The sequence below is a fragment of the Seriola aureovittata genome, chromosome 5, assembly GCF_021018895.1.
Source record: "Seriola aureovittata isolate HTS-2021-v1 ecotype China chromosome 5, ASM2101889v1, whole genome shotgun sequence".
Lineage (NCBI taxonomy): Eukaryota > Metazoa > Chordata > Actinopteri > Carangiformes > Carangidae > Seriola > Seriola aureovittata.
In genome coordinates, this window is record NC_079368.1 from 11,719 (window position 1) to 72,666 (window position 60,948).

The 60,948-nt window shown below is 40.5% G+C and overlaps 1 long non-coding RNA gene across 1 annotated transcript; it reads right to left on the minus strand.

Annotated features, from left to right (window-relative positions):
- Positions 1–34,489: 34,489 nt before the first annotated feature.
- On the minus strand, positions 34,490–36,828 carry LOC130169862 (uncharacterized). Its single transcript, XR_008827899.1, has 3 exons — positions 36,115–36,828; positions 35,858–35,896; positions 34,490–34,707 (listed from the first exon to the last, which is right to left on the minus strand). It is a non-coding gene; the product is annotated as an uncharacterized LOC130169862 (long non-coding RNA).
- Positions 36,829–60,948: the final 24,120 nt, after the last annotated feature.

Sequence of the window (60,948 nt, forward strand, 5' to 3'; positions counted from 1 at the left end):
AACACTTCAGGATAAATTTTCCTGTCTATTTGAGTAGCATTCACAAAGAATATGATGGATTTCATGTTTACATGTCATAAAGTTATCAGTTACACCTGAGAATGCAATACTGTTCAATGGAGCTGTTTTCACGTTTCCAGCGACTGATCGGCTCTTTTCCTCGTTAAAGCTGTCTGTGTGTCTCCAAAATCTCAGGATTCACATTTAGTGGGATTTCTACACAGAGAATGCAATCCTTTTCAATAGGGCTGTTAAGCGTCAGGATCGGCTCTAATTCCTCGTTAGAAGCCTTTTCTGTGTCTGAGAACTGAGTTTTTCTCACTCGTTGTCCTGTCTGTGCAGAACACTTCAGGATAGGATTTCCTGTCTATTTGACTAGCATTCATGAAGAATATGATGGATTTCATGTTTACATGTCATAAAGTTATCAGTTACACCTGAGAATTCAATACTCTTAGAAAGCGCTGTTTTAACGTTTCCAGCGCCTAAATCGTCTCTTTTCCTAGTTAAAGCTGTCTGTTTGTCTCCAAAATCTCAGGATTCACATTTAGTGGGATTTCTACACAGAACACTTCAGGATAAGTTTTCCTGTCTATTTGAGTATTATTCATGAAGAATATGATGGATTTCATGTTTACATGTCATAAAGTTATCAGTTACACCTGAGAATTCAATACTCTTAGAAAGCGCTGTTTTAACGTTTCCAGGGCCTAAATCGTCTCTTTTACTCGTTAAAGCTGTCTGTGTGTATCCAAAATCTCAGCATTCACATTTAGTGGGATTTCTACACAGAACACTTCAGGATAAATTTTCCTGTCTATTTGACTAGCATTCATGAAGAATATGATGGATTTCATGTTTACATGTCATAAAGTTATCAGTTACACCTGAGAATGCAATCCTGTTCAATAGCGCTGTTTTAACGTTTCCAGCGCCTAAATCGTCTCTTTTCCTCGTTAAAGCTGTCTGTGTGTCTCCAAAATCTCAGGATTCACATTTAGTGGGATTTCTACACAGAACACTTCAGGATAAATTTTCCTGTCTATTTGAGTAGCATTCATGAAGAATATGATGGATTTCATGTTTACATGTCATAAAGTTATCAGTTACACCTGAGAATGCAATCCTGTTCAATAGCGCTGTTTTAACGTTTCCAGCGCCTAAATCGTCTCTTTTCCTCGTTAAAGCTGTCTGTGTGTCTCCAAAGTCTCAGCATTCACATTTAGTGGGATTTCTACACAGAACACTTCAGGATGAATTTTCCTATCTATTTGAGTAGCATTCATGAAGAATATGATGGATTTCATGTTTACATGTCATAAAGTTATCAGTTACACCTGAGAATGCAATCCTGTTCAATAGAGCTGTTTTCACGTTTCCAGCGACTGATCGGCTCTTTTCCTCGTTAAAGCTGTCTGTGTGTCTCCAAAATCTCAGCATTCACATTTAGTGGGATTTCTACACAGAACACTTCAGGATAAATTTTCCTGTCTATTTGAGTAGCATTCATGAAGAATATGATGGATTTCATGTTTACATGTCATAAAGTTATCAGTTACACCTGAGAATGCAATACTCTTAGAAAGCGCTGTTTTAACGTTTCCAGCGCCTAAATCGTCTCTTTTCCTAGTTAAAGCTGTCTGTTTGTCTCCAAGATCTCAGGATTCACATTTAGTGGGATTTCTACACAGAACACTTCAGGATAAATTTTCCTGTCTATTTGACTAGCATTCATGAAGAATATGATGGATTTCATGTTTACATGTCATAAAGTTATCAGCTACAACTTAGAATGCGATACTGTTGAAAAGCGCTTTTAAGCGTCAGGATCTGCTCTAAGTCCTCCTCAGGAGCTTTCTCTGTGTCTGAGAACTGAGTTTTTGTCACTCATTGTCCTGTCTATACAGAACATTTCAGGATAGGTTTTCCTGTCTATTTGAGTATTATTCATGAAGAATATGATGGATTTCATGTTTACATGTCATAAAGATACCAGTTCCACGTGAGAATGCAGTACTGTTCAATAGCGCTGTCAAGCATCAGGATCGGCTCTAATTCCTCGTTAGAAGCTTTCTCTGTGTCTGAGAACTGAGTTTTTCTAACTGTTGTCCTGTCTGTACAGAACACTTCAGGATAGGTTTTCCTGTCTATTTGAGTAGCATTCATGAAAAATATGATGGATTTCATGTTTACATGTCATAAAGTTATCAGTTACACCTGTATGCAATCCTGTTCAATAGCGCTGTTTTAACGTTTCCAGCGCCTAAATCGTCTCTTTTCCTCGTTAAAGCTGTCTGTTTGTCTCCAAAATCTCAGGATTCACATTTAGTGGGATTTCTACACAGAACACTTCAGGATAAGTTTTTCTGTCTATTTGAGTATTATTCATGAAGAATATGATGGATTTCATGTTTACATGTCATAAAGTTATCAGTTACACCTGAGAATGCAAGTCTGTTCAAAAGCGCTGTTTTAACGTTTCCAGCGCCTAAATCGTCTCTTTTCCTAGTTAAAGCTGTCTGTTTGTCTCCAAAATCTCAGGATTCACATTTAGTGGGATTTCTACACAGAACACTTCAGGATAAGTTTTTCTGTCTATTTGAGTATTATTCATGAAGAATATGATGGATTTCATGTTTACATGTCATAAAGTTATCAGTTACACCTGAGAATGCAAGTCTGTTCAAAAGCGCTGTATTAACGTTTCCAGCGCCTAAATCGGCTCTTTTCCTCGTTAAAGCTGTCTGTTTGTCTCCAAAATCTCAGTATTCACATTTAGTGGGATTTCTACACAGAACACTTCAGGATAAATTTTCCTGTCTATTTGAGTAGCATTCACAAAGAATATGATGGATTTCATGTTTACATGTCATAAAGTTATCAGTTACACCTGAGAATGCAATCCTGTTCAATAGAGCTGTTTTCACGTTTCCAGCGACTGATCGGCTCTTTTCCTCGTTAAAGCTGTCTGTTTGTCTCCAAAATCTCAGTATTCACATTTAGTGGGATTTCTACACAGAGAATGCAATCCTGTTCAAAAGCGCTTTTAAGCGTCAGGATCGGCTCTAATTCCTCGTTAGAAGCTTTCTCTGTGTCTGAGAACTGAGTTTTTCTAACTGTTGTCCTGTCTGTACAGAACACTTCAGGATAGGTTTTCCTGTCTATTTGAGTAGCATTCATGAAGAATATGATGGATTTCATGTTTACATGTCATAAAGTTATCAGTTACACCTGAGAATGCAATACTCTTAGAAAGCGCTGTTTTAACGTTTCCAGCGCCTAAATCGTCTCTTTTCCTCGTTAAAGCTGTCTGTGTGTCTCCAAAATCTCAGGATTCACATTTAGTGGGATTTCTACACAGAACACTTCAGGATAAGTTTTCCTGTCTATTTGAGTAGCATTCATGAAGAATATGATGGATTTCATGTTTACATGTCATAAAGTTATCAGTTACACCTGAGAATGCAATACTCTTAGAAAGCGCTGTTTTCACGTTTCCAGCGACTGATCGGCTCTTTTCCTCGTTAAAGCTGTCTGTGTGTCTCCAAAATCTCAGCATTCACATTTAGTGGGATTTCTACACAGAACACTTCAGGATAAATTTTCCTGTCTATTTGAGTAGCATTCATGAAGAATATGATGGATTTCATGTTTACATGTCATAAAGTTATCAGTTACACCTGAGAATGCAATCCTGTTCAATAGCGCTGTTTTAACGTTTCCAGCGCCTAAATCGTCTCTTTTCCTCGTTAAAGCTGTCTGTGTGTCTCCAAACTCTCAGGATTCACATATAGTGGTATTTCTACACAGAACACTTCAGGATAGGTTTTCCTGTCTATTTGTGTAGCATTCATGAAAAATATGATGGATTTCATGTTTACATGTCATAAAGTTATCAGTTACACCTGAGAATGCAATCCTGTTCAATAGCGCTGTTTTAACGTTTCCAGCGCCTAAATCGTCTCTTTTCCTCGTTAAAGCTGTCTGTGTGTCTCCAAAATCTCAGCATTCACATTTAGTGGGATTTCTACACAGAACACTTCAGGATAGGTTTTCCTGTCTATTTGAGTAGCATTCATGAAGAATATGATGGATTTCATGTTTACATGTCATAAAGTTATCAGTTACACCTGAGAATGCAATCCTGTTCAATAGAGCTGTTTTCACGTTTCCAGCGACTGATCGGCTCTTTTCCTCGTTAAAGCTGTCTGTGTGTCTCCAAAATCTCAGCATTCACATTTAGTGGGATTTCTACACAGAACACTTCAGGATAAATTTTCCTGTCTATTTGAGTAGCATTCATGAAGAATATGATGGATTTCATGTTTACATGTCATAAAGTTATCAGTTACACCTGAGAATGCAATACTCTTAGAAAGCGCTGTTTTAACGTTTCCAGCGCCTAAATCGTCTCTTTTCCTAGTTAAAGCTGTCTGTTTGTCTCCAAGATCTCAGGATTCACATTTAGTGGGATTTCTACACAGAACACTTCAGGATAAATTTTCCTGTCTATTTGACTAGCATTCATGAAGAATATGATGGATTTCATGTTTACATGTCATAAAGTTATCAGCTACAACTTAGAATGCGATACTGTTGAAAAGCGCTTTTAAGCGTCAGGATCTGCTCTAAGTCCTCCTCAGGAGCTTTCTCTGTGTCTGAGAACTGAGTTTTTGTCACTCATTGTCCTGTCTATACAGAACACTTCAGGATAAGTTTTTCTGTCTATTTGAGTAGCATTCATGAAGAATATGATGGATTTCATGTTTACATGTCATAAAGTTATCAGTTACACCTGAGAATGCAATCCTGTTCAATAGCGCTGTCAAGCATCAGGATCGGCTCTAATTCCTCGTTAGAAGCTTTCTCTGTGTCTGAGAACTGAGTTTTTCTAACTGTTGTCCTGTCTGTACAGAACACTTCAGGATAGGTTTTCCTGTCTATTTGTGTAGCATTCATGAAAAATATGATGGATTTCATGTTTACATGTCATAAAGTTATCAGTTACACCTGAGAATGCAATACTCTTAGAAAGTGCTGTTTTAACGTTTCCAGCGCCTAAATCGGCTCTTTTCCTCGTTAAAGCTGTCTGTGTGTCTCCAAAATCTCAGTATTCACATTTAGTGGGATTTCTACACAGAACACTTCAGGATAGGTTTTCCTGTCTATTTGAGTAGCATTCATGAAGAATATGATGGATTTCATGTTTACATGTCATAAAGATATCAGTTACACCTGAGAATGCAATACTGTTCAATAGCGCTGTTTTCACGTTTCCAGCGACTGATCGGCTCTTTTCCTCGTTAAAGCTGTCTGTGTGTCTCCAAAATCTCAGCATTCACATTTAGTGGGATTTCTACACAGAACACTTCAGGATAAGTTTTCCTGTCTATTTGAGTAGCATTCATGAAGAATATGATGGATTTCATGTTTACATGTCATAAAGTTATCAGTTACACCTGAGAATGCGATACTGTTGAAAAGCGCTGTTAAGCGTCAGGATCGGCTCTAATTCCTCGTTAGAAGCTTTCTCTGTGTCTGAGAACTGAGTTTTTCTAACTGTTGTCCTGTCTGTACAGAACACTTCAGGATAGGTTTTCCTGTCTATTTGAGTAGCATTCATGAAGAATATGATGGATTTCATGTTTACATGTCATAAAGATATCAGTTACACCTGAGAATGCAATCCTGTTCAATAGCGCTGTTTTCACGTTTCCAGCGCCTAAATCGGCTCTTTTCCTCGTTAAAGCTGTCTGTGTGTCTCCAAAATCTCAGGATTCACATTTAGTGGGATTTCTACACAGAACACTTCAGGATAAGTTTTCCTGTCTATTTGAGTAGCATTCATGAAGAATATGATGGATTTCATGTTTACATGTCATAAAGTTATCAGTTACACCTGAGAATGCAATCCTGTTCAATAGCGCTGTTAAGCGTCAGGATCGGCTCTAATTCCTCGTTAGAAGCTTTCTCTGTGTCTGAGAACTGAGTTTTTGTCACTCATTGTCCTGTCTATACAGAACACTTCAGGATAAGTTTTCCTGTCTATTTGAGTAGCATTCATGAAAAATATGATGGATTTCATGTTTCAAGTTATCAGCTACACGTGAGAATGCAATCCTGTTCAAAAGCGCTTTTAAGCTTCAGGATCGGCTCTAATTCCTCGTTAGAAGCTTTCTCTGTGTCTGAGAACTGAGTTTTTCTAACTGTTGTCCTGTCTATACAGAACACTTCAGGATAGGTTTTCCTGTCTATTTGAGTAGCATTCATGAAGAATATGATGGATTTCATGTTTACATGTCATAAAGATATCAGTTACACCTGAGAATGCAATCCTGTTCAAAAGCGCTTTTAAGCGTCAGGATCGGCTCTTTTCCTCGTTAAAGCTGTCTGTGTGTCTCCAAAATCTCAGCATTCACATTTAGTGGGATTTCTTCACAGAACACTTCAGGATAAGTTTTCCTGTCTATTTGAGTAGCATTCATGAAGAATATGATGGATTTCATGTTTACATGTAATAAAGTTATCAGATACACCTGAGGATCTGCTCTAAGTCCTCGTCAGAAGCGCTGTTTCCACGTTTCCAGCGTCTAAAGCGGCTCTTTCCCTCGTTAAAGCTGTCTGAGTGTATCAAAAATCTGAGCGTTCACATTAAGTGGGATCTCTACACAGAACACTTCAGGATAAGTTTTCCTGTCTATTTGAGTAGCATTCATGAAGAATATGATGGATTTCATGTTTACATGTCATAAAGTTATCAGTTACACCTGAGAATGCAATCCTGTTCAATAGCGCTGTCAAGCGTCAGGATCGGCTCTATTCCTCGTTAAAGCTGTCTGTGTGTATCCAAAATCTCAGCATTCACATTTAGTGGGATTTCTACACAGAACACTTCAGGATAGGTTTTCCTGTCTATTTGAGTAGCATTCATGAAGAATATGATGGATTTCATGTTTACATGTAATAAAGTTATCAGCTGCACCTGAGAATGCGATACTGTTGTAACGCTCTGTTAAGCGTCAGGATCTGCTCTAAGTCCTCGTTAAAGCTGTCTGAGTGTATCAAAAATCTGAGCGTTCACATTAAGTGGGATCTCTACACAGAACACTTCAGGATAAGTTTTCCTGTCTATTTGAGTAGCATTCATGAAGAATATGATGGATTTCATGTTTACATGTAATAAAGTTATCAGCTGCACCTGAGAATGCAATCCTGTTCAATAGCGCTGTCAAGCGTCAGGATCGGCTCTAATTCCTCGTTAAAGCTGTCTGAGTGTATCAAAAATCTGAGCGTTCACATTAAGTGGGATCTCTACACAGAACACTTCAGGATAAGTTTTCCTGTCTATTTGAGTAGCATTCATGAAGAATATGATGGATTTCATGTTTACATGTAATAAAGTTATCAGCTGCACCTGAGAATGCGATACTGTTGTAACGCTCTGTTAAGCGTCAGGATCTGCTCTAAGTCCTCGTTAAAGCTGTCTGAGTGTATCAAAAATCTGAGCGTTCACATTAAGTGGGATATCTACACAGAACACTTCAGGATAAGTTTTCCTGTCTATTTGTGTAGCATTCATGAAGAATATGATGGATTTCATGTTTCAAGTTGTCAGCTACACCTGAGAATGCAATACTGTTGAAAAGCGCTGTTAAGCATCAGGATCTGCTCTAAGTCCTCGTCAGAAGCGTTCTCTGTGTCTGAGAACTGAGTTTTTGTCACTCATTGTCCTGTCTATACAGAACACTTCAGGATAAGTTTTCCTGTCTATTTGAGTAGCATTCATGAAGAATATGATGGATTTCATGTTTCAAGTTATCAGCTACACCTGAGAATGCGATACTGTTGTAAAGCGCTGTTTCCACGTTTCCAGCGTCTGAATCGGCTCTTTCCCTCCTTAAAGCTGTCTGTGTGTATCCAAAATCTGAGCATTCACATTTAGTGGGATTTCTACACAGAACACTTCAGGATAAGTTTTCCTGTCTATTTGAGTAGCATTCATGAAGAATATGATGGATTTCATGTTTCAAGTTATCAGCTACACCTTAGAATGCGATACTGTTGAAAAGCTCTGTTAAGCGTCAGGATCTGCTCTAAGTCCTCGTCAGAAGCGTTCTCTGTGTCTGAGAACTGAGTTTTTGTCACTCATTGTCCTGTCTATACAGAACACTTCAGGATAGGTTTTCCTGTCTATTTGAGTAGCATTCATGAAGAATATGATGGATTTCATGTTTACATGTCATAAAGTTATCAGCTACACCTGAGAATGCGATACTGTTGTAAAGCGCTGTTTCCACGTTTCCAGCGTCTGAATCGGCTCTTTCCCTCCTTAAAGCTGTCTGTGTGTATCCAAAATCTGAGCATTCACATTTAGTGGGATTTCTACACAGAACACTTCAGGATAGGTTTTCCTGTCTATTTGAGTAGCATTCATGAAGAATATGATGGATTTCATGTTTACATGTCATAAAGTTATCAGCTACACCTGAGAATGCGATACTGTTGTAAAGCGCTGTTTCCACGTTTCCAGCGTCTGAATCGGCTCTTTCCCTCCTTAAAGCTGTCTGTGTGTATCCAAAATCTGAGCATTCACATTTAGTGGGATTTCTACACAGAACACTTCAGGATAAGTTTTCCTGTCTATTTGAGTAGCATTCATGAAGAATATAATGGATTTCATGTTTCAAGTTATCAGCTACACCTTAGAATGCGATACTGTTGAAAAGCGCTGTTTCCACGTTTCCAGCGTCTAAATCGGCTCTTTCCCTCCTAAAAGCTGTCTGTGTGTATCCAAAATCTGAGCATTCACATTTAGTGGGATCTCTACACAGAACACTTCAGGATAAGTTTTCCTGTCTATTTGAGTAGCATTCATGAAGAATATGATGGATTTCATGTTTCAAGTTATCAGCTACACCTTAGAATGCGATACTGTTGAAAAGCGCTGTTTCCACGTTTCCAGCGTCTAAATCGGCTCTTTCCCTCCTAAAAGCTGTCTGTGTGTATCCAAAATCTGAGCATTCACATTTAGTGGGATTTCTACACAGAACACTTCAGGATAGGTTTTCCTGTCTATTTGAGTAGCATTCACAAAGAATATGATGGATTTCATGTTTACATGTCATAAAGTTATCAGTTACACCTGAGAATGCAATCCTGTTCAATAGCGCTGTTTTCACGTTTCCAGCGACTGATCGGCTCTTTTCCTCGTTAAAGCTGTCTGTGTTGTCTCCAAAATCTCAGTATTCACATTTAGTGGGATTTCTACACAGAACACTTCAGGATAAGTTTTCCTGTCTATTTGAGTAGCATTCATGAAGAATATGATGGATTTCATGTTTACATGTCATAAAGTTATCAGTTACACCTGGGAATGCAATCCTGTTCAATAGCGCTGTCAAGCGTCAGGATCGGCTCTAATTCCTCGTTAGAAGCTTTCTCTGTGTCTGAGAACTGAGTTTTTCTAACTGTTGTCCTGTCTGTACAGAACACTTCAGGATAGGTTTTCCTGTCTATTTGAGTAGCATTCATGAAGAATATGATGGATTTCATGTTTACATGTCATAAAGTTATCAGTTACACCTGAGAATGCAATACTCTTAGAAAGCGCTGTTTTCACGTTTCCAGCGCCTAAATCGGCTCTTTTCCTCGTTAAAGCTGTCTGTGTGTCTCCAAAATCTCAGTATTCACATTTAGTGGGATTTCTACACAGAACACTTCAGGATAGGTTTTCCTTTCTATTTGAGTAGCATTCATGAAGAATATGATGGATTTCATGTTTACATGTCATAAAGATATCAGTTACACCTGAGAATGCAATACTGTTCAATAGCGCTGTTTTCACGTTTCCAGCGACTGATCGGCTCTTTTCCTCGTTAAAGCTGTCTGTGTGTCTCCAAAATCTCAGCATTCACATTTAGTGGGATTTCTACACAGAACACTTCAGGATAAGTTTTTCTGTCTATTTGAGTATTATTCATGAAGAATATGATGGATTTCATGTTTACATGTCATAAAGTTATCAGTTACACCTGGGAATGCAATCCTGTTCAATAGCGCTGTTAAGCGTCAGGATCGGCTCTAATTCCTCGTTAGAAGCTTTCTCTGTGTCTGAGAACTGAGTTTTTCTAACTGTTGTCCTGTCTGTACAGAACACTTCAGGATAGGTTTTCCTTTCTATTTGAGTAGCATTCATGAAGAATATGATGGATTTCATGTTTACATGTCATAAAGATATCAGTTACACCTGAGAATGCAATCCTGTTCAATAGCGCTGTTTTCACGTTTCCAGCGACTGAATCGGCTCTTTTCCTCGTTAAAGCTGTCTGTGTGTCTCCAAAATCTCAGCATTCACATTTAGTGGGATTTCTACACAGAACACTTCAGGATAGGTTTTCCTGTCTATTTGAGTAGCATTCATGAAGAATATGATGGATTTCATGTTTACATGTCATAAAGCTATCAGTTACACCTGAGAATGCAATACTCTTAGAAAGCGCTGTTTTCACGTTTCCAGCGCCTAAATCGGCTCTTTTCCTCGTTAAAGCTGTCTGTGTGTCTCCAAAATCTCAGCATTCACATTTAGTGGGATTTCTACACAGAACACTTCAGGATAAGTTTTCCTGTCTATTTGAGTAGCATTCATGAAGAATATGATGGATTTCATGTTTACATGTCATAAAGTTATCAGTTACACCTGAGAATGCAATCCTGTTCAATAGCGCTGTCAAGCGTCAGGATCGGCTCTAATTCCTCGTTAGAAGCTTTCTCTGTGTCTGAGAACTGAGTTTTTGTCACTCATTGTCCTGTCTATACAGAACACTTCAGGATAGGTTTTCCTGTCTATTTGAGTAGCATTCATGAAGAATATGATGGATTTCATGTTTCAAGTTATCAGCTACACCTGAGAATGCGATATTGTTGAAAAGCTCTGTTAAGCGTCAGGATCTGCTCTAAGTCCTCGTCAGAAGCTTTCTCTGTGTCTGAGAACTGAGTTTTTCTAACTGTTGTCCTGTCTATACAGAACACTTCAGGATAAGTTTTCCTGTCTATTTGAGTAGCATTCATGAAGAATATGATGGATTTCATGTTTACATGTCATAAAGATATCAGTTACACCTGAGAATGCAATCCTGTTCAATAGCGCTGTCAAGCGTCAGGATCGGCTCTAATTCCTCGTTAGAAGCTTTCTCTGTGTCTGAGAACTGAGTTTTTCTAACTGTTGTCCTGTCTGTACAGAACACTTCAGGATAGGTTTTCCTGTCTATTTGAGTAGCATTCATGAAGAATATGATGGATTTCATGTTTACATGTCATAAAGATACCAGCTACACCTTAGAATGCGATACTGTTGAAAAGCGCTGTTTTCACGTTTCCAGCGTCTAAAGCGGCTCTTTCCCTCGTTAAAGCTGTCTGAGTGTATCAAAAATCTGAGCGTTCACATTAAGTGGGATCTCTACACAGAACACTTCAGGATAAGTTTTCCTGTGTATTTGAGTAGCATTCATGAAGAATATGATGGATTTCATGTTAACATTTAATAAAGTTATCAGCTACACCTGAGAATGCGATAGTGTTGAAAAGCTCTGTTAAGCGTCAGGATCTGCTCTAAGTCCTCGTCAGAAGCGTTCTCTGTGTCTGAGAACTGAGGTTTTGTCACTCATTGTCCTGTCTATACAGAACACTTCAGGATAAGTTTTCCTGTCTATTTGAGTAGCATTCATGAAGAATATAATGGATTTCATGTTTACATGTCATAAAGTTATCAGCTACACCTGAGAATGCGATAGTGTTGAAAAGCTCTGTTAAGCGTCAGGATCTGCTCTAAGTCCTCGTCAGAAGCGTTCTCTGTGTCTGAGAACTGAGTTTTTGTCACTCATTGTCCTGTCTATACAGAACACTTCAGGATAAGTTTTCCTGTCTATTTGAGTAGCATTCATGAAGAATATGATGGATTTCATGTTTCAAGTTATCAGCTACACCTGAGAATGCGATACCGTTGTAAAGCGCTGTTTCCACGTTTCCAGCGTCTGAATCGGCTCTTTCCCTCGTTAAAGCTGTCTGAGTGTATCAAAAATCTGAGCGTTCACATTAAGTGAGATTTCTACACAGAACACTTCAGGATAAGTTTTCCTGTCTATTTGAGTAGCATTCATGAAGAATATGATGGATTTCATGTTTCAAGTTATCAGCTACACCTGAGAATGCGATACTGTTGTAAAGCGCTGTTTCCACGTTTCCAGCGTCTGAATCGGCTCTTTCCCTCCTTAAAGCTGTCTGAGTGTATCAAAAATCTGAGCGTTCACATTAAGTGGGATCTCTACACAGAACACTTCAGGATAAGTTTTCCTGTCTATTTGAGTAGCATTCATGAAGAATATGATGGATTTCATGTTTAAAGTTATCAGCTGCACCTGAGAATGCGATACTGTTGTAACGCTCTGTTAAGCGTCAGGATCTGCTCTAAGTCCTCGTCAGAAGCGTTCTCTGTGTCTGAGAACTGAGTTTTTGTCACTCATTGTCCTGTCTATACAGAACACTTCAGGATAGGTTTTCCTGTCTATTTGAGTAGCATTCATGAAGAATATGATGGATTTCATGTTTACATGTCATAAAGTTATCAGCTACACCTGAGAATGCGATACTGTTGTAAAGCGCTGTTTCCACGTTTCCAGCGTCTGAATCGGCTCTTTCCCTCCTTAAAGCTGTCTGTGTGTATCCAAAATCTGAGCATTCACATTTAGTGGGATTTCTACACAGAACACTTCAGGATAGGTTTTCCTGTCTATTTGAGTAGCATTCATGAAGAATATGATGGATTTCATGTTTACATGTCATAAAGTTATCAGCTACACCTGAGAATGCGATACTGTTGTAAAGCGCTGTTTCCACGTTTCCAGCGTCTGAATCGGCTCTTTCCCTCCTTAAAGCTGTCTGTGTGTATCCAAAATCTGAGCATTCACATTTAGTGGGATTTCTACACAGAACACTTCAGGATAAGTTTTCCTGTCTATTTGAGTAGCATTCATGAAGAATATAATGGATTTCATGTTTCAAGTTATCAGCTACACCTGAGAATGCGATACCGTTGTAAAGCGCTGTTTCCACGTTTCCAGCGCCTGAATCGGCTCTTTTCCTCGTTAAAGCTGTCTGTTTGTCTCCAAAATCTCAGTATTCACATTTAGTGGGATTTCTACACAGAACACTTCAGGATAGGTTTTCCTGTCTATTTGAGTAGCATTCATGAAGAATATGATGGATTTCATGTTTACATGTCATAAAGATATCAGTTACACCTGAGAATGCAATCCTGTTCAAAAGCGCTTTTAAGCGTCAGGATCGGCTCTAATTCCTCGTTAGAAGCTTTCTCTGTGTCTGAGAACTGAGTTTTTGTCACTCATTGTCCTGTCTATACAGAACACTTCAGGATAGGTTTTCCTGTCTATTTGAGTAGCATTCATGAAGAATATGATGGATTTCATGTTTCAAGTTATCAGCTACACCTGAGAATGCGATACTGTTGAAAAGCGCTGTTTCCACGTTTCCAGCGTCTAAATCGGCTCTTTCCCTCCTTAAAGCTGTCTGTGTGTATCCAAAATCTGAGCATTCACATTTAGTGGGATTTCTACACAGAACACTTCAGGATAAGTTTTCCTGTCTATTTGAGTAGCATTCATGAAGAATATGATGGATTTCATGTTTCAAGTTATCAGCTACACCTGAGAATGCGATACTGTTGTAAAGCGCTGTTTCCACGTTTCCAGCGTCTGAATCGGCTCTTTCCCTCCTTAAAGCTGTCTGTGTGTATCCAAAATCTGAGCATTCACATTTAGTGGGATTTCTACACAGAACACTTCAGGATAAGTTTTCCTGTCTATTTGAGTAGCATTCATGAAGAATATGATGGATTTCATGTTTACATGTCATAAAGTTATCAGCTACACCTGAGAATGCGATACTGTTGTAAAGCGCTGTTTCCACGTTTCCAGCGTCTAAATCGGCTCTTTCCCTCCTTAAAGCTGTCTGTGTGTATCCAAAATCTGAGCATTCACATTTAGTGGGATTTCTACACAGAACACTTCAGGATAAGTTTTCCTGTCTATTTGAGTAGCATTCATGAAGAATATGATGGATTTCATGTTTCAAGTTATCAGCTACACCTTAGAATGCGATACTGTTGAAAAGCTCTGTTAAGCGTCAGGATCTGCTCTAAGTCCTCGTCAGAAGCGTTCTCTGTGTCTGAGAACTGAGTTTTTGTCACTCATTGTCCTGTCTGTACAGAACACTTCAGGATAGGTTTTCCTGTCTATTTGAGTAGCATTCATGAAGAATATGATGGATTTCATGTTTACATGTCATAAAGTTATCAGCTACACCTGAGAATGCGATACTGTTGTAAAGCGCTGTTTCCACGTTTCCAGCGTCTGAATCGGCTCTTTCCCTCCTTAAAGCTGTCTGTGTGTATCCAAAATCTGAGCATTCACATTTAGTGGGATTTCTACACAGAACACTTCAGGATAAGTTTTCCTGTCTATTTGAGTAGCATTCATGAAGAATATGATGGATTTCATGTTTCAAGTTATCAGCTACACCTGAGAATGCGATACTGTTGTAAAGCGCTGTTTCCACGTTTCCAGCGTCTGAATCGGCTCTTTCCCTCCTTAAAGCTGTCTGTGTGTATCCAAAATCTGAGCATTCACATTTAGTGGGATTTCTACACAGAACACTTCAGGATAAGTTTTCCTGTCTATTTGAGTAGCATTCATGAAGAATATGATGGATTTCATGTTTACATGTCATAAAGTTATCAGCTACACCTTAGAATGCGATACTGTTGAAAAGCTCTGTTAAGCGTCAGGATCTGCTCTAAGTCCTCGTCAGAAGCGTTCTCTGTGTCTGAGAACTGAGTTTTTGTCACTCATTGTCCTGTCTATACAGAACACTTCAGGATAGGTTTTCCTGTCTATTTGAGTAGCATTCATGAAGAATATGATGGATTTCATGTTTACATGTCATAAAGTTATCAGCTACACCTGAGAATGCGATACTGTTGTAAAGCGCTGTTTCCACGTTTCCAGCGTCTGAATCGGCTCTTTCCCTCCTTAAAGCTGTCTGTGTGTATCCAAAATCTGAGCATTCACATTTAGTGGGATTTCTAAACAGAACACTTCAGGATAAGTTTTCCTGTCTATTTGAGTAGCATTCATGAAGAATATAATGGATTTCATGTTTCAAGTTATCAGCTACACCTGAGAATGCGATACTGTTGTAAAGCGCTGTTTCCACGTTTCCAGCGTCTGAATCGGCTCTTTCCCTCCTTAAAGCTGTCTGTGTGTATCCAAAATCTGAGCATTCACATTAAGTGGGATCTCTACACAGAACACTTCAGGATAAGTTTTCCTGTCTATTTGAGTAGCATTCATGAAGAATATGATGGATTTCATGTTTCAAGTTATCAGCTACACCTTAGAATGCGATACTGTTGAAAAGCTCTGTTAAGCGTCAGGATCTGCTCTAAGTCCTCGTCAGAAGCGTTCTCTGTGTCTGAGAACTGAGTTTTTGTCACTCATTGTCCTGTCTATACAGAACACTTCAGGATAAGTTTTCCTGTCTATTTGAGTAGCATTCATGAAGAATATGATGGATTTCATGTTTACATGTCATAAAGTTATCAGCTACACCTGAGAATGCGATACTGTTGTAAAGCGCTGTTTTCACGTTTCCAGCGTCTGAATCGGCTCTTTCCCTCCTTAAAGCTGTCTGTGTGTATCCAAAATCTGAGCATTCACATTTAGTGGGATTTCTACACAGAACACTTCAGGATAAGTTTTCCTGTCTATTTGAGTAGCATTCATGAAGAATATAATGGATTTCATGTTTCAAGTTATCAGCTACACCTTAGAATGCGATACTGTTGAAAAGCGCTGTTTCCACGTTTCCAGCGTCTAAATCGGCTCTTTCCCTCCTAAAAGCTGTCTGTGTGTATCCAAAATCTGAGCATTCACATTAAGTGGGATCTCTACACAGAACACTTCAGGATAAGTTTTCCTGTCTATTTGAGTAGCATTCATGAAGAATATGATGGATTTCATGTTTCAAGTTATCAGCTACACCTTAGAATGCGATACTGTTGAAAAGCGCTGTTTTCACGTTTCCAGCGTCTAAATCGGCTCTTTCCCTCCTTAAAGCTGTCTGTGTGTATCCAAAATCTGAGCATTCACATTTAGTGGGATTTCTACACAGAACACTTCAGGATAAGTTTTCCTGTCTATTTGAGTAGCATTCATGAAGAATATGATGGATTTCATGTTTACATGTCATAAAGTTATCAGCTACACCTGAGAATGCGATACTGTTGTAAAGCGCTGTTTCCACGTTTCCAGCGTCTAAATCGGCTCTTTCCCTCCTTAAAGCTGTCTGTGTGTATCCAAAATCTGAGCATTCACATTTAGTGGGATTTCTACACAGAACACTTCAGGATAAGTTTTCCTGTCTATTTGAGTAGCATTCATGAAGAATATGATGGATTTCATGTTTCAAGTTATCAGCTACACCTTAGAATGCGATACTGTTGAAAAGCTCTGTTAAGCGTCAGGATCTGCTCTAAGTCCTCGTCAGAAGCGTTCTCTGTGTCTGAGAACTGAGTTTTTGTCACTCATTGTCCTGTCTGTACAGAACACTTCAGGATAGGTTTTCCTGTCTATTTGAGTAGCATTCATGAAGAATATGATGGATTTCATGTTTACATGTCATAAAGTTATCAGTTACACCTGAGAATGCGATACTGTTGAAAAGCTCTGTTAAGCGTCAGGATCTGCTCTAAGTCCTCGTCAGAAGCTTTCTCTGTGTCTGAGAACTGAGTTTTTGTCACTCATTGTCCTGTCTATACAGAACACTTCAGGATAGGTTTTCCTGTCTATTTGAGTAGCATTCATGAAGAATATGATGGATTTCATGTTTACATGTCATAAAGTTATCAGCTACACCTGAGAATGCGATACTGTTGTAAAGCGCTGTTTCCACGTTTCCAGCGTCTGAATCGGCTCTTTCCCTCCTTAAAGCTGTCTGTGTGTATCCAAAATCTGAGCATTCACATTTAGTGGGATTTCTACACAGAACACTTCAGGATAAGTTTTCCTGTCTATTTGAGTAGCATTCATGAAGAATATGATGGATTTCATGTTTACATGTCATAAAGTTATCAGCTACACCTGAGAATGCGATACTGTTGTAAAGCGCTGTTTCCACGTTTCCAGCGTCTGAATCGGCTCTTTCCCTCCTTAAAGCTGTCTGTGTGTATCCAAAATCTGAGCATTCACATTTAGTGGGATTTCTACACAGAACACTTCAGGATAAGTTTTCCTGTCTATTTGAGTAGCATTCATGAAGAATATGATGGATTTCATGTTTACATGTCATAAAGTTATCAGCTACACCTTAGAATGCGATACTGTTGTAACGCTCTGTTAAGCGTCAGGATCTGCTCTAAGTCCTCGTCAGAAGCGTTCTCTGTGTCTGAGAACTGAGTTTTTGTCACTCATTGTCCTGTCTATACAGAACACTTCAGGATAGGTTTTCCTGTCTATTTGAGTAGCATTCATGAAGAATATGATGGATTTCATGTTTACATGTCATAAAGTTATCAGCTACACCTGAGAATGCGATACTGTTGAAAAGCGCTGTTTCCACGTTTCCAGCGTCTAAATCGGCTCTTTCCCTCCTTAAAGCTGTCTGTGTGTATCCAAAATCTGAGCATTCACATTTAGTGGGATTTCTACACAGAACACTTCAGGATAAGTTTTCCTGTCTATTTGAGTAGCATTCATGAAGAATATGATGGATTTCATGTTTCAAGTTATCAGCTACACCTGAGAATGCGATACTGTTGAAAAGCTCTGTTAAGCGTCAGGATCTGCTCTAAGTCCTCGTCAGAAGCTTTCTCTGTGTCTGAGAACTGAGTTTTTGTCACTCATTGTCCTGTCTATACAGAACACTTCAGGATAGGTTTTCCTGTCTATTTGAGTAGCATTCATGAAGAATATGATGGATTTCATGTTTACATGTCATAAAGTTATCAGCTACACCTGAGAATGCGATACTGTTGTAAAGCGCTGTTTCCACGTTTCCAGCGTCTGAATCGGCTCTTTCCCTCCTTAAAGCTGTCTGTGTGTATCCAAAATCTGAGCATTCACATTTAGTGGGATTTCTATACAGAACACTTCAGGATAAGTTTTCTGTCTATTTGAGTAGCATTCATGAAGAATATGATGGATTTCATGTTTCAAGTTATCAGCTACACCTGAGAATGCGATACTGTTGTAAAGCGCTGTTTCCACGTTTCCAGCGTCTGAATCGGCTCTTTCCCTCCTTAAAGCTGTCTGTGTGTATCCAAAATCTGAGCATTCACATTTAGTGGGATTTCTACACAGAACACTTCAGGATAAGTTTTCCTGTCTATTTGAGTAGCATTCATGAAGAATATGATGGATTTCATGTTTACATGTCATAAAGTTATCAGCTACACCTGAGAATGCGATACTGTTGAAAAGCTCTGTTAAGCGTCAGGATCTGCTCTAAGTCCTCGTCAGAAGCTTTCTCTGTGTCTGAGAACTGAGTTTTTGTCACTCATTGTCCTGTCTATACAGAACACTTCAGGATAAGTTTTCCTGTCTATTTGAGTAGCATTCATGAAGAATATGATGGATTTCATGTTTACATGTCATAAAGTTATCAGCTACACCTGAGAATGCGATACTGTTGTAAAGCGCTGTTTCCACGTTTCCAGCGTCTGAATCGGCTCTTTCCCTCCTTAAAGCTGTCTGTGTGTATCCAAAATCTGAGCATTCACATTTAGTGGGATTTCTACACAGAACACTTCAGGATAAGTTTTCCTGTCTATTTGAGTAGCATTCATGAAGAATATGATGGATTTCATGTTTCAAGTTATCAGCTACACCTGAGAATGCGATACTGTTGTAAAGCGCTGTTTCCACGTTTCCAGCGTCTGAATCGGCTCTTTCCCTCCTTAAAGCTGTCTGTGTGTATCCAAAATCTGAGCATTCACATTTAGTGGGATTTCTATACAGAACACTTCAGGATAAGTTTTCCTGTCTATTTGAGTAGCATTCATGAAGAATATGATGGATTTCATGTTTCAAGTTATCAGCTACACCTGAGAATGCGATACTGTTGTAAAGCGCTGTTTCCACGTTTCCAGCGTCTGAATCGGCTCTTTCCCTCCTTAAAGCTGTCTGTGTGTATCAAAAATCTGAGCATTCACATTTAGTGGGATTTCTACACAGAACACTTCAGGATAAGTTTTCCTGTCTATTTGAGTAGCATTCATGAAGAATATGATGGATTTCATGTTTCAAGTTATCAGCTACACCTGAGAATGCGATACTGTTGTAAAGCGCTGTTTCCACGTTTCCAGCGTCTGAATCGGCTCTTTCCCTCCTTAAAGCTGTCTGTGTGTATCCAAAATCTGAGCATTCACATTTAGTGGGATTTCTACACAGAACACTTCAGGATAAGTTTTCCTGTCTATTTGAGTAGCATTCATGAAGAATATGATGGATTTCATGTTTACATGTCATAAAGTTATCAGCTACACCTTAGAATGCGATACTGTTGAAAAGCTCTGTTAAGCGTCAGGATCTGCTCTAAGTCCTCGTCAGAAGCGTTCTCTGTGTCTGAGAACTGAGTTTTTGTCACTCATTGTCCTGTCTATACAGAACACTTCAGGATAAGTTTTCCTGTCTATTTGAGTAGCATTCATGAAGAATATGATGGATTTCATGTTTACATGTCATAAAGTTATCAGCTACACCTGAGAATGCGATACTGTTGTAAAGCGCTGTTTCCACGTTTCCAGCGTCTGAATCGGCTCTTTCCCTCTTAAAGCTGTCTGTGTGTATCCAAAATCTGAGCATTCACATTTAGTGGGATTTCTACACAGAACACTTCAGGATAAGTTTTCCTGTCTATTTGAGTAGCATTCATGAAGAATATGATGGATTTCATGTTTCAAGTTATCAGCTACACCTTAGAATGCGATACTGTTGAAAAGCGCTGTTTCCACGTTTCCAGCGTCTAAATCGGCTCTTTCCCTCCTTAAAGCTGTCTGTGTGTATCCAAAATCTGAGCATTCACATTTAGTGGGATTTCTACACAGAACACTTCAGGATAAGTTTTCCTGTCTATTTGAGTAGCATTCATGAAGAATATGATGGATTTCATGTTTACATGTCATAAAGTTATCAGCTACACCTGAGAATGCGATACTGTTGAAAAGCGCTGTTTCCACGTTTCCAGCGTCTGAATCGGCTCTTTCCCTCGTTAAAGCTGTCTGTGTGTATCCAAAATCTGAGCATTCACATTTAGTGGGATTTCTACACAGAACACTTCAGGATAAGTTTTCCTGTCTATTTGAGTAGCATTCATGAAGAATATGATGGATTTCATGTTTCAAGTTATCAGCTACACCTGAGAATGCGATACTGTTGTAAAGCGCTGTTTCCACGTTTCCAGCGTCTGAATCGGCTCTTTCCCTCCTTAAAGCTGTCTGTGTGTATCCAAAATCTGAGCATTCACATTTAGTGGGATTTCTATACAGAACACTTCAGGATAAGTTTTCCTGTCTATTTGAGTAGCATTCATGAAGAATATGATGGATTTCATGTTTACATGTCATAAAGTTATCAGCTACACCTGAGAATGCGATACTGTTGTAAAGCGCTGTTTTCACGTTTCCAGCGTCTAAATCGGCTCTTTCCCTCCTTAAAGCTGTCTGTGTGTATCCAAAATCTGAGCATTCACATTTAGTGGGATTTCTATACAGAACACTTCAGGATAAGTTTTCCTGTCTATTTGAGTAGCATTCATGAAGAATATGATGGATTTCATGTTTACATGTCATAAAGTTATCAGCTACACCTTAGAATGCGATACTGTTGAAAAGCTCTGTTAAGCGTCAGGATCTGCTCTAAGTCCTCGTCAGAAGCGTTCTCTGTGTCTGAGAACTGAGTTTTTGTCACTCATTGTCCTGTCTATACAGAACACTTCAGGATAGGTTTTCCTGTCTATTTGAGTAGCATTCATGAAGAATATGATGGATTTCATGTTTACATGTCATAAAGTTATCAGCTACACCTGAGAATGCGATACTGTTGTAAAGCGCTGTTTCCACGTTTCCAGCGTCTGAATCGGCTCTTTCCCTCCTTAAAGCTGTCTGTGTGTATCCAAAATCTGAGCATTCACATTTAGTGGGATTTCTACACAGAACACTTCAGGATAAGTTTTCCTGTCTATTTGAGTAGCATTCATGAAGAATATGATGGATTTCATGTTTCAAGTTATCAGCTACACCTGAGAATGCGATACTGTTGTAAAGCGCTGTTTCCACGTTTCCAGCGTCTGAATCGGCTCTTTCCCTCCTTAAAGCTGTCTGTGTGTATCCAAAATCTGAGCATTCACATTTAGTGGGATTTCTACACAGAACACTTCAGGATAAGTTTTCCTGTCTATTTGAGTAGCATTCATGAAGAATATGATGGATTTCATGTTTCAAGTTATCAGCTACACCTGAGAATGCGATACTGTTGTAAAGCGCTGTTTCCACGTTTCCAGCGTCTGAATCGGCTCTTTCCCTCCTTAAAGCTGTCTGTGTGTATCCAAAATCTGAGCATTCACATTTAGTGGGATTTCTACACAGAACACTTCAGGATAAGTTTTCCTGTCTATTTGAGTAGCATTCATGAAGAATATGATGGATTTCATGTTTACATGTCATAAAGTTATCAGCTACACCTTAGAATGCGATACTGTTGAAAAGCTCTGTTAAGCGTCAGGATCTGCTCTAAGTCCTCGTCAGAAGCGTTCTCTGTGTCTGAGAACTGAGTTTTTGTCACTCATTGTCCTGTCTATACAGAACACTTCAGGATAAGTTTTCCTGTCTATTTGAGTAGCATTCATGAAGAATATGATGGATTTCATGTTTACATGTCATAAAGTTATCAGCTACACCTGAGAATGCGATACTGTTGTAAAGCGCTGTTTCCACGTTTCCAGCGTCTGAATCGGCTCTTTCCCTCCTTAAAGCTGTCTGTGTGTATCCAAAATCTGAGCATTCACATTTAGTGGGATTTCTACACAGAACACTTCAGGATAAGTTTTCCTGTCTATTTGAGTAGCATTCATGAAGAATATGATGGATTTCATGTTTCAAGTTATCAGCTACACCTTAGAATGCGATACTGTTGAAAAGCGCTGTTTCCACGTTTCCAGCGTCTAAATCGGCTCTTTCCCTCCTTAAAGCTGTCTGTGTGTATCCAAAATCTGAGCATTCACATTTAGTGGGATTTCTACACAGAACACTTCAGGATAAGTTTTCCTGTCTATTTGAGTAGCATTCATGAAGAATATGATGGATTTCATGTTTACATGTCATAAAGTTATCAGCTACACCTGAGAATGCGATACTGTTGAAAAGCGCTGTTTCCACGTTTCCAGCGTCTGAATCGGCTCTTTCCCTCGTTAAAGCTGTCTGTGTGTATCCAAAATCTGAGCATTCACATTTAGTGGGATTTCTACACAGAACACTTCAGGATAAGTTTTCCTGTCTATTTGAGTAGCATTCATGAAGAATATGATGGATTTCATGTTTACATGTCATAAAGTTATCAGATACACCTGAGAATGCGATACTGTTGTAAAGCGCTGTTTCCACGTTTCCAGCGTCTGAATCGGCTCTTTCCCTCCTTAAAGCTGTCTGTGTGTATCCAAAATCTGAGCATTCACATTTAGTGGGATTTCTATACAGAACACTTCAGGATAAGTTTTCCTGTCTATTTGAGTAGCATTCATGAAGAATATGATGGATTTCATGTTTACATGTCATAAAGTTATCAGCTACACCTGAGAATGCGATACTGTTGTAAAGCGCTGTTTCCACGTTTCCAGCGTCTGAATCGGCTCTTTCCCTCCTTAAAGCTGTCTGTGTGTATCCAAAATCTGAGCATTCACATTAAGTGGGATTTCTACACAGAACACTTCAGGATAAGTTTTCCTGTCTATTTGAGTAGCATTCATGAAGAATATGATGGATTTCATGTTTCAAGTTATCAGCTACACCTTAGAATGCGATACTGTTGAAAAGCTCTGTTAAGCGTCAGGATCTGCTCTAAGTCCTCGTCAGAAGCGTTCTCTGTGTCTGAGAACTGAGTTTTTGTCACTCATTGTCCTGTCTATACAGAACACTTCAGGATAGGTTTTCCTGTCTATTTGAGTAGCATTCATGAAGAATATGATGGATTTCATGTTTACATGTCATAAAGTTATCAGCTACACCTGAGAATGCGATACTGTTGTAAAGCGCTGTTTTCACTTTTCCAGCGTCTGAATCGGCTCTTTCCCTCCTTAAAGCTGTCTGTGTGTATCCAAAATCTGAGCATTCACATTTAGTGGGATTTCTATACAGAACACTTCAGGATAAGTTTTCCTGTCTATTTGAGTAGCATTCATGAAGAATATGATGGATTTCATGTTTCAAGTTATCAGCTACACCTGAGAATGCGATACTGTTGTAAAGCGCTGTTTCCACGTTTCCAGCGTCTGAATCGGCTCTTTCCCTCCTTAAAGCTGTCTGTGTGTATCCAAAATCTGAGCATTCACATTTAGTGGGATTTCTACACAGAACACTTCAGGATAAGTTTTCCTGTCTATTTGAGTAGCATTCATGAAGAATATGATGGATTTCATGTTTCAAGTTATCAGCTACACCTTAGAATGCGATACTGTTGAAAAGCTCTGTTAAGCGTCAGGATCTGCTCTAAGTCCTCGTCAGAAGCGTTCTCTGTGTCTGAGAACTGAGTTTTTGTCACTCATTGTCCTGTCTATACAGAACACTTCAGGATAGGTTTTCCTGTCTATTTGAGTAGCATTCATGAAGAATATGATGGATTTCATGTTTACATGTCATAAAGTTATCAGCTACACCTGAGAATGCGATACTGTTGTAAAGCGCTGTTTCCACGTTTCCAGCGTCTAAATCGGCTCTTTCCCTCCTTAAAGCTGTCTGTGTGTATCCAAAATCTGAGCATTCACATTTAGTGGGATTTCTACACAGAACACTTCAGGATAAGTTTTCCTGTCTATTTGAGTAGCATTCATGAAGAATATGATGGATTTCATGTTTCAAGTTATCAGCTACACCTGAGAATGCGATACTGTTGTAAAGCGCTGTTTCCACGTTTCCAGCGTCTGAATCGGCTCTTTCCCTCCTTAAAGCTGTCTGTGTGTATCCAAAATCTGAGCGTTCACATTAAGTGGGATCTCTACACAGAACACTTCAGGATAAGTTTTCCTGTCTATTTGAGTAGCATTCATGAAGAATATGATGGATTTCATGTTTCAAGTTATCAGCTACACCTTAGAATGCGATACTGTTGAAAAGCTCTGTTAAGCGTCAGGATCTGCTCTAAGTCCTCGTCAGAAGCGTTCTCTGTGTCTGAGAACTGAGTTTTTGTCACTCATTGTCCTGTCTATACAGAACACTTCAGGATAGGTTTTCCTGTCTATTTGAGTAGCATTCATGAAGAATATGATGGATTTCATGTTTACATGTCATAAAGTTATCAGCTACACCTGAGAATGCGATACTGTTGTAAAGCGCTGTTTCCACGTTTCCAGCGTCTGAATCGGCTCTTTCCCTCCTTAAAGCTGTCTGTGTGTATCCAAAATCTGAGCATTCACATTTAGTGGGATTTCTACACAGAACACTTCAGGATAAGTTTTCCTGTCTATTTGAGTAGCATTCATGAAGAATATGATGGATTTCATGTTTACATGTCATAAAGTTATCAGCTACACCTTAGAATGCGATACTGTTGAAAAGCTCTGTTAAGCGTCAGGATCTGCTCTAAGTCCTCGTCAGAAGCGTTCTCTGTGTCTGAGAACTGAGTTTTTGTCACTCATTGTCCTGTCTATACAGAACACTTCAGGATAAGTTTTCCTGTCTATTTGAGTAGCATTCATGAAGAATATGATGGATTTCATGTTTACATGTAATAAAGTTATCAGCTACACCTGAGAATGCGATACTGTTGTAAAGCGCTGTTTCCACGTTTCCAGCGTCTGAATCGGCTCTTTCCCTCCTTAAAGCTGTCTGTGTGTATCCAAAATCTGAGCATTCACATTTAGTGGGATTTCTACACAGAACACTTCAGGATAAGTTTTCCTGTCTATTTGAGTAGCATTCATGAAGAATATGATGGATTTCATGTTTCAAGTTATCAGCTACACCTGAGAATGCGATACTGTTGTAAAGCGCTGTTTCCACGTTTCCAGCGTCTGAATCGGCTCTTTCCCTCCTTAAAGCTGTCTGTGTGTATCCAAAATCTGAGCATTCACATTTAGTGGGATTTCTACACAGAACACTTCAGGATAAGTTTTCCTGTCTATTTGAGTAGCATTCATGAAGAATATGATGGATTTCATGTTTACATGTCATAAAGTTATCAGCTACACCTGAGAATGCGATACTGTTGTAAAGCGCTGTTTCCACGTTTCCAGCGTCTGAATCGGCTCTTTCCCTCGTTAAAGCTGTCTGTGTGTATCCAAAATCTGAGCATTCACATTTAGTGGGATTTCTACACAGAACACTTCAGGATAAGTTTTCCTGTCTATTTGAGTAGCATTCATGAAGAATATGATGGATTTCATGTTTCAAGTTATCAGCTACACCTGAGAATGCGATACTGTTGTAAAGCGCTGTTTCCACGTTTCCAGCGTCTGAATCGGCTCTTTCCCTCGTTAAAGCTGTCTGTGTGTATCCAAAATCTGAGCATTCACATTTAGTGGGATTTCTATACAGAACACTTCAGGATAGGTTTTCCTGTCTATTTGAGTAGCATTCATGAAGAATATGATGGATTTCATGTTTACATGTCATAAAGTTATCAGCTACACCTTAGAATGCGATACTGTTGAAAAGCTCTGTTAAGCGTCAGGATCTGCTCTAAGTCCTCGTCAGAAGCGTTCTCTGTGTCTGAGAACTGAATTTTTGTCACTCATTGTCCTGTCTATACAGAACACTTCAGGATAGGTTTTACTGTCTATTTGAGTAGCATTAATGAAGAATATGATGGATTCCATGTTTACATGTCATAAAGTTATCAGCTACACCTGAGAATGCGATACTGTTGTAAAGCGCTGTTTCCACGTTTCCAGCGTCTGAATCGGCTCTTTCCCTCGTTAAAGCTGTCTGTGTGTATCCAAAATCTGAGCATTCACATTTAGTGGGATTTCTACACAGAACACTTCAGGATAAGTTTTCCTGTCTATTTGAGTAGCATTCATGAAGAATATGATGGATTTCATGTTTACATGTCATAAAGTTATCAGCTACACCTTAGAATGCGATACTGTTGAAAAGCTCTGTTAAGCGTCAGGATCTGCTCTAAGTCCTCGTCAGAAGCGTTCTCTGTGTCTGAGAACTGAGTTTTTGTCACTCATTGTCCTGTCTATACAGAACACTTCAGGATAGGTTTTCCTGTCTATTTGAGTAGCATTAATGAAGAATATGATGGATTCCATGTTTACATGTCATAAAGTTATCAGCTACACCTGAGAATGCGATACTGTTGAAAAGCGCTGTTTCCACGTTTCCAGCGTCTGAATCGGCTCTTTCCCTCGTTAAAGCTGTCTGTGTGTATCCAAAATCTGAGCATTCACATTTAGTGGGATTTCTACACAGAACACTTCAGGATAAGTTTTCCTGTCTATTTGAGTAGCATTCATGAAGAATATGATGGATTTCATGTTTCAAGTTATCAGCTACACCTTAGAATGCGATACTGTTGAAAAGCTCTGTTAAGCGTCAGGATCTGCTCTAAGTCCTCGTCAGAAGCGTTCTCTGTGTCTGAGAACTGAGTTTTTGTCACTCATTGTCCTGTCTATACAGAACACTTCAGGATAGGTTTTCCTGTCTATTTGAGTAGCATTCATGAAGAATATGATGGCTTCCATGTTTACATGTCATAAAGTTATCAGCTACACCTGAGAATGCGATACTGTTGTAAAGCGCTGTTTCCACGTTTCCAGCGTCTGAATCGGCTCTTTCCCTCGTTAAAGCTGTCTGTGTGTATCCAAAATCTGAGCATTCACATTTAGTGGGATTTCTACACAGAACACTTCAGGATAAGTTTTCCTGTCTATTTGAGTAGCATTCATGAAGAATATGATGGATTTCATGTTTACATGTCATAAAGTTATCAGCTACACCTTAGAATGCGATACTGTTGAAAAGCTCTGTTAAGCGTCAGGATCTGCTCTAAGTCCTCGTCAGAAGCGTTCTCTGTGTCTGAGAACTGAGTTTTTTTCACTCATTGTCCTGTCTATACAGAACACTTCAGGATAGGTTTTCCTGTCTATTTGAGTAGCATTCATGAAGAATATGATGGATTTCATGTTTACATGTCATAAAGTTATCAGCGACACCTGAGAATGCGATACTGTTGTAAAGCGCTGTTTCCACGTTTCCAGCGTCTGAATCGGCTCTTTCCCTCCTTAAAGCTGTCTGTGTGTATCCAAAATCTGAGCATTCACATTTAGTGGGATTTCTACACAGAACACTTCAGGATAAGTTTTCCTGTCTATTTGAGTAGCATTCATGAAGAATATGATGGATTTCATGTTTCAAGTTATCAGCTACACCTGAGAATGCGATACTGTTGTAAAGCGCTGTTTCCACGTTTCCAGCGTCTGAATCGGCTCTTTCCCTCGTTAAAGCTGTCTGTGTGTATCCAAAATCTGAGCATTCACATTTAGTGGGATTTCTACACAGAACACTTCAGGATAAGTTTTCCTGTGTATTTGAGTAGCATTCATGAAGAATATGATGGATTTCATGTTTACATGTCATAAAGTTATCAGTTACACCTGAGAATGCGATACTGTTGTAAAGCGCTGTTTCCACGTTTCCAGCGTCTGAATCGGCTCTTTCCCTCGTTAAAGCTGTCTGTGTGTATCCAAAATCTGAGCATTCACATTTAGTGGGATTTCTACACAGAACACTTCAGGATAAGTTTTCCTGTCTATTTGAGTAGCATTCATGAAGAATATGATGGATTTCATGTTTACATGTCATAAAGTTATCAGCTACACCTTAGAATGCGATACTGTTGAAAAGCTCTGTTAAGCGTCAGGATCTGCTCTAAGTCCTCGTCAGAAGCGTTCTCTGTGTCTGAGAACTGAGTTTTTGTCACTCATTGTCCTGTCTATACAGAACACTTCAGGATAGGTTTTCCTGTCTATTTGAGTAGCATTCATGAAGAATATGATGGATTTCATGTTTACATGTCATAAAGTTATCAGCTACACCTGAGAATGCGATACTGTTGTAACGCTCTGTTAAGCGTCAGGATCTGCTCTAAGTCCTCGTCAGAAGCGTTCTCTGTGTCTGAGAACTGAGTTTTTGTCACTCATTGTCCTGTCTATACAGAACACTTCAGGATAAGTTTTCCTGTCTATTTGAGTAGCATTCATGAAGAATATGATGGATTTCATGTTAACATTTAATAAAGTTATCAGCTGCACCTGAGAATGCGATACTGTTGTAACGCTCTGTTAAGCGTCAGGATCTGCTCTAAGTCCTCGTCAGAAGCGTTCTCTGTGTCTGAGAACTGAGGTTTTGTCACTCATTGTCCTGTCTATACAGAACACTTCAGGATAAGTTTTCCTGTCTATTTGAGTAGCATTCATGAAGAATATGATGGATTTCATGTTTACATGTCATAAAGTTATCAGCTACACCTGAGAATGCGATACTGTTGTAAAGCGCTGTTTCCACGTTTCCAGCGTCTGAATCGGCTCTTTCCCTCGTTAAAGCTGTCTGTGTGTATCCAAAATCTGAGCATTCACATTTAGTGGGATTTCTACACAGAACACTTCAGGATAAGTTTTCCTGTCTATTTGAGTAGCATTCATGAAAAATATGATGGATTTCATGTTTACATGTCATAAAGTTATCAGCTACACCTGAGAATGCGATACTGTTGTAAAGCGCTGTTTCCACGTTTCCAGCGTCTGAATCGGCTCTTTCCCTCGTTAAAGCTGTCTCTGTGTATCCAAAATTTGAGCATTCACATTTAGTGGGATTTCTACACAGAACACTTCAGGATACGTTTTCCTGTCTATTTGAGTAGCATTCATGAAGAATATGATGGATTTCATGTTTACATGTCATAAAGTTATCAGCTACACCTGAGAATGCGATACTGTTGTAAAGCGCTGTTTCCACGTTTCCAGCGTCTAAATCGGCTCTTTCCCTCCTAAAAGCTGTCTGTGTGTATCCAAAATCTGAGCATTCACATTTAGTGGGATTTCTACACAGAACACTTCAGGATAAGTTTTCCTGTCTTTTGAGTAGCATTCATGAAGAATATGATGGATTTCATGTTTCAAATTATCAGCTACACCTTAGAATGCGATACTGTTGAAAAGCTCTGTTAAGCGTCAGGATCTGCTCTAAGTCCTCGTCAGAAGCGTTCTCTGTGTCTGAGAACTGAGTTTTTGTCACTCATTGTCCTGTCTATACAGAACACTTCAGGATAGGTTTTCCTGTCTATTTGAGTAGCATTCATGAAGAATATGATGGATTTCATGTTTACATGTCATAAAGTTATCAGCTACACCTGAGAATGCGATACTGTTGAAAAGCGCTGTTTCCACGTTTCCAGCGTCTGAATCGGCTCTTTCCCTCGTTAAAGCTGTCTATGTGTATCCAAAATCTGAGCATTCACATTTAGTGGGATTTCTACACAGAACACTTCAGGATAAGTTTTCCTGTCTTTTGAGTAGCATTCATGAAGAATATGATGGATTTTATTTTTCAAGTTATCAGCTACACCTTAGAATGCGATACTGTTGAAAAGCTCTGTTAAGTGTCAGGATCTGCTCTAAGTCCTCGTCAGAAGCGTTCTCTGTGTCTGAGAACTGAATTTTTGTCACTCATTGTCCTGTCTATACAGAACACTTCAGGATAGGTTTTACTGTCTATTTGAGTAGCATTCATGAAGAATATGATGGATTCCATGTTTACATGTCATAAAGTTATCAGCTACACCTGAGAATGCGATACTGTTGAAAAGCGCTGTTTCCACGTTTCCAGCGTCTGAATCGGCTCTTTCCCTCGTTAAAGCTGTCTATGTGTATCCAAAATCTGAGCATTCACATTTAGTGGGATTTCTACACAGAACACTTCAGGATAAGTTTTCCTGTCTATTTGAGTAGCATTCATGAAGAATATGATGGATTTCATGTTTACATGTCATAAAGTTGTCAGCTACACCTTAGAATACAATACTGTTGAAAAGCTCTGTTAAGCGTCAGGATCTGCTCTAAGTCCTCGTCAGAAGCGTTCTCTGTGTCTGAGAACTGAGTTTTTTTCACTCATTGTCCTGTCTATACAGAACACTTCAGGATAGGTTTTCCTGTCTATTTGAGTAGCATTCATGAAGAATATGATGGATTTCATGTTTACATGTCATAAAGTTATCAGCGACACCTGAGAATGCGATACTGTTGTAAAGCGCTGTTTCCACGTTTCCAGCGTCTGAATCGGCTCTTTCCTCGTTAAAGCTGTCTGTGTGTATCCAAAATCTGAGCATTCACATTTAGTGGGATTTCTACACAGAACACTTCAGGATAAGTTTTCCTGTCTATTTGAGTAGCATTCATGAAGAATATGATGGATTTCATGTTTCAAGTTATCAGCTACACCTGAGAATGCGATACTGTTGTAAAGCGCTGTTTCCACGTTTCCAGCGTCTGAATCGGCTCTTTCCCTCGTTAAAGCTGTCTGTGTGTATCCAAAATCTGAGCATTCACATTTAGTGGGATTTCTACACAGAACACTTCAGGATAAGTTTTCCTGTGTATTTGAGTAGCATTCATGAAGAATATGATGGATTTCATGTTTACATGTCATAAAGTTATCAGTTACACCTGAGAATGCAATACCGTTAGAAAGCGCTGTTTTAACGTTTCCAGCGTCTGAATCGGCTCTGTCCCTCGTTAAAGCTGTCTGTGTGTATCCAAAATCTGAGCATTCACATTTAGTGGGATTTCTACACAGAACACTTCAGGATAAGTTTTCCTGTCTATTTGAGTAGCATTCATGAAGAATATGATGGATTTCATGTTTACATGTCATAAAGTTATCAGCTACACCTTAGAATGCGATACTGTTGAAAAGCTCTGTTAAGCGTCAGGATCTGCTCTAAGTCCTCGTCAGAAGCGTTCTCTGTGTCTGAGAACTGAGTTTTTGTCACTCATTGTCCTGTCTATACAGAACACTTCAGGATAGGTTTTCCTGTCTATTTGAGTAGCATTAATGAAGAATATGATGGATTCCTTGTTTACATGTCATAAAGTTATCAGCTACACCTTAGAATACGATACTGTTGAAAAGCTCTGTTAAGCGTCAGGATCTGCTCTAAGTCCTCGTCAGAAGCGTTCTCTGTGTCTGAGAACTGAGTTTTTTTCACTCATTGTCCTGTCTATACAGAACACTTCAGGATAGGTTTTCCTGTCTATTTGAGTAGCATTCATGAAGAATATGATGGATTTCATGTTTACATGTCATAAAGTTATCAGCGACACCTGAGAATGCGATACTGTTGTAAAGCGCTGTTTCCACGTTTCCAGCGTCTGAATCGGCTCTTTCCCTCGTTAAAGCTGTCTGTGTGTATCCAAAATCTGAGCATTCACATTTAGTGGGATTTCTACACAGAACACTTCAGGATAAGTTTTCCTGTCTATTTGAGTAGCATTCATGAAGAATATGATGGATTTCATGTTTACATGTCATAAAGTTATCAGCTACACCTGAGAATGCGATACTGTTGTAAAGCGCTGTTTCCACGTTTCCAGCGTCTGAATCGGCTCTTTCCCTCGTTAAAGCTGTCTGTGTGTATCCAAAATCTGAGCATTCACATTTAGTGGGATTTCTACACAGAACACTTCAGGATAGGTTTTCCTGTCTATTTGAGTAGCATTCATGAAGAATATGATGGATTTCATGTTTACATGTCATAAAGTTATCAGCTACACCTGAGAATGCGATACTGTTGTAAAGCGCTGTTTCCACGTTTCCAGCGTCTAAATCGGCTCTTTCCCTCCTAAAAGCTGTCTGTGTGTATCCAAAATCTGAGCATTCACATTTAGTGGGATTTCTACACAGAACACTTCAGGATAAGTATTCCTGTCTTTTGAGTAGCATTCATGAAAAATATGATGGATTTCATTTTTCAAGTTATCAGCTACACCTTAGAATGCCATACTGTTGAAAAGCTCTGTTAAGCGTCAGGATCTGCTCTAAGTCCTCGTCAGAAGCGTTCTCTGTGTCTGAGAACTGAGTTTTTGTCACTCATTGTCCTGTCTATATAGAACACTTCAGGATAGGTTTTCCTGTCTATTTGAGTAGCATTCATGAAGAATATGATGGATTTCATGTTTACATGTCATAAAGTTATCAGCTACACCTGAGAATGCGATACTGTTGTAAAGCGCTGTTTCCACGTTTCCAGCGTCTAAATCGGCTCTTTCCCTCCTAAAAGCTGTCTGTGTGTATCCAAAATCTGAGCATTCACATTTAGTGGGATTTCTACAAAGAACACTTCAGGATAAGTATTCCTGTCTTTTGAGTAGCATTCATGAAAAATATGATGGATTTCATTTTTCAAGTTATCAGCTACACCTTAGAATGCCATACTGTTGAAAAGCTCTGTTAAGCGTCAGGATCTGCTCTAAGTCCTCGTCAGAAGCGTTCTCTGTGTCTGAGAACTGAATTTTTGTCACTCATTGTCCTGTCTATACAGAACACTTCAGGATAGGTTTTACTGTCTATTTGAGTAGCATTAATGAATAATATGATGGATTCCATGTTTACATGTCATAAAGTTATCAGCGACACCTGAGAATGCGATACTGTTGTAAAGCGCTGTTTCCACGTTTCCAGCGTCTGAATCAGCTCTTTCCCTCATTAAAGCTGTCTGTGTGTATCCAAAATCTGAGCATTCACATTTAGTGGGATTTCTACACAGAACACTTCAGGATAAGTTTTCCTGTCTATTTGAGTAGCATTCATGAAGAATATGATGGATTTCATGTTTACATGTCATAAAGTTATCAGCTACACCTTAGAATGCGATACTGTTGAAAAGCTCTGTTAAGCGTCAGGATCTGCTCTAAGTCCTCGTCAGAAGCGTTCTCTGTGTCTGAGAACTGAATTTTTGTCACTCATTGTCCTGTCTATACAGAACACTTCAGGATAGGTTTTACTGTCTATTTGAGTAGCATTAATGAAGAATATGATGGATTCCATGTTTACATGTCATAAAGTTATCAGCGACACCTGAGAATGCGATACTGTTGTAAAGCGCTGTTTCCACGTTTCCAGCATCTGAATCGGCTCTTTCCCTCGTTAAAGCTGTCTATGTGTATCCAAAATCTGAGCATTCACATTTAGTGGGATTTCTACACAGAACACTTCAGGATAAGTTTTCCTGTCTATTTGAGTAGCATTCATGAAGAATATGATGGATTTCATGTTTCAAGTTATCAGCTACACCTGAGAATGCGATACTGTTGTAAAGCGCTGTTTCCACGTTTCCAGCGTCTGAATCGGCTCTTTCCCTCGTTAAAGCTGTCTGTGTGTATCCAAAATCTCAGCATTCACATTTAGTGGGATTTCTACACAGAACACTTCAGGATAAGTTTTCCTGTCTATTTGACTACCATTCATGAAGAATATGATGGATTTCATGTTTACATGTCATAAAGTTATCAGCTACACCTGAGAATGCGATACTGTTGTAAAGCGCTGTTTCCACGTTTCCAGCGTCTGAATCGGCTCTTTCCCTCGTTAAAGCTGTCTGTGTGTATCCAAAATCTGAGCATTCACATTTAGTGGGATTTCTACACAGAACACTTCAGGATAAGTTTTCCTGTCTATTTGAGTAGCATTCATGAAGAATATGATGGTTTCATGTTTACATGTCATAAAGTTATCAGCTACACCTTAGAATGCGATACTGTTGAAAAGCGCTTTTAAGCGTCAGGATCTGCTCTAAGTCCTCGGCAGGAGCTTTCTCTGTGTCTGAGAACTGAGTTTTTGTCACTCATTGTCCTGTCTATACAGAACACTTCAGGATAGGTTAGGCTGATATAGTATCACTTTCTGTTTGATCATCAATGACTCAACAGTTGTCGACACACAGTATCCATATTTGTCTACAACACATAAAAGTATTGGACTTCATTAATTATCGAAGTGAACATCTAATACATCTAATAGTTACAACCTCCCCACCGGGGTGAGCTGTAACACTGCTGGGGATAGATGTAAGGATGACAGGTAATTTGCCAATTTAAGATTCACACTATCCAATTTTATTCAAGAACTTTGATGAAAAGCCACGAACACATTTAAAATACATTTTACAACAGTGAACATTGAATAAAACGAATCTAACAAAACTATAAATATATAAAAGTATTTAAAATTAGAAAAGAGTAAAAATTCAGTTGCTAACAAGACCTAATTGTAACCTCCTCCTCCAACTCGTCCCGGGGCATGCTTCAAGTGATCTGCAGCTGCAGATCTGATTTGCGCCTCCGTCGCAGCAGAATCCCATTGCATAACAGCAGCTAAAATAAAAAAGAATAATATCAAAAAACAAACAACAAAAAAATCATGTGAATACATCCTCAGAGGAGCCAAATTGAAAGCCCATGTCAATACATAATGATGCTACTGTTCAGAGGCCCGTGTCAGAAAGCAGGTTTATAGTGAAAACTCTGAGTCTGTTAACCCTAAATGAGGGAAACTGGGCTTTCCATTTCAGAAAGGGAGGAAAATCACACCTGAGAAACTGAAGTAAGTTAACCTCTGAGTATGACTATGGTAACTGAATCTATGAACCTAACCTTGTCAGGAGCAGGTTTCTTCAATGAACCTTGAGTTTCTCTCCGTCTCCGTATTTTGTAAATGGCTAAAATAAATTAGATTTTTAACATTTATATTAAAACTTTTTTTATATCTAAATTTCTGTATGAACAACCATTTCCATCAACTATTACTCATGTGGCACATTGTGTTAGCTAATCCAAGTTTGTACTGTCCTGATGCACAAATAACAAGACAAGTACATCAAGAGTCTCTAGTTTAAGAAGCACATGCTTCATGGGTCCTCCATTTGCAGCTTCATTAATTGACCCTTTGCTAAGCACCTCCCTTAAAAAACTAAGACGTCTCGATATTAATAGTAAGTTACTTATGTTTAAACTTTAAGTCGAGTCACTGTGTTGTAGGCTACTTGAGCACAAGAAATACTAGTAACATTAATTGCTAGGCAGAGACACGTTCTGACATATTGATATCTTTTAGCATTTTGTGATCGAACGCCCTATACCCGACTATCCCAGTCCTGTGACTACTCTCCCTTCGTAAATGTATGTTTGTGGAGTTTGGATCACACAGCAGACATTTGTCAAATGCAGCGCAACTGAAATGATGGTGGAGGACTGCTTTACATATCATTATGGTTAAGAAAATGTGGTCCGTGGGGTGTGAAGTCTCTGTTGCTGATAAAGTGCATGGCTCCATTTAGTCACATTTTGCAACCATTTTACTGTAACAGTTACTGTATCCACAAGGTATGCGCTGCCCTTCTTTCACTCAACAAGAGAAGGGGGATTGAGACGGTGCCTGAACGCGGGTGGGACTCAGTCAGTCATGATCAACAATGCTAGTTATCTGCATGCTGATTTTATATATACGATGAATGGCTATACTTACGTGCAGTGGACATCTCCCTGCTGTATGACTTTGATGAACCTGAAAAGTCAACACCAGAATATTCAGTCAGTCACGATCAACAATGCTAGTTATCTGCATGTTGATTTAATTCTGTGGGGAAACAGTGTAGGTCGCTTGTATATTTTCTAATTTTAAAAGAAAATCACAACAATTTAATTCAGGCAATATAGAGAAACTCTTCCACAAAGCTGAATGATAAACAAAATGTCAAGGACATGTCTTAATAGTGAACTTACCTGGTTGGCAGCTCTTCTTTTCTCTATGAAGATAGAAAAAACAAATTTATCAAGTGTATTAAGATGTCAGAAAAACATTTTGCATTAAAATGAATTGTTACATTCTACAATGGCGATGTTAAGTACAACAAATTAGACTAATAGCTACATGATGATACAAGAAAATAAAGTGAAACTGCAGACTGATCACATACAAAACTATATTAAAGGACCAGCCAGACAACTGAAAATACTGACTTATTCAAAATATTCTCTACAGAATAACCATGGTGGGGTTGATGACCATCTGTCAACTGTGCATTACCTCTGTAGGACACATAAGTCTAATTAAACGAGGGCATTAAAAGAACACAACAGTAGTTAGACATTGCAGCAGCTAATACTAGCTGAGGACTGTGGTAAACTGTGCACTCTAAAGCTTTCACACGAATTGTATTTTGTATTTCTTAGACGTGTCATCCTCAACAACTAAGTATTTCAAAATAGACAGCAGCGTGAGTTGTCTGTGTTGAGTCTCGAGAAGTTTAAGCTTTGCGACAGCTGGCTGTCACGGAAATTGAGGACAGGGGAGTTTGGAGTGGGCATGTCAGATCAGTAGAATTAAAACCACCATAATTTACAAAAAGATCACACCATCTGATAATTTAAAGATTATATGAAGATTTATATTATGACATCTAACATGACAATTTTAAGATTTCCAACTAAACACAAAGTTACTTTCTTATTTATGATAGGAATACTTCTTTCGACCTCATCTTCCTCAGGTAAAGAAGTAAACATACAGCTCGACATTCTCTACTTAAAAGATAATGTTCCCAGTCCGTCTCAATGAGTCATTACGAAATATTATATACTCTTACTGTCCCTTAGGCTAGCCCCTGCACATTCAGCTTGTCCAGTTCACACGGCCCATTCTAGCCAGCATAGGCTGGCTCTCACTAACTGTCACTCGCACACACAGCCTCTGGCCTTAAATATATGTAGAAAATCATATGAAAAACTATATTATTTTTCGTACTAAAACAAATTAAATTATTCATAAAGGGAAAAGTCTGATATGAAGCCTACCGCACTCCCATTTAAAACAGATAACATTAGCTTTTGTGCATCCAAAAAAAGCAGATTTTGAATTTAGGAATAAACAGCAATATAACGTTTTTAACCTGGATGCATAAAATAATAAGAGAGTTAGGAAGCACATTTCCTCTAACTGCAAAACTACCTGATCTGTAAATGTTGCCTGTAGTCACAACCAAGTTAACCTAACGGCCCAAGTGGCGCTAACATTATGCTAACGTTATACGAAGCGGTTTGCTAGCAGGCGCCAAAAAAAAAAAAAAAAAATTCTAGCCTACGTTGTTTTCCAAGTCGTATGTACAAAATGAGACTTGATAAATTGCCTAACAATGTCGTGTGTGTTTTACAAAGACTTTCGTTTTAGGGTTTTATGGAAGTTTAGTTTAATTTCTTACCTTACGATCTGCACGAGCCGAGTAACTGCCAAGTCCACTGTGTGATTGTACAATTCCTTGCAGACTTCATATCCATCCGTGCGACAACACTATAGAAAACTTTCCTGGCAAGTTGGCTCGATTAAAAAAGCAATGTCATTTCATAAAAGGCTGAAGTAGTCGTTAAAGGCAATGTTAACCACTACGAGTCCCAATTAAATTATTAACCACCACTATAAAAGTAGAACTACTTTCACAGCGGAAGGATATCAGTCTGGTAACAAGAACGTGATTGGTTAATTCAACCGAACTTTATTAATACCGTACGACCTTACAGCCAAAAATGTTTTACCAAACCACAGAGACAGTTGTTAAATAAAAAATATTCTATATTCTATAAAAAATGACAAATTATTATTAACAAACGGGGAATATGTGGATAAATAGATTAATTCAAGTTATTGATGTTAGGATGGCTGCCGGTACTGCATACGGGAAAACGTTTTTTTTTTTAATCTCTGAATCCGGAGGCAAAACCTGCCCAAATCAGGAATAACTCCTCAACCATATGGCCTATATTCATTATTCTGGTCACTTTTGAAAGAAGCTAACATGAATCCATGGTATTTAAACCATTTCTATAGAGTCAAGATGCAACGAAGGAATTTTTTATCCTTGCCTTGTAAAAATGCACTATAACAATAAAGCACTATAACCATTAACCAAGTTCCAGTAGCCAATTTTTCTGCTGAATTTGTTTTCCAACTCCTATACAACAATTGTAACTGTAAACCTGATGGAAATACACCAAAATGCAACATTTATGATGAAAATATATATATTTTCCCAGGTACTCAGGTTTTGGCTTAGCCTCTGTGATTTTGAATTCAAACTACTATTTATTTGCATGGCAACAAGTTGCAAGTAACATAAACCTCCAAAAATCATTGAAGTATTACTAAAAACAATGAATATTGCTGAGTATTGGTTAATTTTTAAGAAGTCTATGCTGTACAGGCAGATCAATGGAGAACAGCCATTGAAACCTCACTCTTCATGACAAAAAAACAGCTCTAAGGGGCCTGCCTTGCCTCACTCAATGTAATTTATTAACCAATTCAGGCTGTCATATAGACGTCCAGATTGTGGCCTATCGGAATGTCTCATTTACACTAGTTCTGGTTGTCTGTAGCCATCCAAAATTGGGCCAGGATGGACGACTTTACTCAGTGTCATTTATCAACTAATTCAGGCTGTCATATAGACGTCCAGATTGTGGCCTATCGGAATGTCTCATTTACACTAGTTCTGGTTGTCTGTAGCCATCCAAAATTGGGCCAGGATGGACGACTTTACTCAGTGTCATTTATCAACTAAATCAGGCTGTCAAATAGACGTCCAGATTGTGGTCGGTCAGAACGTCTCATTTCAACTAGTTCTGTCTGTAAATAGACGTCCAAAATCGGGCCAGGCTGGACTACTTCACTCAATGTCATTTATCGACTAGTTCTGGCTGTCATATAAACGTCCAGATTGTGGCCTGTCAGAACGTCTATTTTCAACTAGTTCTGTCTGTAAGTAGACATCTAAAATCGGGCCAGGCTGGACTACTTCACTCAATGTCATTAATTGACTAGTTCTGGCTGTCATATAAACGTCCAGATTGTGGCTTGTCAGAACGTCTATTTTCAACTAGTTCTTTCTGTAAGTAGACGTCCAAAATCGGGCCAGGCTGGACTACTTCACTCAATGTCATTTATCGACTAGTTCTGGCTGTCATATAGACGTCCAGATTGTGGCCTGGACGGACGGACGTGATATCAACTAGAATTGGACGTCCACAGACGTTGCTTGCTCAGTGGGTCAGGATCTGCTTTAAGTCCTCGTCAGAAGCTTTCTTTGTGTCTGAGAACTGAGTTTTTGTCACTCATTGTCCTGTCTATACAGAACACTTCAGGATAAGTTTTCCTGTCTATTTGAGCAGCATTCATGAAGAATATGATGGATTTCATGTTTACATGTCATAAAGTTATCAGTTACACCTGAGAATGCAATACTGTTAGACAGCGCTGTTTTAACGTTTCCAGCGCCTAAATCGTCTCTTTTCCTCGTTAAAGCTGTCTGTGTGTCTCCAAAATCTCAGGATTCACATTTAGTGGGATTTCTACACAGAGAATGCAATCCTTTTCAATAGGGCTGTTAAGCGTCAGAATCGGCTCTAATTCCTCGTTAGAAGCCTTTTCTGTGTCTGAGAACTTAGTTTTTCTCACTCGTTGTCCTGTCTGTGCAGAACACTTCAGGATAGATTTTCCTGTCTATTTGAGTAGCATTCATGAAGAATATGATGGATTTCATGTTTACATGTCATAAAGTTATCAGCTACACCTTAGAATGCGATACTGTTGAAAAGCGCTTTTAAGCGTCAGGATCTGCTCTAAGTCCTCGTCAGAAGCTTTCTCTGTGTCTGAGAACTGAGTTTTTGTCACTCATTGTCCTGTCTATACAGAACACTTCAGGATAGGTTTTCCTGTCTATTTGAGTAGCATTCATGAAGAATATGATGGATTTCATGTTTACATGTCATAAAGTTATCAGTTACACCTGAGAATGCAATACTGTTGAAAAGCGCTGTTTCCACGTTTCCAGCGTCTAAATCGGCTCTTTCCCTCGTTAAAGCTGTCTGTGTGTATCCAAAATCTGAGCATTCACATTTAGTGGGATTTCTACACAGAACACTTCAGGATAAGTTGGTAACACTTTCTATGAACACTACATCTATAGTGCATTATGAGCACATTCATAGTAAATTATAATGCTCATCATAATCAATCATAACGCATTACAACTACACTCATAGACACACATAACGCTTTATGATGCACTATATCAACAGTTATAAACCTAGCTTATAATGACTTATAAATCCAAGGGCCTTATGAGTGCTCTTGACTGGTTATAAACTACAGGCTGACTGATGGGGCTTATAATACATTATAACTACTTACACCCCTCTATACACACACCTCAACAATCAACTGTTTTAAGGACTCATAGGATGCCATAAGTATATATAAGTTATCAATGTATGCTTTAAGTAAAGTGAGGTTCATCTTGATGCATCTATAATGCAGTATACCTAATCATCATGTTTCATTGTTGGTGTTCAGTAAAGTGTAACACATTTGCATGCATTTAAAAGAAGCTATGCTGCATTATAAGTCATTTCGTCAGATACCAATATAGAGAATTACACTAAGATTAGTCTGCTTTAGGAATATAACGGTAAAGCTTAGTTTCAACCTGTAGGGGACAATCAACGTGCATATTTTGACCACAAAATGTATATTTCTAATTAGCTACAGATTTGGACCTGAATCAATCACCCTAATAACACTACTAAATACGTAGACATAATAGTTTACAGCTGGAAACATTGGCTTTGGGGTTTAGTTACTGTTTAAGGTATAAAACACAAAAAGGGAGAAAAAGACATAGTACATTTTTAAAGCTTTATTTTAGCAATGAAAACAGTCCTGTTAACTGTTCTACCATCTTAAACGTTAAATGCGTAGGATTTAGATGCATCTACTTGTGAAACTATGCAGCCACTGTCTCTATTTACATTCATGAGTGTTGAATTTCCTCCTATCATGAATGAGCTGGCGGTGAGGAGGCGAAAAATCACGGTTTGAACTTCTTTCTTAATAAACTGTAAAGTGCAAACATGGGCATGGAAATTCCCTCAAGCCAATGCTACAAATATACAAATATAACATACTACATACTGTAGGTGTGAACTCCAAACCTGACCTTTAACAATTCACATGTCACTTGGGTGGCGATTGGAAGCAGAGTGCCCTCTTCCTTCATTTTCAAAATCTTTTCGTTGACCTCTGGGGTCATGGCACTGCGGCACCTTTCAATGAATGTTGACAGCTTTTCTTTCCGCTCATCCCAGGCCCCCACATGAAACTATGCCACTGTAAAGGTCTCTATTTACATTCATGAGGTTTGAATTTCCTCAGATCATGAATGAGCCGGCCAAGAATCTGTGACATCGTCCAAGCCAGTACTCCCACTCAATAACCCTTAAATGATCTTTTAAAAGCCCTGTACTCCTATTTCCTCTATGACGCCAAACATCACATTTAAAGGTTTGCCAGGCTCTCTCTAAATTCTGTGTGACATCTGGAACCAGGATCTACTAAGTGTCTCTTGTGGCAGACAGTATGATGAGGGGTTTGAGGGGTGGAGGGGTTTGGGTTTTTGCGGATGATGTGGTCCTCTTAGCGTCATCGGGCACCGACCTTGAGCTCTCACTTGGGCGGTTCGCAGCCGAGTGTGAAGGGGCTGGGATGAAGATCAGCACCTCCAAGTCTGAGGCCATGGTTCTCAGACGGAAACAGGTGGATTGCCCGCTCCGGGTCGGGGGGGAGGCTTTGCCTCAGGTGGAGGAGTTTAAGTATCTTGGGATCTTGTTCACGAGTGAGGGTAGGATGGAACGGGAGATCGACAGACGGATTGGGGCAGCGTCAGCAGAGAGAGCTGGAGAGCCGGAAGGCGAAGCTCTTGATTCACCAGTCGATCTATGTTCCAATCCTCACCTATGCTCATGAACTGTAGGTAATGACCGAGAAAACGTGAAATCGCGAAAAAGATCGCGAATACAAGCGGCCGAAATTAGTTTCCTCCGCAGGGTGGCCGGGCTCAGCCTTAGAGAGGAGAGGTGAGGAGCTCGGTCACCCGGGAGGGACTCGGAGTAGAGCCGCTGCTCCTCCATGTTGAGAGGAGCCAGTTGAGGTGGTTCGGGCATCTGGTGAGGATGCCTCCTGGATGCCTCCCTGGGGAGGTGTTTCGGGCATGTCCCACCAGTAGGAGGCCTCAGGGCTGAGCAAGGACAAGCTGGAGGGATTATATCTCTCGGCTGGCCTTGGAACGCCTCGGAGGAGCTGGTGGAAGTGGCTGGGGAGAGGGCCGTCTGGACCTCTTTGCTGAGGCTGCTGCCCCCGCGACCCGGATCCGGATAAGCGGGAGACGACGAAGACGAAGAGACAAAGATCTCATGTTAATGGATACTTAATGCATTACTGAACATGGTGGTTCTTGTTTGGGGTTATTTTGAAACAGCTGCTGCTGTATGGATGTGTGCGAGGCTGGGGGTCGGGGGAATCAGAGTATACCCACTAGAAAAAACTAGACTACACCACTGGTATGTAGTCTTTCAACTAAAGTGGGATTGGAAACTTAATTTCAAATAACATATACACCACTATTGACTTTATAACATTTTTATTTAATATATTCAGATGTAAATTTACAATATCAACCAATTATTCACAAATAGTTCTTCAGAGCCCTTGGGATAATTTGAAAAACTAAAACTGGCATTTCTCCATTGGTCAATCTTGCCTGTTAAGGTTACTATAATGAGGAGTTCATGATGTCACCTCTGAAAGAGGGGTGCTGTGGAGCTGAGGGGGCTGTGGTCTGCTGTTTTATAGCTTGTATTTTCCAATTCAGTTTTATCTTGTTTTCCACAATATTCTCCATATAGTTCTGACAACATATGTGGACAAACATTGTACAATCTTTTATGTCAGAATCCCAACTATATAGTGTATTAATAAGTAAAATCAAAACATACCACAAAGGTAAATGAATCTAGAAGTGACAGTGAAACGTAGCAGATGAAGAAAAATCCACCTTCAAATTGCCAGTAATCAGCTGGATCCTTGCATCTGGGGGAAAAAAGAAATAACAGACACTAAGATTCATTGTAAAGTCCTGATAAAGTATGATTTCATTTTTTTTACCATTACTTTAATACAGCTTAAAAAATTTTTATTTAAATGATTTGTACCGACAAAGAATGCTCTGACCTTCTGTGGCTGAATTCTAATGTTCCATCTGACTAAACATCAAACATCTGATGCTCATTTTCAGAACACTCTGCTTGTGCTAAACACACACGCTGTGCACCCATCTATGTAGGCGCATATTGATAGTGTGACCTTTAAATAATGGCAAAATATTGTGCCATTTATTTAAGACCAGGTTTTTGTTGGACAATTTAAATAATGTGTCCACTGGATGGAAAGATGACAACTGCATCTGTCCAAAACTAGCAAAGATTAATAAGTAAAATTATATAAGAAAAACTAGACATTTGAGTTGCGCTTTATGCCAGGTGAAAGATAGGGCTCATACACTACCTAGTCAGCTGCTTGGAAATAATTAACCACTAGATGACAGAAAACTTTATTCAGCTGAAAAGGGAGAAAACAGAAACAGAGTCCGTTGATCTGTGAATATCTGGAGTCCAGACCAGTAAAAAAAGTCAACAGACCAATGATGTAACTTCATGACTAACGTCACGTAGTATTCAACTGACCAAAGGTTTAACAGTAAAACTGTACTCTCAGTATCACTCAGTCAGTCAGGCAATCAGTCAGCATCAGTAGGACTGTGTTCCAGCCAAAAATCTGACCACATACATCTCTTCTCTGAAACCTTCCCTGGCTACTTGTTTTCAGAATACAATTTAAACAATTCTCATCTTGGTCTACAAAGCACTTGCTGGTCTGGCTTCACAGTACATCTCAGACATGCTGTTAGTTTACAATCCCAGCAGATCCCAAGTTGGAAATCTCCATGTGCCTAGAGCCTAGAACAAAGAATGATAAGTTTGCAGTTTCATTTAATTATTGAAACAAAATGTAATTCTGTGCATCTCAAGCCAAGGCCACTGTTTGTGTCACAATCACAATAAAAACAAATATGTAAGCCTTGTAAAATAATTTTTTCTAAGCAAACTGTAAATGTAGAAACATCTTTTTTTCTGACATTACTTAAGAGTTCAACAAGGCTCCTTTTCCATTAAGCTTCAGCCAGCTTTCAAGTTAAATTAAACAAAAACTGTGTTTGATCTATAATGAACAAATAAACATAATTCCAAAATAGGTGGATTTATACAGGCAATGTGGGCATTAAATTTCCCAAAGCTCCATTGCAACTTGCTATCCCTTAACTGGTTGTATTAATGTTGGTATGGTCTGTCTATGCAAGATAATTTAAGAACTCCAACCAATTCAAGAAATAATTTCATTTTTCACAAAGACAGAAAAGTGGTGCATCTATAGAACTTAACTGGCAGTTAAGGCACACTCAGTATTTAGAGCCATTCACCATGCCAAAACAAAGACACAAAGGAGTATGGCGATAACACTAGTACTATTTAGTTACCAAGTCTTTTGTTTAGTTCACTGTTGTAATATGAAAGTAGAAGTAAACTTTCCATGAGAAAAGATATATCCTAACTCTTTTTTATTTTCATGTTGACTGCCATCAAATCTTTCTGTAACATCCATAACATTTAGGGGTGGTGTGTCCGAACATTTTAAAACAAACATTTGGATAAGTACACAAAGAGGTTCTTTGCGATGAACTGACTCATTCCTTGACTTCTCAAAATGACTCTGGTCTATTTTCAAATGACTGCTAATGCCACTTACACTCAATCAAGCTTTTATTTATTAAACTTCACAAACTGGTTTAGATTAATCAAGATGGGATTCAACATCCAACAGATATCCCACAAACTGGGGGACTATAGAAACTTAAGTAACCAAAATCATCCATCTGTGACTGACTAACTTACTAAGAGAGTTGCATAGTTTAGTTAATCTCAGTTTAACACTCAGATCAAGTATCTACGCTTCAGGATCCCTTCCTATTTTAAGGGTTTTCCGGCAGTACACTCATCTATTGCAAAAGAGCATTTTTCAAGCTCTGAAGTTTTGGTCTCAAGTTGCCTACACCCAGGTTGAGCATCACCCTCACAATGAAATCAAAGGTGTTCTTTAGTCTTTTTGGAATCCAAATGAAGCGCGTATATTAGTCCAAATGTAACACAAAAAGTTTGTGCATGGCTTCCAAGGTCATCCATGACGATGTTACCTTCCAGTATGAGAGCAATGCTGGAGGGTTCAAGGTGCAGGGCATGTGGACCTGGCTGCTGTCTGTCTTCCGGTATAACAGTCAATACCCCAACAGGGACTTGTGTGACATCTGCAATGGCATCAGTGTCCTACAGATACAAAGGAAAGTTAAAAACTAATTAGAAAATTTGGGCTTCATAGTGCAAAACCTTCAACATACCAAATTATGCAAATTATGCAATACTTACAAAACAGACTTTGAAAAAATCACTTCCATCATCCCGAGGAAAACTGGGAGACACCGCAAGACAGCAGTCCTCATGGCTTTGACATCATGGGTCCACAAAACAGTGAAATAAGGAAAAGCATTTTCTAAAGAAACTGTATCACATTTTTCCAACTTAAGTGATTTAAAGGAATAGTTTGACATGTTAGGAAATGTATTTGCTTGTCTTGCTGAGTGAGTGAGTGAGTGTGTGTGCATGTGTGTGCGTGCGTGTGGGTGTAAACTAGAACACTGTAAGAAAGGAAGAACTAGCACAAATTCCTGCACCTGTATAAAATGAGAAGGAATGTTTACCTTTTTTTCAACCCGGGAAAGGATTTCCTTAAGTGTCCTTCCAATTATTCCAGTTTTAGATTTGAAGATCTCAAGGAAACGTGGGGTATGGCGGTCCAAGGACTCAAAGAAGTCTCGCTCAAGATCTTTACTTGCCACTCTTGTGAATTCTGCAAAGACCTTCAAGGACAAAACAAAACACAAACAAAACATTTTGTACCAAGTTAAGAGTTGACCACATATATAAACTATGAATGCGACAGACAGTTTTGCATCATGTACAACCTTTGTGTTTTTATGTTTAAGCAATGTGTGTAGTTAAATTATTTACTTTTTTTCTTATTCCCCCTAGTATGCAACATCCTGTGTTTATTTAGCATACTTGCTTGCTTACCTGTTGTTTTCTGAAAAGAGCTGGCCATCATTCCAACATCTGTTTCACAGAGGGCTGCTCTTCCACAATTTCTTTATGTCTTAATGAGAAGGTCTGGTTCATCAGCTGATTAACTTGAACTGCATTTGGGAACCTTTTCTTCATTTCATATTCAAGCAGCTGTCAAGAGCATTCAAGTGTTGATGCATCTTGACCCTGTGGAAAATCTGGAAAGAAGTTTGTCTCACTTCTTCTGGGTCTCGTCAGGCTTTTTCCAGGTGGTTCCCCCTCTGGATTCTGCTGCATTCTCTTATGGCTGTTAACCGAGAAATTTGCAATTCCACATCAGTGAAGCTTGGAACGGAGATGACCCATTTTCAATTTTAAATTATTCTTCCACCCATAGCAACCCGTGGCTGACCCTGGCTCAGCAAGGCACGGGTGCTTAGCAATCAGTGCTGCAGCAACAGTGCTGAAGTGTTCATCTTGAGGGTAAGCCGAGAACTTGTACAGATCCTCAGCTAGTTTCTGCAGAATGTCATGCTTCATGTCTCGTGAAACTGACATGCGTGTGCCATCTCTCATATAAATTAAGTTTCCTTGTCTCAGTCTATATTCAATATTTACAGAGAAATATGGCACCTCAAATGTAGAAGGCCATGGGTCACGTGAGGTCAGTGGTGATGTCTCTTCAGTGCAAGGCAGTATTTCTGTATCAGACAACCTAGGTGAAGACAGAGTTAGTGCTGAAGACAATGCGCTGGCTGAAGATGATGTACTGGCTGCAGAATATGCTACTACAACTACATTTTCCAGAGAGACAATCTTCAGTGTTGGTTTATCAGGCAGCTCAGTTATATCCGTGAGGTTGCAAAAAGCTTAGCTGAACTCTGGGTCTTCGTAGTGAAGCATGAAGTCTTACTGCTGATCAAGTCGTTTTTTCAACTCCAAAGTATTCGGTCTTTCGTGGAAAGTTACTTTTCGAATGTCATTTTCAGCAACCACCGCCCTCACGGTTCTGAAAGGAAAAATAAAATGACATCAGCAGACTTAGTAAGCCCTCAGGTGTTCATGATACCATGCAGACAATTGTCTACAAATGAACAAAACATTGGTATCCACAACCAGAACCTGCTGAATCTGCCTAAATTCTGGAAGGCCTGCGCATGCACCAACAGACACCACCCTGTCAGCTACATAGTTAATACCATCTATGCTAACACATGTTGCTGTAAGGACTGTGTTTTGAGGTGCATGTGTTGCCAACAAATGCTGCTGCACATTGTCTGAGAAGGAAGAAATCATGACACTCTTTACTTTGTCCAATTCCAATACTGGTTTAAAAAATGAAGCCGAATCTAAATTGTAAGCCATCATCTTCTGATGTCTAAGTCAGAGGAACATTTCTGAAGTTGTGAGCTCCACGAATTACTTGTTTAAAGAATTTGTGTTTCCCCTCAAATCTCATCGTCCACACATCTACAAGTGGTCCAAATACTCGAATGAGATGGGGATAATGCTCCAAGTAATGGTGTTTTGGGCGGAGTCTGTAGTGAGGGAATGCTTTTTGAAGTAATGTTCTATGCTCTGACATTTTGAAATCCAGATAGTGGAGTGACTCCTCACTAAACCTTGTAGACATGGCCAACTCAACCACATCTTTTAAGCACAGTTCCTCTGACACTTGAGCCTAATTTTTCCACATACACACCATGGTTCTCAAGGAGCACTAGATCCTGAAGGAATGGACGAAGGATTTCAGAGTACCCAATATTCTTTGACAGTGTCTTACAAAAAAGAGCCAACTGTATTGAGCTGAGAGAGGAACTGAATTTAGGTGCAAGATTTAGCAGAGTCCAATATACTGCACAGATTTTGTGTTTATTTTTAGAGGTCCTCAGAGGGTTTGCAACCTCAAAGTCATCAATGTAAAGTGCCAAGGCAATCTGAAAATTTTCCTCCACAAGTAATGTATTTTCTTTGAAACGTGAACCGTCCCTGAAGGTACTGTATCCTTGCTTATCACCATTGCTAACCATGAGAGCTTTGTCCAAGATTTCATCTTTGTTTAACAAAGTCTGGAGCATTTTAAGGATAGGTATGTAGACGACTGACTGCTTGTGTTGACCTGTAAAAAACTCAAAAGGTTCCACAAATTTAAACTCTTTTACAATGTAAGAGGCTCTTTTGCAGGAGGTGGATAGGGAACCTCCTTTCTGAGTGTGTTTCAGAATGACATCGCTCTCAGATATTGCACTTACTATTTCTCTTGCAATAGACATGTCTGCATCAGAATAGTAGTTCAATAGTACTCTCTGAATAGCAGAGAAATGCAAAGTTTTGACAGGTCCATTATCTGCCTTATTTGCTGTATTACATCTTGCACAGCAGTTTCAGATATCCTGAGTGTGGTTTGCATTCTAAGGAAAAGGGCTGCCAAATTATGCTTAAGCTGCCTCTCCAAGTCATCAGTATTATCTGCTGTCAAATTCTCTTCTTGAAAATCAGTTGTCTCTTCAGTGTCACTTTCATTTTCAGTTTGGACATTTTCACCCAAAGTTTCTGTACATGTTAAAATGTCCGGTTTGAACTGCAACTGGCTATGTATCTGTCTGCCATCGTGGTTCCCTGCTTTTGTGGGCATTAAACGTAGTGTAGACGCAGGTTTCAAAATTACAATCCTTGTAAGGGCACTGTACTTTTTGGTGCATCCGGATATGTGTCCGTAAGTGTGAAAAAAAATATTTTTCTACACATTGCTCATTGAAGTCACAAAGCTGACATCTGAACACATATTTCGTGGGATCACAATGATCATCAATCTGGGAGTGTGCTCTTGATATATGTACCTTAAGAGCATTAAAGGACTTGAATGTGCAGGGGCACTCTTTATGCACACATGGTAATGGTGATGTTCTTGTGTAACCACCATGTTTCAGTCTATAATGTTTTAGTAGTTGCCCTTCTTGTCACATGTGAAGTTGCAAAACTTACATGTCCACTGCATCAGTGTTGGTTGTCTGTCTTCAAGCTGTAAAAAAAATAAATGAACAAAGTCACAAAAATGGCATTAACTACTTTAAGTGAAGGAACTTGAGGAAGCAGGGCATTGTTGGTTATTCTAAGATCCAGAATGACCACAGCTAAACAGCTCTGAGCAATACACATGTAAGGTTGTTGTTGCTCAGTTGGTTCTGGCTGTAGTCATTCTGACCTGCATGCTCTTCCCAAATTCATTTATCAAATTTGTAAATGCTATTTTGAAGGAGAATAGGGGGCAATAAGTGCGGTTTAGCGCATTTACCGTTTATTAGTGGCCAAGCACAATGCACGACCTGTCTATGCACCCGTGTGTGTGTGTGTGTGCTCTCACGTGTGTGTATACGTGCGGTGCGCTCGCATGTGAGAGAGGGCTGGTGGAGGGGCTGACTGACAGAGGAGATAACGTGGAAGCGCTGTTTAAGAAAAAAAAAAAACACGACACAAGACTTTTTTTTTTTTCAGCCCCTCCACCTGCTGTCTTTCTCACATGCGAGCGCGCCGCACGTATACACGCACGTGTGAGCACACACACACACACAGGGTGCATGGTCATGCATTGTGCTTGGCCGCTAACAAACGGTAAATGGGTGCTGAATCACCCTTAAAATTGCCATGATCAAAAGATTAAAATTTTATTTGTTTTTCCAAAACAAATAAGAAAAAGGTAGTTCAGGGCGAGGATCCGTTTTTGTGGGTCTAAATTATCGTGTGAGTAACACAATAATGGCGGCACTAAAACAGCTAACAGCTAATATAGGCTCCCGAGTCTGACTCGACAATTCGTAGGGTAATAACTAACGTCACGTTCATAAAAATTCATTTGTAAGTAATGAAATTCTCTGACAGTTGAAAGACTTTGAATAACTTACCAAGAGACCTGAAAAATGCTGTTTTCTGTGTTCGTCCACTCAGTTTCTGGAAGTTTCTCTGTACCGCAGCTCGACTGCGCATGTGCAGGGCAGAGCCTCTGCGTTCACTCCAGGAACAGAAGTCTTTTACCCCCTACGTCTGAGGATCTGAAGACCCAGTGGATTTGTTTTATTTTATTTTTGATGGAAATGTACCCGCTACAACTCCTAAAGTGTTGTAGCGGGCTAACCATTTCACTTCACTACTTTCTCAATGAAGGCCAGTACAATGCGGGATTCACTCCATTCTGAAGATAAAGCATGGATCAGTACCAACTGTCTGAGACCCAACTTCAAACTTGGGAGCTGTAAGTTTTACCATTTTATGTTGCTTTACTGTATGCACACGAGAGCCTGTTGCGTGTGTTGTTAGCATGGCACCTAATGTGGCTAACTTTTTTCGTCCACACAGCCGGGTATAGCTGGGTACAGATTGTATGCAACTCTTCTGCTTGGTATCACTGCGTGACGTTGATTAGCGCCACCCTGCTAACTTTATCACACTTGAAAGTGTCCCGGTTCTATCATGGGGCAGTCTAAAACCCACGTACTGGCCTGTGGCGTCAGGAACACGGCATGGATGCGTAGGACCACGCAGGCTGGAATGACGACCCAGATTCTGTGACCAAGGAAGCCCCAGCGCAAGCGCACAAAGCTCCTATAGGCTAGACACCTGTACAGACTAAAACAACTGGATAGGGCATTTAGTCTTGCAAACATATCTATGTTGTGTCTCACAATTTTTTATATGGATCCAGTGAATCCTACAGCTTTTTTATTATCACTGATTATAAGTTTATATTAAAAGTTATAAATGTGATGTAAATAAATGCTTGATCGTTTCTAAAGAAATGACTTCTCTGAATTCATATATTATGTGCACACTACCTGCTGATAGAAAAACATTACAAATCAAAGAGCAGCTAAACTAATTTATTAATTAATTACTAATTTACTCCATTTGTGGTGTGTTATTACCATTGTAAAATGATGTGCACTGAGGTAAAACAAGACTGCCTCACATCTTTTATTTAGATTGAAACTATATGTTTTTACAAAGAAGCAAAACACACTGGTGTATTCCTCTCCACCGTAAAGGACCATAGTCAGTGCGGTACATGTTGCAGGTATTCTGGAGGGAGTACACATTGAGGCAGACCGGCTCCAACCCAGGACGGCCTACCATACATGGTAATTCTTCCTCGATCTCCCATAGCCGTCTGGTAACCTACAGTGAATTACAAATGGTACAAGCTATGGTTTATTATAAATGTAATGTAGTCAAAACAAATTACTGATTAGTTTGTCTAGTGAGAATGCTACCTGTGGTATCTCCTAGCAGCAGATATTCTCAGCTTCTGTGGGCATGGTTGCACAGTTTCCACTGGAGAACCTATCCAAAATATAGAGAAAATTGGTAACATTCACCAGAATATAAAGCTTTTGTAATTCAAAAACTGACAGTGGAGCTAAGGTGGGTAAGAAGTAAGCTTGGCTACATATCAAGCGCATATAACATAGGTAATTTATAACATGTCACTTATTGCATATAATGTGGAGCTTGACAACAGTGTAGTGTAGAAAACACTGCACAGCCTCGTCTTAACTAAAGATTAATGTTGCTGACAGACATGTTTATGCTGATTTACAGCTTTCATTGTATGACACAAAATAAATTTACTACATAAAGGAAGATGTCATGATAAGTATCTCTGCTCAAAACATGGAGAAAAATTAAGATAAAATGATTTACTTTGTCAGCATCTATTAAAGTATCTTACTAGTCTCGACATTGAACACCTGTTGCAGTCCTCAGTCAACAAACATTTTCATAGACTGTAAAAGTATATTTAAGGAGGCATGACAGATAACTACATTACACAATTCACAATAGTGCTTATTTACCAAAAGAGTAAAGTAATGACGAGACAGTAACAGTTTGCATTAGCTACATGTTAGTAACAGTGTGCCAGCACACATCAACAAACTGAAAATGTAAAGTCAAAATACACAAAATTGGTTACCAACCATTCAGAAATGTCCTGCTGCAGTTGTAGAGTTTGAACCGCTTCAGGAGCCTCTCCCTCTGGGTCAGATTCTGAATAAAAGTCGTATGGTTGAACCAAAGCCCTTCTGACGCCAGGTCGCCGGTCATGGTCACCGTAAACATTACAGCATGGTACCAGAAGCCCAAGCCACATCCCCTTCCGGAGAGGGGCGTGGTCAGGCACAGTTCATTTGTATTTAAAGCTACACACAGAAACAGCCTGTTCTGAACAGGGCTGAAAAAGAGGGGTTTACAGGCATGTTGAAATATAGGATCTGTCACAACCAGACTTATACACAGGACGCAGATGCAGGGTATCAGAGTCTTTATTGGTAATTCCGGTTTAATTCCAAGGCAGAGAAAAAAAAAAACGGCTATGAAATATTATCTATGACGTGCTTCTTCACGAAGAAGCAGGGTTAATCAATACCAAATATAAAATTCACTCCAATAAGGGAGGAAAAAGACTACAGGGAACATAAACAGAAAATCACTCTAGCTTCAGAGGAAAAAGGAACCAAAAAAAAAAAAAAAAAAAAAAAAAATAGAAACAACAAAAACTCTCCTTAAAACTGGAGGTACTATGATATAAAAAGTTAAGTAAATAAAAATCACTCCCCACGGAGGAAACAAAAGGCTATGCAAACATTAACTAGGAAATTCAACTAAGATATAAAACTTACAACAAAAATCTCTCACTTGGAGGAAACCGACAAGAACTGTGGCAATGACTGTGATCCAAAACTGTGAAGACGGCTGGGGTGAATGCACATGAACCAAGACGAACACACTGGCACAAGACAAGGGGAGACACAGACTATTCGAACACATGAGGGTAATGGGGAGCAGGTGAACACAATCGGGAATCAGGGAAGACAATCAGACCGGTGACACATGAGGAAGGGCAAGTGACCTGAAACGAGAGGAGAGTTACTTCTTTCAAAATAAAACAGGAAATGACAAGACAAAAAAGACCCAAGACAAGACAACCCCACCACGGTGTGACAGAACCCCCCCTCCTAGGACCGGCTACCAGACGGTCCAGGCTGTCCAGGATGGTCGCGGTCGAAGTCAGTAATTAGAGTACGGTCCACAATGAACCGTGATGGGATCCACTGCCTCTCGTCCGGGCCGTACCCCTCCCAATCCACCAGGTACTGTCTGCCCCGGCTCCTGTTGCGAACAGCCAGCAGCCGTTTAACCTTGTAGACCGGACCCCCGTCTATCACCTCAGGAGGTGGAGGGGGCGGGAGGGGCGGAACCAAGGGACTTTCCTTGGCCGGCTTGACCTGACCGACATGGAAGGTGGGGTGAACACGGAGGGAGCGAGGTAGGCGGAGCCGGACAGCTGCAGGACCGCTGACCTTGGTAATGGGGAAGGGACCCACAAATCACGGTGCCAGTTTCTTCGAAGGGACCATGAGGTGGAGATCTCGCGCTGACAACCACACTCTCTGCCCAGGCCGATACTCGGGTGCAGCACGGCGTTTTCGGTCTGCTGTCTTCTTGACTCTATTCCCCTGACGGATGAGCACTTGGCGGGCGGCGGCCCAGATGCGGCGGCAGCGACGAACCAGAGCGTGGGCAGAGGGAACCGATACTTCTTGCTCTGTGTCAGAAAATACAGGAGGTTGGTAGCCATAGGCACATTGGAAAGGGGAGAAACCTGTGACAGAGGTGGGCAGTGAGTTGTGGGCATATTCCACCCAGACCAGATGGGTACTCCACGAAGTCGGGTTCTGGGACACAAGGCATCGGAGACCGGTTTCCAGGTGTTGATTCAGTCGTTCAGTCCGGCCGTTGGCCTCCGGGTGATACCCGGAGGTCAGACTTGCTGTTGCACCGATGAGTTGGCAGAACTCCCTCTAGAATCGGGAGACGAACTGGGGCCCCCGGTCTGACACGATGTCCTTAGGAGATCCGTGGATCCTGAAGATATTCTGCATCATAATACGGGCCGTTTCTTTAGCTGAAGGAAGCTTAGGTAAAGCAATGAAATGTGCCATTTTGGAAAAACGATCCACCACGGTCAGGATCGTGGTGTTACCTTTCGAGACCGGGAGCCCCGTGACGAAGTCCATGGAAATGTCCGACCATGGTCTGGAGGGGATGGGCAACGGCTGCAGGAGTCCCATGTGTGACCCGGAGGCCGTCTTGTTGCGGGCACATACCGAACATGCCTCGATGTACTCTCCGACCCCCGATTCCATGGACGGCCACCAGAATCACTGGGAAATGACGAACATGGTTCTCCGGTTCTTCCCGGATGGCAAGTGAGCAGCGAGGTGTGAGCCCAATGAATCACCTGTGGGCGCAGATCAGCAGGGACAAACAAACAATGCTCTGGGCACCCACTAGGTGGAGGCATCTCACCATTTGCTTGCTTCACTTTTTGTTCTATTGGCCAGGTAACCACTCCAACCACACGGGTCAGTGGAAGGATGGGTTCTGGTTCCTTGGCAACAGGCTCAGGGTCGTAGATACGTGACAGGGCGTCTGGTTTGACATTCCTGGACCCCGGCCTGTAAGACAATGTAAAAACATAGCGGTTAAAAAACAAGGCCCACCTGGCCTGGTGAGAATTTAGTCTCTTGGCTTGTTTAATATATTGAAGGTTCTTGTGATCAGCCCACACAATGAACGGTTGCTGTGCCCCCTCCAGCCAGTGTCTCCACTCCTCCAAGGCGACCTTGATCGCCAGCAACTCCCTGTTGCCAACGTCGTAATTCCTTTCCGTGGAACTAAGTCGCCGGGACAGAAAGGCGCAGGGGTGCATCTTGCCATCTTTCTCTGACCGCTGAGATAGGACTGCCCCGATTCCCTCATTCGATGCGTCAACCTCCACCACGAATTGACGCTGTGGATCTGGCAGGGTGAGGATGGGCACAGAGGTGAATCGGCGCTTGAGGGTCTGGAACGCCTCCTCCGCCTCTGGGACCCAGTTGAATCGAACCTTGGGGGAGGTCAGAGCATGGAGAGGAGCAGCTATTGCGCTAAAGCCTCTGATAAACCGCCTGTAGAAGTTAGCAAACCCCAAGAACTGCTGAACCTTCTTGCGGCTATCAGGCGTCGGCCACAGCGCTCACTTTAGCCGGATCCATCTGCACCCTTCCAGGGGCTACGATGAAGTCCAGGAAGAAGACGGTGTCGGCATGAAACTCACTTTTTTCTGCTTTGACATACAGGTGGTTGTCAAGGAGACGTTTAAGTACTTGCCAGACATGATGTTTGTGAGTGTCTAGATCCGATGAGTAAATTAATATAGCGTCTAGATAAACGTAGACAAACTAGTCAAGACAGTCTCTGAGCACGTCATTGATCATGGCCTGGAAGACGGCAGGCGCATTTGTGAGACCAAATGGCATGACCCGATACCCATAGTGACCACTGGGAGTATTGAAGCCAGTCTTCCACTCATCCCCCTCCCTAATCCGAACAAGATGATAAGCGTTGCGTAAATCAAGTTTAGTAAATACTGTGGCCTGCTGAAGCCGATCAAACACAGATGACATTAAAGGGAGTGGATAGTAATTCTTTATTGTAATGTTATTGAGGGAGCTGTAATCAATACAGGGTCTTAGAGACCCGTCTTTCTTGGCTACAAAGAAAAATCCGGCACCTGCCGGTGACGAAGATGGGCGGATGAGCCCTGCCTTCAGTGACGACTCAATGTAGTCCTTCATGGCTTGACGTTCTGGCGCCGACACCGAATACAGATGCCCCTTGGGGATGGTGGAGCCGGGGATGAGCTCGATGGCGGAGGAAGTGACGTGGCCTTGACCTTGTTGAAAACTTCCTTGAGGTGATGGTAGCAGGAGGGTACAGAGGTCAGATCTGGGTCCTGGAACTCTGTGACAGGGTGAGTAGAAACAGTGTTTATAATTGTGGTGACCTGTCCATGAGACTTGTTCCCCAGGCACTTCCCCTCACAGTCTTTCCCCCACCCCAGGATTTTGCCCGTAGGCCAGTCTATGTGAGGGTTGTGGCTGACGAGCCACGGATGTCCCAGTATCAGAGTGCGTGCAGGTGAGTGGAACAGGTAAAAGTTCATCTGTTCAGAGTGGTTGTCTACAGTAAGAGTTGCTGGTTCTGTGATGCGTGTAATGATGAACAGTGCCGTACCATTCAAGGCACTAGCCTGGATAGGTTGTGAAAGAGTCTTGGTTTTCAACCCCAGCCTTTTGGCTATTCCCCAGTCCATTAAGCTTTCATCAGCTCCAGAGTCAATTAAAACATTCAATTCAATAACTGTGGCATTGTGTGTTACCTTGATGGAGGTCAAATTACAGGAAACAGGACCTGAAACTGTGGATTGGCTCTTCACCTGAGCTGCCTTGACCGGACAGACGGCCACCAGGTGTCCAGGTTCCCCGCAGTAGAAGCACCGCCCTTCCTTGAGGCGGCGTTGTCGTTCCGCCTAACCAAGACGAACACACTGGCACAAGACAAGGGGAGACGCAGACTATTTGAACACATGAGGGTAATGGGGAGCAGGTGAACACAATCGGGAATCAGGGAAGACAATCAGACCGGTGACACATGAGGAAGGGCAAGTGACCTGAAACGAGAGAAGAGTTACTTCTTTCAAAATAAAACAGGAAATGACAAGACAAAAAAGACCCAAGACAAGACAACCCCACCACGGTGTGACAGGATCAGAGTGGATTTTTTAGCAAGAAACTTCAAAAACATGTTTTGTGGACCTCTGCGACTTATTTAAACTTGTTGAAAAGGATCATAATATGTCCCCTTTGAAGTTTCGTTGAATAAATTTTTGGCTCCCACAAAATTGGTTCCTTGATCTGATTTGATTTGCCTGACTACACCACGTATGACGATAAAACACAGCAGACCATTAATGAAGGAATCTGTAGACAGATCATTCAACATTTCAATATGGATTGTCCTTAAGCAGAAGCAGGCGAAGAGAAGCCTGTATCGTTTCTGCGCCTTCCTTCCTTGTTTAATGAAAAATGGGCCAAAACAGTCCATTCCAGAGTATGTAAAGGGTGCTGATGGCTCCACATGCTCTGGCGGAAGATCAGCCATTCTTTGCATCTCTGCAGGTCTCCTCAGCTTCCGACATGTGACACATTGCCAAATTTAGGATGCTAGTGCTCGGTTCATCCCTGGGATCCAGTAACCATTTGACTGTATTTCATTAATGGTAAGTCCTTTGCCTTGGTGCTTAACCTTCTCATGATAGTGTTCCACGATCAATTTGGTAATGTGGTGATTTTTTGGAATTATTATAGGATGTTTGAATGCATTAGGAAAGGACGACTCACACAGCCTTCCTCCCACCTTCAGCACACCATCCTTGTCTATGAAGGCGTCAAGTTTGGACAATCCTCTGTGGGTTCGCAGTTTGGTTCCCTTGCTCAGTGCCATCAAGTCATCTTTGTAAACATGCCTTTGTAAATCCATTATTATGAAGCGCTCAGCTTTCTCTCGTTCCAGTACTGTTGAGTGGTCACTTGATTTGTCATTGTTAATTCTCCGCTGAATGCGTGCCACAGCTCGAACTGCACTAGACCAGGAAGAAAACTTAGACAACTGTTCTGCAAGGCTTATTTAATTCGAGGTTACAGTGTTCAGTGCTTGAGCCCTTTTGACTTCTTTGTCCCAAACTGACAGCTCCGGGATCTTCTCTGATGGGGGCACGATTTCTTTCGCCCATAAGAATTTGGGTCCTGTGAACCAGTTTGATGACAGCAGCTCACTTCCCCTCGAGCCTCTCGATGCGTGGTCTACAGGGTTTTCATCTGTCGAGATATATCTCTATTGTTTGGGGTTTGTGTTAAGATGAATTTTCTGGACCCTGTTAGCCACAAATGTGTGGAACCGCCGTGCCTGATTGTTAATGTACCCCAGAACCACCATGGAGTCAGTCCAGAAAAATTCCTCAACCTCAGCACATCCAAGCTACTCTCTGAGCATCCTGCTAACTGTAACTAAGACAACAGCCTCTGTTAGTTCTAATCTGGGAATGCTGGTGACCTTGGTGGGAGAGACACGTAATTTTCCCATGACTAGAGTGCAGTGAATGTCTCCATCCTCATTTATGAGTCTCATGTATGTACATTGACCATATCCATTTCTGCTGGCATCGGACAAATGATGCAATTCTGTTTTGACAATCTTTCCAAATCTTGGAGGTGCATAACAGCGTTTGATGCTAACTTTCTCCAGGTTGATGAGACACTTGAAAGTGTCCCGGTTCTATCATGGGGCAGTCTAAAACCCACGTACTGGCCTGTGGCGTCAGGAAACACGGCATGGATGCGTAGGACCACGCAGGCTGGAATGACGACCCAGATTCTGTGACCAAGGAAGCCCCAGCGCAAGCTCACAAAGCTCCTATAGGCCAGACACCTGTACCGACTAAAACAACTGGATAGGGCATTTAGTCTTGCAAACATATCTATTGTGTCTCTTCCGACATGTGACACATTGCCAAATATAGGATGCTAGTGCTCGGTTCATCCCTAGGATCCAGTAACCATTTGACCGTATTTCATTAATGGTAAGTCCTTTGCCTTGGTGCTTAACCTTCTCATGAAAGTGTTCCACAATCAATTTGGTAATGTGGTGATTTTTTGGAATTATTATAGGATGTTTGAATGCATTAGGAAAGGACGACTCACACAGTCTTCCTCCCACCTTCAGCACACCATCCTTGTCTATGAAGTTTGGACAATCCTCTGTGGGTTTGCAGTTTGGTTCCCTTGCTCAGTGCCATCAAGTCATCTTTGTAAACATGCCTTTGTAAATCCATTATTATGAAGTGCTCAGCTTTCTCTCGTTCCATTACTGTTGAGTGGTCACTTGATTTGTCATTGTTAATTCTCCGCTGAATGCGTGCCACAGCTCGAACTGCACTAGACCAGGAAGAAAACTTAGACAACCGTTCTGCAAGGCTTATTTGCTTCGAGGTTCCAGTGTTCAGTGCTTGAGCCCTTTTGACTTCTTTGTCCCCAACTGACAGCTCTGGGATCTTCTCTGATGGGGGCACGATTTCTTTCGCCCATAAGAATTTGGGTCCTGTGACCAATTTGATGACAGCAGCTCACTTCCCCTCGAGCCTCTCGATGCGTGGTCTACAGGGTTTTCATCTGTCGAGATATATCTCCATTGTTTGGGGTTTGTGTTAAGATGAATTTTCTGGACCCTGTTAGCCATAAATGTGTGGAACCGCCGTGCCTGATTGTTAATGTACTCTCTGAGCATCCTGCTAACTGTAACTGAGACAACAGCCTCTGTTAGTTCTAATCTGGGAATGCTGGTGACCTTGGTGGGAGAGGCACGTAATTTTCCCATGACTAGAGTGCAGTGAATGTCTCCATCCTCATTTATGAGTCTCATGTATGTACATTGACCATATCCATTTCTGCTGGCATCGGACAAATGATGCAATTCTGTTTTGACAATCTTTCCAAATCTTGGAGGTGCATAACAGCGTTTGGTGCTAACTTTCTCCATGTTGATGAGCTCATCTTTCCATTGCTCCCACCATGGCCTTAGTCTGCCAGGTAGTAGATCATCCCAGCCTGTTCCATTTCTGCACATTTCTTGGAGCACTCCTTTTCCAATCAGCAGGAATGGAGCAACAAGACCCAGTGGATCATACAATGAAATGATACTGAGGACAGAATAGTACAACGCGTAGCTGGCTTGTCTTTAAAGTTGATACTGAAACTGAAGCAGTCAGATTCTATGTGCCATTGAATTCCTAGAGTTCGTTCTGATGGCAAATGTGAGGTGATGGTCCTTAACATCAACTGCACATTCTGATGATGGTATGCTCTCCATGACAGCCTTGTTGTTGGATATGAATTTGTGCAGACGGAGGCCGCCCTTGGCACAAAGTTCATGTGCTTCTTGTGCAAGCTGAATGGCACTTTCTGCCTTTTCAACACTTGTGATCCCATCATCAACATAGAAATCTCTCATTATGAATTTAACAGGTAGATGTCCTGGTGCTCCTTGGCCAGATTGCAACCCGTAGTTAGCACATCCAGGAGAAGATGCAGCCCCAAAGAGATGCACATTCATATGGTACTCCTGTGGCTGTGCACTGAGGTCCCCATCCTTCCACCACAAAAACTGCAAGTAGTCGCGGTCACTCTCACACACCTGAAACTGATGAAACATCTCCTCAATGTCGCACATCAGTCCAACAGGGTGCCAGCGAAATTGTAACAGGACACCTATCAGGTTGTTAGTTAAGTCAGGCCCTGAGAGAAGATGATCATTAAGGCTTGTTCCCTTTTATTTAGCTGAGCAGTCAAACACTACCCGTAGTTTCTCTGGTTTCGCCGTGATGAGGAATATACCATTTCTCTCCTTCAACTCCATCATTCTTAACTTCTTCTGCATCCCCCTTTCCAATGACTCCAGCCATAAACTCAACATACTGTTCCTTGTACGTTTTATCCTTTGACATTGTTTGTTGTTTGGCAGGTAGGGTCTCTCCTTCAACGGAAGGGGCATTTCATAGTGACCATTACAGGT